The 71,057-nt window shown below is 46.5% G+C and overlaps 4 protein-coding genes and 1 long non-coding RNA gene across 12 annotated transcripts in view; 4 read left to right on the top strand and 1 right to left on the bottom strand.

Annotated features, from left to right (window-relative positions):
- Nucleotides 1-4,066, top strand: part of LOC101781764 (serine/threonine-protein kinase tricorner) — a 6,531-nt gene extending 2,465 nt beyond the window's left edge. Inside the window, exons 4-13 of the mRNA XM_004968418.4 lie at nt 379-620; nt 707-950; nt 1,139-1,218; nt 1,326-1,410; nt 1,679-1,810; nt 1,896-2,009; nt 2,408-2,452; nt 2,933-3,014; nt 3,213-3,263; nt 3,352-4,066. Coding sequence (XP_004968475.1) covers nt 379-620; nt 707-950; nt 1,139-1,218; nt 1,326-1,410; nt 1,679-1,810; nt 1,896-2,009; nt 2,408-2,452; nt 2,933-3,014; nt 3,213-3,263; nt 3,352-3,440 — 1,164 coding nt within the window. The 3' untranslated portion in view covers nt 3,441-4,066. The remainder of the gene's footprint in view (nt 1-378; nt 621-706; nt 951-1,138; nt 1,219-1,325; nt 1,411-1,678; nt 1,811-1,895; nt 2,010-2,407; nt 2,453-2,932; nt 3,015-3,212; nt 3,264-3,351) is intronic.
- A 146-nt stretch (nt 4,067-4,212) lies between these two features.
- Nucleotides 4,213-6,523, top strand: LOC111257393. 2 transcript variants are annotated; one of them, XM_022826968.1, is made up of 2 exons: nt 4,213-5,525; nt 6,166-6,523. In XM_022826968.1, the coding sequence occupies exon 1, from the start codon at nt 4,255-4,257 to the stop codon at nt 5,347-5,349; it is 1,095 nt and encodes a 364-aa protein (XP_022682703.1). In that variant the 5' UTR covers nt 4,213-4,254; the 3' UTR covers nt 5,350-5,525; nt 6,166-6,523. The 2 variants fall into 2 exon arrangements, with proteins under 2 accessions (XP_022682703.1, XP_022682702.1); XM_022826967.1 differs by having other exon boundaries at nt 6,163-6,523.
- A 33,536-nt stretch (nt 6,524-40,059) lies between these two features.
- On the bottom strand, nt 40,060-41,083 carry LOC101782161. Its single transcript, XM_004968419.3, has one exon. The coding sequence runs from the start codon at nt 40,956-40,958 to the stop codon at nt 40,305-40,307; it is 654 nt and encodes a 217-aa protein (XP_004968476.1). The 5' UTR covers nt 40,959-41,083; the 3' UTR covers nt 40,060-40,304.
- A 6,023-nt stretch (nt 41,084-47,106) lies between these two features.
- On the top strand, nt 47,107-53,396 carry LOC101782572 (protein HIRA). 3 transcript variants are annotated; one of them, XM_022826922.1, is made up of 11 exons: nt 47,107-47,453; nt 47,812-47,954; nt 48,866-49,141; nt 49,263-49,514; nt 49,611-50,008; nt 50,092-51,079; nt 51,230-51,440; nt 51,573-51,807; nt 51,934-52,056; nt 52,233-52,353; nt 52,572-53,396. In XM_022826922.1, the coding sequence occupies exons 2-11, from the start codon at nt 47,847-47,849 to the stop codon at nt 52,899-52,901; spliced, it is 3,042 nt and encodes a 1,013-aa protein (XP_022682657.1). In that variant the 5' UTR covers nt 47,107-47,453; nt 47,812-47,846; the 3' UTR covers nt 52,902-53,396. The 3 variants fall into 3 exon arrangements, with proteins under 3 accessions (XP_022682657.1, XP_004968477.1, XP_004968478.1); XM_004968420.2 differs by having other exon boundaries at nt 47,108-47,441; XM_004968421.2 differs by lacking the exons at nt 47,107-47,453; nt 47,812-47,954 and having other exon boundaries at nt 49,017-49,141; nt 49,260-49,514.
- A 920-nt stretch (nt 53,397-54,316) lies between these two features.
- Nucleotides 54,317-65,059, top strand: LOC101783247. 5 transcript variants are annotated; one of them, XR_002677846.1, is made up of 6 exons: nt 54,317-54,806; nt 54,919-54,970; nt 55,967-56,026; nt 56,174-56,246; nt 56,615-57,035; nt 64,736-65,059. It is a non-coding gene; the product is annotated as an uncharacterized LOC101783247 (long non-coding RNA). The 5 variants fall into 5 exon arrangements; XR_001163976.2 differs by having other exon boundaries at nt 54,919-55,002; XR_215181.3 differs by having other exon boundaries at nt 54,317-55,002; nt 56,615-56,803; nt 56,887-57,035.
- The last annotated feature ends 5,998 nt before the right edge of the window (nt 65,060-71,057 follow it).

Genomic DNA, 71,057 nt, shown 5'->3' with positions numbered 1-71,057 from the left:
TTTAACTCCTGATCTTGTCATTGTTGTTATATTCTATTATGTTTGAAGAAATCACATATCAAGTGCTGTTCATCATAGTTGTAAAAACTAAAAAATCCCTCTTTAGAAATTTGTCTTGACTAGGCTTCACATCACTCTACTAAAAAGGTTACTAGCTTGATATCTAACCATTCAGGACACACTGTACTATGGAATCTGTTTTTATCAGAATCTCTGATGTTTTTGAAGAGGCAATTTAAGACTTAGCTATTAAAGGTCTTGCTGTCTTGTTTGTGAAGAAAATCCTTTTTATCAGAATTATGCAGATGTTTTTCAAATGACCATGAAACAGTTGTGGTCTATTATTGAGTTAATGGATTTCTTTATTATCCCTGTTAGGTCGAACATGTCAGAGCCGAAAGAAACTTGCTAGCTGAAGTTGCTAGTCACTGCATTGTGAAGCTTTACTATTCTTTCCAAGACGCTGAGTACCTTTACCTTATTATGGAGTACCTCCCTGGTGGTGATATCATGACCCTTCTCATGAGAGAGGATACCTTGACTGAACATGTTGCGCGATTCTATATCGCAGAAACAATTCTTGCTATTGAATCCATCCATAAACATAACTACATCCACAGGTTACATATCTTTGTTTAAATGCATCTAATGTATTGTAGTTCTACCATTTTGCTGATTTATATATTTGGTTTGTTACCATTTGCAGAGATATTAAGCCTGATAACCTGCTTCTAGATAAGAATGGTCACATGAAGTTGTCAGATTTTGGGCTGTGCAAGCCAATCGACTGTTCTAAGCTCTCAACCTTGAATGAAGATGAACCCATGGGCGATGATAACCTAAGGGAATCAATGGATGTTGACAGTTCTCTGTCTGACACAGCAAATGGTAGAAGATGGAGAAGTCAACACGAGCAACTTCAGCACTGGCAGATGAACAGGAGAAAATTGGTATGCATACTGTACAGTTTATATATTTGGCATTGCATCAGTCTTTATAATTTTTCTTTTGCTTGCATAATATCTTGTAGATATCCTTACCAGGATCTAGGAAATAAAATTGATACCATGTATGTACAATGTACAATCTCAGTGTTTCTTAGTAGCTTTTCTTACTTCACATTTATGTTGATGCCCAGGCATTCTCAACTGTTGGGACACCGGACTATATCGCTCCAGAGGTTCTGCTAAAGAAGGGATATGGAATGGAATGCGACTGGTATGCTTTATTGGAATAATGTTTTCGCAGTCAAATTAATGTTGGGACACTTGTATGTGTCTTGCATTTTAATAACTAGTATCTATTGTACTCTATTTTATTCTCAGGTGGTCCCTGGGCGCTATCATGTATGAGATGCTCGTTGGGTATCCACCATTTTATGCTGATGATCCAATAACTACATGCCGAAAGGTTTGTTTTTCTAAGAGCTTATTTTTTCCTCGAATGTAGACATACATAGTTTCTTTTGCTCAGTTTTACCATTTTAACTTACTAATAGTTTGGTGAATTTTCTTTGGCTTAGATTAGGCTCATCATCAAACTAAGCTTAGCTTATGGAATATGGATATTGTCTAATAAGTCTTATTTTAACCTTGCACATCAACTTCTTGAATCGTTAAAAGCTTAAGCTGCTTTTTCTTAGAGAGCTGCACTGATATCTGTTTTCCCATCATTCTAGATTGTGCACTGGAGAAACCATTTGAAGTTTCCTGAGGATGCAAAGTTGTCAAATGAAGCAAGAGATCTCATTTGCCGGTTATTATGTGATGTTGACCACAGGATTGGCAGTGCAGGGGCAGATCAAATAAAGGTAGCATCCCTGTCACAGAAAAGAAATAATTTGACTTACAGTTCTTGTCTTATTTACTGTGTTTTCTTGCTATGTTTACTATTAGGCACATCCTTGGTTCCGAGGAGTTGCATGGGATAAACTTTATGAAATGGAAGCAGCATTTAAGCCTCAAGTAAATGATGAACTGGATACACAGAATTTCATGAAATTTGAGGAAGTAAGTGAAGTGCTTTGCACTCAATTTTTTGCTGCTCCACAATTCTTTAAATTGTAGACTATAGTCAATCTCCAGCTAATCATTTTGGTGAATAAGTTTACTCTTGTTCCTTCTCTGGATTCTTCAAACTGTACACCCTGTCAATCAACAAAAGTATTGCCTTCGGAATATAGCGAGTTATTATTGGTAGTCTGCCGGTACTGTTTGATTGATTTTCTTGCTCCTTATTCCAACTTCTAGGAACACCAATGATTTTCATGTACGAGGTTATGTTTATATCTGTGTTTTTATTCTGAATTTGCATGACTATGGGTTTTGCATTCTGAGTTTGCACTACTTAATTTCTTGTTAGCTTATGAAACGCACTTCTCCAACTTACTCATTACTCTCTGTGGCAGTTGGAAAATCCTCCAGCAAGAACAGGCTCTGGGCCCTCAAGAAAGGTATGCATGTACATTCAGATTCAGAAACTAGTCTGAAAGCAGAAAAAATATCAATGCAGCTCTAATTTTTATCATCTATTTCGTTCCAGCTTGCTAGTGTATCGACAAACTGGTTTCCTGAGTTCTTTTTTTTCCCATTGGATTATGATCTCACTCCCACTATTCATGTTGATACAAGCTGCCATAAGAAAATTAGATGTATTATGTTTTGTACTGTATTATCCATATTCTTATGTGCTGTAGAAGTACAAAGCAGTACTGCTGTACTATTACTGTTACAAGGCATGGTATTACTCTGTTGCCGAACAAAGGTTATATTGTCTGCTATTTAGAACAGCTTTTTGCACTAGTAACTCAAAGTTAAAACCACCTGCCTATCTTATTAGACTTTATGTTCATCTATTAATCTTACATATACACATCTATTTTTTCCGTTGCACTCTCAATCTCTTATATATGTTTTGTGGAACAAATTTACAGATGATGCTAAACTCCAAAGATCTGAGCTTTGTGGGTTATACATACAAAAATTTTGATGCCGTGAAAGCAATAAAAATTTCAGGTTTGTCCCCTTATGACATTGTTACCCTATCAAGGAGTTCTGTGTGTTTAATTGCCGAAGCAATCATTTTAGGGAGCTTAATCGTTCCACACTTCCACTGAATTACCAGTGTTTACATGCTAGGTGTCCATGGCATGTAGATGGACATTATATATACTAATGTTACTTCTGAAAGACTGAAACTATAAATGCATGCAGATCTGCAAAGGAATTCATCTCTAACAAGGCCCTCCATTGGTTCAATATTCGGTAACATACTTTTTGCCAGTGACATGTAACCTTTATTGTGATCACTCCACTGTCTACTCTTATCTTACTGGGATATTACCAATCTCAGGTCCACCAGGCATGGATTCTCCAATGGAACCAAACGGCAGGGACACACATATGCACACCGTTTCATCTGGTGATCCAATGATTCCCTAACCGTCAGTGTTGTTTGGCCTCTGCAAAGTTCCAAACTAAATCAGCACACGAAACGCCTGGATGATGTGGTTCCATCTGGACAACCTGCTCATTTTTAGCCAGGTTTCTGCATTTTTAACCGTGGGTGGGCGTTTTGTAGAAATCCAGCAAAGTTTCTAGTTGTAAAATAGCATGGCAAGGACTTTAACAAAGGTCCCATGTGCTAAGGGCTCGTCGGACATATGGGGGGCAGGTTTTTGGAGAAATTGCACCTTGCGGCTGGCTGCCCAGGTTGGCGGAGCAAATTGCGGCCTTCTCTTGTGGCAGTTCCCGGTCTGCTAACATTGGATCACGGAAAGGAAATAAGATGGTGTTCTTGCGGCAGGAATTACATGGCTGAGCTGTTGTTGTTCGTGATGGTGTTTGATATGTATCAGGAATTTTTCCCATTTCTGAAGTAGGAATTCTCGTAGCAGAGCTGTTGTAGCTATTTATAAGAAAACATCTTTTTACAGCATCTTTGGCTCTTGATCTGTGACCCACCCTTTTAGGAACTCTGAACTCTGTGCGGTCTATCATTCACCTGCTATTTCTCGTTGATTTATGGAACCTGACATGTTTTTGGTGAAGATTCAAGTTGTGAATTTTGTGCTGCATTTCTGACTCTGACTACATTTCTGAGAAATTTGGATTTTACCACTCTCAAGTCTCAACATGGGCATCTATCCACACAGGTGCCATCATAGATTTGCCGTTTTTATTGATTGGTTCATCAGTATCTCCTGATCAGCAGTCCAGCAGACGAGAAGAAAATGGAGACAGGCCGCAGGCAGCCATGAACGCCGCCTCCCTGCATCCACCTTCCCATGGCGGCGCCGGCGCTGATCTCGCGGGCGCACCGATACCGAGCTGGGCCCTCCTCGACCTCCACGCCTACTTCTCCGACCGCCGCAACTCCACCACCGCAGCCTGCCTGACCAGGGACAACAAGGAGATCCAGGTCACCATCTTCCCCGCGCACCCGCCGCGCGTCTCCTACTTCTGCGTCCACTGCCGCGGCGAGGAGCCCAGCGGCTTCGCCAGGGAGCCCAAGATCATCGCCGCCGACGCCAACGTCCTCCTCCTCCGCATCTCCATCGGCAGCCGCAACGCAATGCTGTGCCCCAGCCTGCACGAGTACTACGTCTACAAGGCCTCCGGCGGCGCCGATGGGGCGCCGCCGTCGCTCCACCTGCTCCCGCACCCGAGCCTCTACTTCTTCTACGACGAGCAGGCCGCCCTGCTCAGCCGCGGCGCCGAGTTCACCGTCGTCGCCCTCCGTGACGACGTATCTGCATTCCACCGTGGCTCATCCGAGAGGAACGTCTGGACCACCAAGGCCGTCTTCGTGCCACCGGAGCGGCAGCAGGGAAGCAGCGGCGAAGAGGGCTTCCGGTTCCGGCACGAGACCTCCGATGTGGTCACCATTGGAGGAGAGCCTGGCACCGTGGCTTTCGTCGACATGTGGCGTGGCATCCTGCTCTTCGACGTGCTCCACGGTGACCCTACGCTTCGATACATCAGGATGCCGCCGCAGCTCATCAGCCCCTGCACCGGCTATTCCAGTCCAGTGCACACTCGAGACAGTGCTGTCGTCAATGGCCACTTCAAGGTCGTCGAGTTCCTGGACAAAATCATGACAGTCACAGGATCACATAGCGGCTACATCAATGATGGTTGGGTAGCTGCAACATGGAGCAAGGAGGTTTTTTCTCCTCACGAGGGTTCCTGGTGTCCAGGACACAAGCTTGAATCTCGTGACATCCATGTCGAACGTAATCTGCTGCTATTTGAGTTGCTTCCAAAGGTGCCGGATGATGAAGGGAAACCCTCAGATGATGTTGGAGAGACTCTATACAGGCCACCCGACACTCAGCTTGCACGATGGTGACATTTTTTACTTAATGACCAAGGTTGAGCTCCGGGACAACAAGGCATGGGTAATTGCTGTTGACATGAGCGATGGGACACTGCGAGGAGTTGCCGAGTTTGGTGCAGAAAGAGCTCTCGACGTTAGCTTGACCTACACCCAGAGTAGGATCTCTGAGCACCTGATCATGGCACCAGGTAATTATACTTTGCAATGTACACCAATCTTCTCTTACATTTGGTTTTTAGGCTGAAATCTTTTGCTACTTGGGTGTACTTTCAAAAGCAACGAGGTGATTGGCAAGAGGCACTTGGAGGGTGTGACATATGGGTTGGGCCTCATATATGATCAAATATTAAGAACGGTAAAACATTATTTACCCAGTACAGTAGCAACTAGCAAGCAGGAATGATTACTACCTTCCTGGATTAGTTGGAGCTTTATGTACACCATGAAATTGCTGTTTCTGTGGCGCTAGATGAGGATGCCAAATGTCTGAGGTTTAGTAGACATTCAACGCAGCTCACTACGTAACATTTCAGTAATCTGGTAGAGCCTTGATGAAAGCAAATAAGTCTTGAAATGTAGAATTGTTGGCAAGCGTAGGGAATTCATCTGAAGGAAATATCTTTAAAATGGATGGTCGAAATGAAAACAGCGATGTGGTTTCTGCTTTGACAAAAAAGCTACTCACTTTGGTGCTGCTGCACGCAGTATAAAACTTGAAATGGTCTTTAGAATCTCTACCATTATTGTTATTGGGCTGAATTTGTAGAACATTTGTTTTAAGCAGTAGTAAAAACAAACTAAATAAGTGTTCCTTTGCTGGCGCAGCAGGTCCAAACTCCAAAGGGCGAGCTGAAACGACCAGGGACGCCATTGCTGGGATCTTATAGCAAGAAACTTCTAAGAATCCCCATGGATATGGCGAGCGTGGGAGCTGAAGATGAGGATGATACGAACTTAGAACAATTAGCGGTTTAGGTGCACGTCTCATTTTGATGGTTAGATTCCTGTCTTGCTTGTTGGTGCTTTGTTTATACATAGGTTAAATTATGATGCAGTTCCCAGCAAGGATCATAAACAGACTGCACGATAAACTCCAGTCAGAGAGATCTGCAATCCAGCAAGGGATGGGTAGTGTCATAATTGAACCAGACGCGCTCATCGTCGTCAACAACAACAATAACAACGTCTTTCAGTCCCAAACAAGTTAGAGTAGGATAGAGTTGAAACCCAACAAAAGTCACAAATCAACAAGAGTCACAAATCAGGATTCTCCGGCCTGGCCCTGACCTTGGACTTGGCCCTATTGGCCTCAAGGCCAATTTGTGAGGGCACACGAGCGACACTCAGCACAAATCTTTTTGGGGCAAAATGAGATAGTTTATTGGTGGAAGGGGGAGGGAATCCTTACGTTTTGATGAACTTGACGAAGTTCTCCTTTAGCCTGGCGTCCACGCAGCCGGTGACCATATTCCTCCACGAACGGTGGGGAGGCGGTGACCCCGAGCTCTGAGAAGATTGGGCCACGGAGGGTCCTGAAGCCAGTGCTCTTCACCCACTGGATTGCAAGGAGAGTGAAGCTGCAGCACCCTTGTCGGGCGGCGCCGACTCCTCCTCCGTCGGCACCTGCTTCTCCTCCCCCTCCTCCTCTGCAACCGCCTTGACCTCCCCCACCTCCATCTCAACCACCTTGACCTCCTCCTCCTTCTTCATGTCAACCAGCATGGCATCCTCCTCGGCAGCGCTAGAAGACGAGGCGGGTTCGTGTCGGGATACGAGGTAGGCTACACTAGCGCAAAGCAAAATTTTCTACCGCGTATAACCAGGAAGAACTGCCGTATAAGGATCACGGGATTACCACTCGACGCACTACTGGTGCGGAAGATGTAGATATGCGTCGGTGCAGTGAAGACGATCACGTAGTCGTACGTAGTCGATCACGTGCAGCAGCTCCTCAGCAGCTCGTCCACGTGCACAGCAAGATCGCCTCCGGTACCGCGGCTCGTCGTCGGCTCGTCGTGGCTCGTCGGCGGCTCGTCGGCGGCTCGTCCAAGTGCTGCAGGTGCAACACCTCCAAGGTATCCACACGTGCAGGGAGGAAGCGTCGCAAGCCGGATTGCTAGATCCGCGAGTTGCAACAGGCGAGGGCGTGGGAGGCGCGGCAAGTGTGTTCAGCCAAAAGGTGTAAACCCTAGGGCGCCCCCACCCCTCTATTTATAGAGGTTCCTGATGGGCCTCTGGATCCGAGGCCCATTAGTACTCCCAAACCTAATCCAACTCGGATCAGATCCGAATTTGGCTTCCAGCCCCTTAAGTGTGTGACCCTATGGGTTCGGATACGTATAGACATGGCCCGAGTACTCCTACTCGGCCCAATAGTCGGTAGCGGCCTCTAGCAAGACGTGCCAACTCCTATACGCATACGAAGATCATATCAGACGAACCATCACAACATAATATACATGCTATTCCCTTTGCCTCACGATATTTGGTCTAGCTTCAAGCCGACCGCTCTTTCTCGATCCTGTGATTTGGAATCCCTTTGTAGGTTAACTCTTAACCGTACATAGCATGGCCATGCATTTTCGGATCCGATCACTCGAGGGGCCCAGAGATATCACTCTCAATCAGAGAGGGGCAATTCCCATCTTGATTGACCATGTCTCATAGCATGCTTCTTGACAAACCCGAAAGCTACCTTTATAACTACCCTGTTACGGCGTAGCGTTTGATAGCCCCTAAGTAGGTCGATCCACATCTAGAATACATGCGACAATCTCAGGTCTAAGGACAAAGCGTATATGTTGTTTAAAGAGAGAACTACTTCTCGTGTTGGGTCAGTCCTAACACATGTCTCCACATGTGTCCACATTATTAGTTCAACATCTCCATGTTCATGACTTGTGAAACATAGTCATCAACTAATACATGTGCTAGTCTAATATTCATGTGTGTCCTCACATGAACTCCGACTAGGGACAACTTTAGAATAACCATACAAGTAAAGAGTTTCACATACAATTCACATAATTGCAAATCAATTGAAGTAGCCTTTAATGGATATTCAATGAACACAATATACAAATCATGGATACAAATGGAATATCATCATCTCTATGATTGCCTCTAGGGCATACCTCCAACAGTCTCCCACTTGCACTAGAGTCAATCTAGAAGGTACCTAATACCCATAGCTCTTACATGCGCATCATGCTTAGCCTGCAGGAGTGGTTTTGTCAACGGATCAGAAATGTTCAGATCCGTGTGTATTTTGCATATCTTGATCTCACCCCGGTTAACGAAGTCTCGAATGAGATGAAATCGCCGCATTACGTGTTTGTTCTTCTGGTGGTTCCTTGGCTCCTTTGCTTGCGCAATTGCCCCATTGTTATCACAGTAGAGATTCAATGGGCTGGACGCATTCGGGAACACACCAAGCTCAATGAGGAAATTTCTTATCCAAACACCTTCCTTCGCGGCTTCCGAAGCCGCGATGTACTCGGCTTCTGTCGTAGAATCGGCCACCGTCTCCTGCTTGGAACTCTTCCAACTAACAGCACCACCATTCAGCGTGAACACAAATCCTAATTGTGACTTTGAATCATCTCTGTCGGTTTGGAAACTAGCATCGGTGTAACCTATTACAACGAGCTCCTCCTGACCTCCATAGACGAGGAACATATCTTTAGTCCTTCTCAAGTACTTAAGAATGTTTTTCACCGCTGTCCAGTTACCACCTGGATCAGATTGGTGTCTGCTTGTCATACTTAGCGCATATGAAACATCTGGGCGAGTACTTATCATTGCATACATGATAGATCCAATAGCCGAGGCATATGGTACTCTACTCATGCGATCCCGCTCATCAGCAGTCGAAGGACACTGAGTCTTGCTGAGATGTATGCCATGTGACATAGGCAAGAACCCTTTCTTTGCCTCTTCCATGCTGAACCGCTTCAACACTTTGTCAATGTAAGTATCTTGGCTTAAACCTATAAGCCTTCTCGATCTATCTCTATAGATCTTAATACCCAGAATATATGCCGCTTCCCCTAAGTCCTTCATCGAAAAACTATTTTTCAGTGAAGTCTTTACGGACTCAAGCATAGGAATGTTATTTCCAATCAGTAATATGTCATCCACATATAAGATTAGAAATACTACAGAGCTCCCACTAACCTTCTTGTAAACACAAGACTCTTCTTCGTTCTTGGTGAAGTCAAACCCTTTGACCACTTCATCAAAACGAATGTTCCAACTCCTAGATGCTTGCTTCAATCCATAGATGGATCTCTGAAGCTTGCATACCTTTCCAGCATTTTTCGGATCGACAAAACCCTCGGGCTGTATCATATACACGTCCTCAGCTAGGTTTCCATTCAGGAAAGCTGTCTTGACATCCATCTGCCATATCTCATAATCGAAATGTGCAGCTATAGCTAGAATAATCCGAATGGACTTAAGCATCACTACGGGCGAGAAGGTCTCGTCGTAGTCAACTCCTTGAACTTGTCGAAAACCTTTTGCGACAAGTCGTGCTTTATAGATGTGAACATTTCCATCCATGTCCTTTTTCTTCTTATAGATCCACTTGCACTCTATGGCTTTAACACTATCAGGCGGGTCAACCAAGTTCCAAACTTGATTGTCTCCCATGGACTCTATTTCGGATTGCATGGCACTCTACCATTTTTCGGAGTCTGGGTCCATCATTGCTTCTGCATATGTCGCAGGCTCATCATTGTCCAACAATAATATTTCTCGCATTTCGCGGAGCCTTGCTGACCTTCGTGGTTGTGGCGGTGCTTCTCTTGCCATGGGTATCTCAACTTGTTCTGCTACATTAGCATCACTCATTGATTCTTGCCCGATTGGCTCATCTTGAACTTCTTCAAGATGCACTGTCTTTCCACTCTTTTCTCCTTTGAGAAACTCTTTCTCTAGGAAAACCCCGTTCCGAGCGACAAACACTTTGCCTTCTGATCGGTTGTAGAAATAATATCCCAAAGTTTCCTTTGGATATCCCACGAAAATGCACTTATCCGACTTGGGTGTGATCTTGTCCGACTGAAGTCGCTTGACAAACACTTCACATCCCCAAATCTTTAGAAAAGACAGACTAGGAACCTTTCCAGTCCATATCTCATATGGTGTCTTAACTACGGATTTAGATGGTACCCTATTTAGTGTGAAAGCTGCTGTTTCTAGAGCGTATCCCCAAAATGACAACGGTAGGTCCGACTGGCTCATCATTGATCGAACCATGTCTAACAAAGTTCGATTACGTCGCTCGGACACACCATTTCTTTGAGGTGTTCCAGGCGGCGTAAGTTGTGGAACAATTCCGCAACTTTTTAGATGATTGCTAAACTCGTGGCTCAAATACTCGCCTCCACGATCAGATCGTAAGGCCTTAATTTTCTTGCCACGCTGATTTTCAACTTCATTCTGAAATTCCTTGAACTTTTCAAAGGTTTCAGACTTGTGCCTCATCAAGTAGACATAGCCATATCTACTAAAATCATCAGTGAAAGTTATGAAGTATTGGAATCCTCCTCTAGCCGTCGTGCTCATTGGTCCGCATACATCACTATGTACGAGTTCCAACAAGTCTACTGCTCTCTCAGGAAATCCTGTGAAAGGCGTCTTGGTCATCTTGCCTAGCAAGCAAGCCTCGCATGTCTCGTATGATTCAAAATCAAACGAAGTTAGAAGTCCATCAGAATGGAGCTTCTTCATGCGCTTTTCACTTATATGACCCAAACGACAATGCCACAAGTAGGTAGGACTCAAATCATTAGGCCGAGGCCTTTTAGCACTTACATTACAGACAGGTGAACCATCAAGATTTAAAACAAACAATCCATTCACAATGGGTGCAAAAGCCATAAACATATTATTCTTAGAGATCACACAACCATTGTTTTCACTCGCAAATGAATAAACATCCTTCATCAAACATGAAGGAGATAAAATGTTTCGACTTAAACTAGGAACAAAATAACAATTATTCAACTCCATAATAAATCCTGACGGGAGGTGGAGTTGCATCGTCCCGACGGTCAAAGCAGCAACTCTTGCATTATTGCCCACGCGGAAATCAACTTCTCCTCTTTCCACGCTTCTACTTCTTATCATTCCCTGCATCGAATTGCAAATATGAGCAACCGATCCGGTATCAAATACCCAAGAATTAATAACTGTATCAGCGAGAAATATGTTGTCTATAACATAAACAACAAGCGTACCTGAGGTAGAAGTACTCTTACTTCCGCCGTTCTTCAACGAAGCTAGGTACTGCTTGCAGTTTCTCTTCCAGTGACCAAGTTCATGACAGTAAAAGCACTCTTTGTCTGGAGCAGGTCCAGGTCCAGCTTTAACCTTGGGCGGTGGGTTTGGCTTGGACGTTCCAGCCTTGCCCTTCTTCTTCCAAGAATTGCCCTCCTTCTTAAAGCTGGGCTTGTTCTGTATCGCCATCACATGGCTGGTACTAGCGCTTTTCTTAATGTCAGCCTCTGCTGTCTTGAGCATACCACACAGCTCATTCAGACCCTTCTCCGTCCCATGCATATGGTAGTTCGAGATGAAGTTCCCATAGCTAGGAGGAAGAGACGAAAGAATGAAATCAGTGGCCAACTCTTGGCCCAGTGGGAAGCCTAGCTTCTCCAACCGTTGAGTGTAACCAACCATCTTGATTACGTGTGGTCCTACTGCTGCGCCTTCTGCTAGCTTGCTCTCAACAAAGGCCTTAGACACATTGAACCTTTCAGTCCTGGCCTGTGTTTGGAACATGTCTCTAAGCGCCACGATCATATCGTGCGCCTCATGGTTTGTTTCGAACTGCATTTGCAGCTCGGGTTCCATGCAAGCAAGCATAAGGCAGCTTACTTCGAGGTTAGCATCACATGCTTTCTTGTAAGCATTCTTAGCAGCAGCGGGTGCATCCTCAGCAGGTTCTTCTGGTAGTGGGTTGTCTAGAACATCTTCCTTTTTCTCAGCCCTGAGAACAATTCTCAGGTTACGGATCCAATCCGAGTAGTTTGTTCCATTCAACTTGTCCTTCTCAAGGACCGAACGCAAAGCAAACGATGTGGTGGTGTTGCTAGGTGCCATTTAATCTACAACAAAAGTAATGCAAAATACACTAAGACAAACGTATCCATGATAGAGCAAATTACATTAAACTATTTTAACATAATCTACTCCCACTAAAATCAATATCCCTCTATTGAAACTTAGTGATTCAGGATCCACAACTAACAAGTCCACTAGTGAGCTTTAGCATCACCGCTAGCAAACGAGGTAGATCGGTAAGCAACTTTTGCTAATCATATCACATATGACTCCTGTTGTTGGGTGACATCTCTATGTCTCGGCGCCCAACCTTTATGCCCCAAGGTCCTTAACCATTAAGATGACCTTGTTAAGCAAACCAACCCTTATGCGTGTAAGTGTCCGACACAAACCCGTCTAGTCAAGGAAAACTAGTGGCACCCTAATTTCATAGACCCACCACTAATTGTACAAGACATGGGACGGTGCAAGTTTTAGTTGGGAGGGCATACTAACTTAAACTTTGTGAGGGATCGTTCTACTTCTAACATCACAGCATGCAGAAAGTAAAACATAAACAGAATAGCATTCGCACAGTTGTGACACAGTATGGCCCGTTTTTTCTTATGGTGATCTCCATCTCCATAGAACCTGTTCACCATGGTGATCTTCATCTCCATGTTCCATGTGCGCCATCCTCCTGGTGATGAGTCCTCCAAGAACTAGAGCATGCTATTACGCCTAATAGCTAGTAAAGAATCTAGTAATGAAGATTACATAGTTGCTTGGATCATCACAGATTGGTACGCAGACCATTAATTACAATAAAGTGACAACACATATGGCTCCTGCCGTGTTGCCGTACGCGCGACACGCAGGTCACGAATTAGTTACACACATGCATCACATACACAAGGGGCCATACTGATCACAAGATACATGCATACATCCTGCAAAATAGAGTTAGGCGTCCTAACGTTTCAAACTTCGGAGGCCCGAAACTCCATCTTCCAAGCCGAATTTGGCAAATCTAATTTCGCCGAAAACGGCAAAACGGTTGAAATTCATGTGTAACTTTTTCTGTAGATCAATTTTCGTATAGAAATCGCCTCGATCCGAGATCGTACCGAAAAGTTACGGCTGATTTACCGAAGCATACGCATACGGCAAAATCCCGACCCCGGCAGTAGATCCTATCTACTATTGCACATCTAATGCGCCTGGCGTATGACCCTGGATCTCAATTTGACCAATCATATTGATCTTCCCTCACTGCAACTGGGTTTACGTGTATCACTTAACTCCGATGGCGGAAACCGACCGGTAGGAGTATGTCGTTACACTACCATTGCAGCAAGGGCACGAAATCAGGACATAGATCAAACAGAGAACCCGCATATCTCCATATGCACACATCCCGAATCCAAAACTAAGCAGCTACGGCTCTTGATACCACTGTCGGGATACGAGGTAGGCTACACTAGCGCAAAGCAAAATTTTCTACCGCGTATAACCAGGAAGAACTGCCGTATAAGGATCACGGGATTACCACTCGACGCACTACTGGTGCGGAAGATGTAGATATGCGTCGGTGCAGTGAAGACGATCACGTAGTCGTACGTAGTCGATCACGTGCAGCAGGGAAGCAGCGGCGAAGAGGGCTTCCGGTTCCGGCACGAGACCTCCGATGTGGTCACCATTGGAGGAGAGCCTGGCACCGTGGCTTTCGTCGACATGTGGCGTGGCATCCTGCTCTTCGACGTGCTCCACGGTGACCCTACGCTTCGATACATCAGGATGCCGCCGCAGCTCATCAGCCCCTGCACCGGCTATTCCAGTCCAGTGCACACTCGAGACAGTGCTGTCGTCAATGGCCACTTCAAGGTCGTCGAGTTCCTGGACAAAATCATGACAGTCACAGGATCACATAGCGGCTACATCAATGATGGTTGGGTAGCTGCAACATGGAGCAAGGAGGTTTTTTCTCCTCACGAGGGTTCCTGGTGTCCAGGACACAAGCTTGAATCTCGTGACATCCATGTCGAACGTAATCTGCTGCTATTTGAGTTGCTTCCAAAGGTGCCGGATGATGAAGGGAAACCCTCAGATGATGTTGGAGAGACTCTATACAGGCCACCCGACACTCAGCTTGCACGATGGTGACATTTTTTACTTAATGACCAAGGTTGAGCTCCGGGACAACAAGGCATGGGTAATTGCTGTTGACATGAGCGATGGGACACTGCGAGGAGTTGCCGAGTTTGGTGCAGAAAGAGCTCTCGACGTTAGCTTGACCTACACCCAGAGTAGGATCTCTGAGCACCTGATCATGGCACCAGGTAATTATACTTTGCAATGTACACCAATCTTCTCTTACATTTGGTTTTTAGGCTGAAATCTTTTGCTACTTGGGTGTACTTTCAAAAGCAACGAGGTGATTGGCAAGAGGCACTTGGAGGGTGTGACATATGGGTTGGGCCTCATATATGATCAAATATTAAGAACGGTAAAACATTATTTACCCAGTACAGTAGCAACTAGCAAGCAGGAATGATTACTACCTTCCTGGATTAGTTGGAGCTTTATGTACACCATGAAATTGCTGTTTCTGTGGCGCTAGATGAGGATGCCAAATGTCTGAGGTTTAGTAGACATTCAACGCAGCTCACTACGTAACATTTCAGTAATCTGGTAGAGCCTTGATGAAAGCAAATAAGTCTTGAAATGTAGAATTGTTGGCAAGCGTAGGGAATTCATCTGAAGGAAATATCTTTAAAATGGATGGTCGAAATGAAAACAGCGATGTGGTTTCTGCTTTGACAAAAAAGCTACTCACTTTGGTGCTGCTGCACGCAGTATAAAACTTGAAATGGTCTTTAGAATCTCTACCATTATTGTTATTGGGCTGAATTTGTAGAACATTTGTTTTAAGCAGTAGTAAAAACAAACTAAATAAGTGTTCCTTTGCTGGCGCAGCAGGTCCAAACTCCAAAGGGCGAGCTGAAACGACCAGGGACGCCATTGCTGGGATCTTATAGCAAGAAACTTCTAAGAATCCCCATGGATATGGCGAGCGTGGGAGCTGAAGATGAGGATGATACGAACTTAGAACAATTAGCGGTTTAGGTGCACGTCTCATTTTGATGGTTAGATTCCTGTCTTGCTTGTTGGTGCTTTGTTTATACATAGGTTAAATTATGATGCAGTTCCCAGCAAGGATCATAAACAGACTGCACGATAAACTCCAGTCAGAGAGATCTGCAATCCAGCAAGGGATGGGTAGTGTCATAATTGAACCAGACGCGCTCATCGTCGTCAACAACAACAATAACAACGTCTTTCAGTCCCAAACAAGTTAGAGTAGGATAGAGTTGAAACCCAACAAAAGTCACAAATCAACAAGAGTCACAAATCAGGATTCTCCGGCCTGGCCCTGACCTTGGACTTGGCCCTATTGGCCTCAAGGCCAATTTGTGAGGGCACACGAGCGACACTCAGCACAAATCTTTTTGGGGCAAAATGAGATAGTTTATTGGTGGAAGGGGGAGGGAATCCTTACGTTTTGATGAACTTGACGAAGTTCTCCTTTAGCCTGGCGTCCACGCAGCCGGTGACCATATTCCTCCACGAACGGTGGGGAGGCGGTGACCCCGAGCTCTGAGAAGATTGGGCCACGGAGGGTCCTGAAGCCAGTGCTCTTCACCCACTGGATTGCAAGGAGAGTGAAGCTGCAGCACCCTTGTCGGGCGGCGCCGACTCCTCCTCCGTCGGCACCTGCTTCTCCTCCCCCTCCTCCTCTGCAACCGCCTTGACCTCCCCCACCTCCATCTCAACCACCTTGACCTCCTCCTCCTTCTTCATGTCAACCAGCATGGCATCCTCCTCGGCAGCGCTAGAAGACGAGGCGGGTTCGTGTCGGGATACGAGGTAGGCTACACTAGCGCAAAGCAAAATTTTCTACCGCGTATAACCAGGAAGAACTGCCGTATAAGGATCACGGGATTACCACTCGACGCACTACTGGTGCGGAAGATGTAGATATGCGTCGGTGCAGTGAAGACGATCACGTAGTCGTACGTAGTCGATCACGTGCAGCAGCTCCTCAGCAGCTCGTCCACGTGCACAGCAAGATCGCCTCCGGTACCGCGGCTCGTCGTCGGCTCGTCGTGGCTCGTCGGCGGCTCGTCGGCGGCTCGTCCAAGTGCTGCAGGTGCAACACCTCCAAGGTATCCACACGTGCAGGGAGGAAGCGTCGCAAGCCGGATTGCTAGATCCGCGAGTTGCAACAGGCGAGGGCGTGGGAGGCGCGGCAAGTGTGTTCAGCCAAAAGGTGTAAACCCTAGGGCGCCCCCACCCCTCTATTTATAGAGGTTCCTGATGGGCCTCTGGATCCGAGGCCCATTAGTACTCCCAAACCTAATCCAACTCGGATCAGATCCGAATTTGGCTTCCAGCCCCTTAAGTGTGTGACCCTATGGGTTCGGATACGTATAGACATGGCCCGAGTACTCCTACTCGGCCCAATAGTCGGTAGCGGCCTCTAGCAAGACGTGCCAACTCCTATACGCATACGAAGATCATATCAGACGAACCATCACAACATAATATACATGCTATTCCCTTTGCCTCACGATATTTGGTCTAGCTTCAAGCCGACCGCTCTTTCTCGATCCTGTGATTTGGAATCCCTTTGTAGGTTAACTCTTAACCGTACGTAGCATGGCCATGCATTTTCGGATCCGATCACTCGAGGGGCCCAGAGATATCACTCTCAATCAGAGAGGGGCAAATCCCATCTTGATTGACCATGTCTCATAGCATGCTTCTTGACAAACCCGAAAGCTACCTTTATAACTACCCTGTTACGGCGTAGCGTTTGATAGCCCCTAAGTAGGTCGATCCACATCTAGAATAAATGCGACAATCTCAGGTCTAAGGACAAAGCGTATATGTTGTTTAAAGAGAGAACTACTTCTCGTGTTGGGTCAGTCCTAACACATGTCTCCACATGTGTCCACATTATTAGTTCAACATCTCCATGTTCATGACTTGTGAAACATAATCATCAACTAATACATGTGCTAGTCTAATATTCATGTGTGTCCTCACATGAACTCCGACTAGGGACAACTTTAGAATAACCATACAAGTAAAGAGTTTCACATACAATTCACATAATTGCAAATCAATTGAAGTAGCCTTTAATGGATATTCAATGAACACAATATACAAATCATGGATACAAATGGAATATCATCATCTCTATGATTGCCTCTAGAGCATACCTCCAACAGTTCGGCACCGCCAGCCCCCGGAGTGCCCGCACTTGTGCCCCCACGCCTCCTCCTCCTCCTGCTGCTCCTCCTAGTCATCTCGGCGGTGGAGGGTGACGGCGAGTCGGCGGCGGTGGATGGGGGCGGCGGGTCGGCGGCGGAGGGTTTTGGAGGTGGGGTTTTGGGTCTTGGGATCTTCCACTTTTCCTTTTGGCCTTGGCGAAACTGTTCTGATTACTCCTCCTTTTCTTTTACCATCCCAAGCTCAACTCAGTTACCACGCTGCATCAGGCACAAAAGGGTCCTCTACATTTTTTTTCTTGTGTTCTGATTACTAGCCTTTCGCATTTCTTTTGGGAAAGCTAAATCATACCCGCACATTTCTTTTACCATCTCGACTGTGTTTTTGCTGTCTTACAAATTTGATTCAATGGTCTTGTATCTTGCTTTGCTTCGATTGTTTTGTTTCATAATATGTGGAATGCGTGCTTGATTTTTAGGAGACGTTGCAGGCTTACAGCCTTGCAGGGTCATGGGAACGGAGATGCTCGTTGTGTTGAGTAGATAGGAATAGCGAGTGCTCTCTCCATTCCAAATTATTATTCGATGTTAATTTTTATTTATGATGTTTGACCATCCATCTTATTTAAAAAATTATATACATTATTTTGCTTAGCATTTATTTTATGGTTATTTACGCATGGCTTGCGACGATCGAGAACATCAGGCTGAGGCTCGCGAAAAGGTAAGGGAGACGAACGCCGGGACCCGCTGTACAGGGCCGCGCCGTGCTTGCTCAGTTGGCTTGCTGCTGGGGCCTGGGAGCAGGCGGACGCGGGCGGGCATGCGGCGATCGAAGAGGCAGACGGTCTCGACGCTCTTGGGCACGCAGCGATCGAAGAGGCAGACTGTTCGACCATGGTCTTGGCTCGTTAGGAACTGTCACCAAGCACATTTTAGCTCGCGAGCGCACACAGCGCCTGGCCCAAAAGAAACGTTGCGTCTCGGGCTCTTGGCCTGGCGCCTTTGGGATCGAGTGTACGTCCAGGCAGCGTTTTGGCGTGAAAGGCCCCACCTAGACCTTTGGGATTCGAATTCAAACCGATGGTCACCTCGGTCCGACATTTCCACGCTAGCGACAGGTGCCGGCGAGAACGAGGCGCGGTGCCTCCAGCCACGGAGCGGGGAGCATCACGCACGCACATGAGCAGCGGAGCCGATGGCCACGAACATCGCCCTCTTCTGCACCCACGCCACCGCTGGCCACGATGGAGAACATGGACAGGCCGAGGCAGACGAAAGCCAGGAGGGCGCTGTGGTCCCCGGCGGTGCCGGGCTTGTTGGGGAGGTTGAAGAACATCATGAGCGACGCCGACGCCACGAAGACGGAGGTGTGGACGCTCTTCTCCGTGCGCCTCGACTCCGTGCGCCTCGACTTGTATATATGTTCTCTGAATCAAAGAGCTTCGACGCCCAGGAGTAGAAATCGACGCCGCATCGCCGCTGCGGTCGCACGTGAAACAGGGCCCCCAATTGCTTGCCTCGATGCCGTGGTGATCGACGGCGACAGCAGTGGCGGCGGAGGCATGGTTCAGCGGCTAGCGCATTAACACGCGACAAGATCGCGCGACCACGTCGTCTTCTTCGTCTCCGGCAACGTTGCCAGCGGCCGCCCTCGCCCCCGCCGCCTCACCCCACTGCCCCTTCCCCTTCCTCCATCGGCGGCGCGCCACCGCAACGTCCACCCGCTGCCATGTCGCGGCCGCCGCCCCAAATGCTCCTGTGCTTCTTCTCCGGCGGCGCCGGCTTCGTGGAAGCGCGGGGGAGAAAGTCGCACGTGGCGCGGCCGCGAGATAAAGCGTGTTAGATTTCGACGGGGCGTCAGGTGGATAGCTTGACACCTTTGGCGGCATGCACAAGCACCTCTCGGTGTTGTTGGCTAATCGGATAATTTGGATGGACTAGGCAAGCCCGTGCATTGCATTGCTACGGGCAAAATAAATCCTTTCTATAAGCACCAACTTTCAAGTAAAAAATATTTGTAATTACATATAGCAATAAAAGCATACACTTTGCATTAGGCAAAAGCATAAAAGGAGCTGGACGATCCAGGTGCCTATAGCCCCTCATTTTTCCCACAGCTGGACCAAACGGCGCAACCGCATTGTCTTCTCCTCATCCTCAACTTTCGACCTTGTTGCCACACCAGCCACTAGTTTGGTTCCACATGAGTTTTGCTAATGCGAGAAAAATTATGTCCAGACTAGCACGAAACAGAATACCAAAAAAAAATGAAGGACCCAAAAATCACAGTCTAGCGTCCTAGGGCTCAACTACAAAACAAATGAAATTATTTTGCTATTTATCTGAGGAGACAACGTACATTTATTGCCCCAATCCTATGCTTATGTAGACCAAGGTTCCTGCTGTAGATTGTGCAATGAACACGTCCATACCACGCTTGACAAAAAGCCTGACGGAAAATGCACCTTCACCAAGGCTTACACTGACATATAACCCTAAAGGGAAAAACCTACCGATCAGTAGGAGACAAACCAAAAAATTGAACCTCTCATTACCCAAAAAATTAAAGTCAATTGGCACAAGGCTAGGAAAATGAATAGGATTTGAAACTTCTTAGTTTGTTATTGCGAAGCAAATGCAGCACAACCAGAAAAATCAAAGGGAAGCACTTGAATGATCATGGTGGCATCTATGTAAGCACATTAGGGAGAGGTCGAAGGGCTTGAAACTTATTAGTTTGTTCTTTTTCCCATGAAGAGGCATCCTATAGAGATACATAAATATTTTTTTTTACTTAAGGGATATAGCTAAATGGCTCATGACATCAATTACTTTGATTCACTAAACTTTCACGGAATAAGATCCAGCGTATCCGATCAATTGGCACAAGATAGATAAACTGAACGATCAAAATCTGCAAGCACAAAAGGTAGCGTGCCAAGGAAACGCCTAAAGTAGGTTAGCTCACGCATTCGGTAACGTACTCCTCCGTTCGTTTTTATTTGACGCTCCAGTTCAAATTAGAATGACCACAAATATATGACGTTTTAGTTCAAGTGTTAACGTATTTTCCATATTTACCCCAGCGTCTTCCTCGCAACCTCCGATACCCCGCGCGTCGTCCTTGCTCCCGCGTCGCCGCCGCCGTCCACGCGACCACGCCTCCCGCGTGCTGCCCCCGACCTCCGCATCTTGCAGCTCAAGGTGACCGCATCCCCGTGTGAGGCAGCATCCTCCGCACCTGCGCTGCCCGGATTAGATTGGGACCTGCCCAGATCCTTCAAAACTTGCCTGATGATGGCGCTCCGTGATCTGCTATGATCCATTGGTCCGGCGTCAGGGGATAAGTGCCCAACGAGCTGTCGAGGACAGACAGGCGTGGCATGCGGGAGGAATCATGGGCCATGGCTGGGCAAAGCTGGCCCGAGGAGAGGACGTCCCATGTCGGCGGCGTCGCCTTGCCTGGATGCAGCGCCGGTGCCGTGGCGGAGGGAGGGGCGACGGGGAGGGCCTCAGACTGTGTGGAGGCGGAGGTGTCCGGGTGAGGAACCCAATCTTGAGCTCCATGCCATCCGACGAGGAGTGCGGCGGCGCTATCTTATTCAGGTCGGAGCTGCATCGACGAATTGGCGAGCGGCGTTTGGGCAAAAGAGTAAATTCGTCGATTCCTTAATTTCCCCGACCCGGTCGGAAACGTCATACTTTCGCGAACGGAGGGAGTACTTGCTAAGAAAAGCCTTGATGGCATCTTCTGCTTGAGAAACCAGGCCCTTCTCAACGGTAACATATGATTCACTACTGATTCAACAGGTCCATCTTTGCTGGTCACTTGTGTAACCTTTTGATGGAGTGTTCTCCCGAAATATATGCAAAGATAAACATATGGGACTCAAACATGTAGATCACGCGCACAATAGGCTCCCTGGACTTTAGCAGTTTTAATCTCAGATGAAATCTAAAGAAACCATGGATAATCTTACAATGTCTGTATACTCTATTGCTGCATAAAACATGATAAGAATAAATGGGGAGTAATTGAAATCTGCCGACACCTTTGTGCACAGCGCAGATGAAAATGTCATTATGAGTCTATCACTTGAGGCATCTCGTCAAGCACCTTCTAGGCAGCAACCAGCATCGCTAGCTAACGAGCGATGAGGCAGCGGGGCCGATTCATCTCTGATCCAGTATTGCTGGGCCAGGTTCAAGGGGTGAGACAAGGGCTCAAGATGCCATGGGATCGGATTGCATTACAGAACGGTCGGCAGCGGCTCCCTGCAACTTGGCGTGGTGGCTCCGCGACCCACGCTGCGACCTTCTGCCCGTAGCCGAGCTCGCCAGGACCCGTCGTCGTAGCTCCACAGTCGCACAGGATCAGGCCCGGCGAGGATCGCGTAAACTTCTTGCTGATTGGTGCCTGCAACTGAATCGATCGATCTTGGCCGCACAAGGCTGATCCAACGACCGGGAGAGACCAAGGGGTGGACGGTATTTTCATTTACCGTCCACCCCCAACTCCGGCATCCCTTGTCGCCGCGAAGCTCGCAGCGTCGTCCGGGACCGCCGGTTCCCGTTCTTCGTCCCGGCGACCGGACCTGCACGTTCCAGCAGCCGGCCTGCACGGCGTGCCAGTGGCGTCGCCCGGGAGACCCTGCCCGCTTAAAAGACGGGGTCATGCCGCCCGGCGTGGTGCGCCACCGACGCGCGGCGCGGGACGCTCGAGCTCCGCGAGGACGGCAACGGATCTTGGACTACGGCCGGGAGGCGTTCGCCGACGGTGCTGCCGGATCGGAGGCCCCGGAGTGACGGTCGCGCGTGGCTGGGTTCCGGCGAGTGCGTGCCGGAGGCGATGGAGGCGTTCAAGACGCGGGCGGACGTTCCCACTGCCCTGCCAAGCTACGTTAATGCCGGCTTGGGCAGTCGGGCTCGCACGACGATCAGACATTATATATTCACCTGCACAACTCGCGGTTCTGTCTTCTGACCGACTGCAATTCTATTTCCATTCAGTTTCTATTGTGCCAAGTGACGTTTCTCCTCACTTCAATCTTACCTGAATCTCTTGCGCACTTCTTGAGAATAGCTTATATATAGACTCCACAAACGCCTCATCTTCCAGGTAATTACTCCACTGAATTTTATACATCCTCACAACTTATCTTCGGGTGTGTCTTTCCTTACGATCGAGGATCTTGACAGGATACTCCACATAGGATAAATCGGGCTCGATTTCGAGATGCTTTTGCTCCAAAATTTCCGTCAGGATTCAAACACACTTCTTAAGTTGAGAGACATGGAAGATGTCATGTATTGCTGAAAGCTTCTCGGGAAGTTTAATTCTGTATGCGACGGGTCCGTATATCTCCACAATTTCATAGGGGCCAATGTAACGGGGAGTCAATTTTCCTTTGACCCCAAACTGTTGTACACCTTTAGTTGGGGAGACTCGGAGGTATACGTGATCACCAATATCAAACTGTAAGGGCCTTCTCCTTCTATCAGAGTAACTTTTCTGTCGTGACTGGGCGGCTTTGAGATGTGCCTGGATTACTTTTACTTGCTCTTCGGCTTCAATCACTAGATCAAGTCCGTAGGTCCGTCTTTCTCCCGCTTGTGACCAACTCAAAGGTGTTCGACACCTTCGGCTATACAAGACTTCAAATGATGCTATTTTCAAGCTAGACTGGTAGCTATTGTTGTAAGAAAATTTTGCTAATAGCAAGCATTTATCCAATTTTTGTCAAAATGTATGACACAAGAACGTAGCATATCTTCCAGAATTTGATTTACCCTTTCCGTTTGGCCAATAGTCTGAGGGTGGTAAGTGGAGCTACGGATTAGTTTGGTGCCAAGCGATGACTGTAATTGTTTCCAAAAGCGTGCTACAAATTGAACACCTCGATCAGAGATGATCGTCTTCGGCACACCATGGAGGGAAACAATACAGTCCAGGTATAAGTCTGCATATTTTCGAGCGGTGTAGGTGGTGTGAACACGAATGAAATGTGCTGTCTTGGTGAGGTGGTCCACTATAACCCAAATGGAGTCATATCGCTGAGAGGTAATGGGTAATCCAACAATGAAATCCATGCTGATATCCTCCCATTGTCAAGATAGAATAGGTAGCGGTTGCAGAGTGCCAGCTATCTTCAAGTGGCTTGCCTTGACACGTTAACACGTGTCGCACTCCGAGACATAGCGCGCAATTTCCGGTTTCATGGCACTCCACCAAAAATTTTGCCGGAAATCATGATGCATTTTATTACGGCCAGAATGAATTGAGAACTTGGAGAGATGTGCTTCATCCATAATTTATTTTCTAAGATCGGGGTTAGCCGGAACAATGAGTCGACCTTCATAATGTACCACTCCCTTTCTATCCTGTCGGAAATGCTTATATCCCTCATCTTTCTGTGCAATCTTTTTCTTGATGAGCTTGATTTTCTTATCCTTTGATTGCGCCAAGATGATTTGGTCAATCAAGGTAGATTCAATGGAGATATGACTCAAGGTACCCTGAGAAATAATCTTCAAATTGAGCTTTCCCAACTCATGACATAATGTTTCTGCGAAGTTGGTTGCCGACAAACAATTACAATGGGCCTTGTGGCTGAGAGCATCCGCAACCACATTTGCTTTGCTGGGTGATAATGCACTTCTAAATCATAGTCTTTGATTAATTCTAACCATCTTCTTTGACGCATATTAAGATCTACTTGAGTAAAGATATATTTGAGGCTCTTGTAATCAGTGTAGATATTACAGTGAGTGCCTATAAGATAGTGTCTTCACATCTTTAGAGCGTGGATTATGGCTGCCAATTCAAGATCATGTGTAGGGTAGTTCAATTCATGTGTCTGTAACGCTCGTGAGGCGTAGGCAATGACTCGGTTGTCTTGCGTAAGAACACATCCAAGTCCAGTGCCGGAGGCATCACAATAAACGTCGAACGGCTTAGTTGTGTCAGGTTGAGCTAGGACCGGGGCAGAAGTCAAAAGTCTTCTCAAGGTGTGGAAAGCTTATTCACATTTGTCACTCCATGTGCATTTGACTCCTTTCTTCAATAATTCAGTTATAGGCTTAGCTATCTTTGAGAAATCCGGGATGAATCGGCGATAGTAGCCTGCTAGATCAAGAAAGCTCGGATCTAATGAATCAAAGTGGGTGGCTTCTAGTCCATGACTTCTTGTACTTTGCTTGGGTCAACTAAAATGCCATCTCGGGAGATAGTGTGTCCCAAGAATTTAACACTCTCCAACTAGAATTCACACTTGGAGAACTTGGCATACAGCTGATGATCCCTTAGGCGCTGAAGAACTATACGAAGATGCTCGGCATGTTCCTCTTCGCTCTTCGAGTATACCAAGATATCGTCAATGAATACCATGACGAATTTGTCCAATTTGGGCATGAACACCGAGTTCATGAGATACATGAAATAAGTAGGTGCATTAGTGAGCCCAAAAGACATAACTAGGTACTCGTAGAGTCCATACCGTGTAGAAAAAGCAGTTTTAGGAATATCACATGGTCAGATCTTGATCTGATGATAACCAGAGCGAAGATATATCTTCGAGAATACTCTAGCTCCAGCTAATTGATCAAACAACACATCAATGCGGGGAAGAGGGTACTTGTTTTTGATAGTGACTGCATTGAGAGGTCGATAGTCCACACACATGCGTAGACTCTCACCCTTCTTCTTCACAAACAATGCTGGACAGCTTCAAGGTGATGTACTTGGGCGAATGAAACCCTTTTCCAAAAGTTCATGCAACTGGATCTTCAATTCTGCCAGATCCGCGGGTGGCATTTGATATGGTCTTTTCCATATCGGTGCCGTGCCTGGCTGTAGCTTAATAGCAAACTCAATATCCCTGTTTGGTGGCATGTCTGGCAGGTCATTCGGAAATACATCGGGATACTTGCAGGCAACAGGGATATCTTCCACCCGGGTCTCAATCATTGGATAGGCACAAGAATTTACGCACTCTTGGTGGAGTAAGTGTAAGGTAGAGCTGCCGTGTAGTGGTGAGTTTATGTGGATAGCTCGGGCAAAGATATCTAGCATCACTTTGTGTCGAGTCATCCAATCCATACCCAAGATGATATCTATCCCCTCTAAGCCAAGAATAATGAGGTTTTCCTTAAAAAGGATTTTGCCTAACTTGACAGGTACAAAGGGATTTATTTGGTCGGAGGCTATTTTTCCACCTGGGGTAGAAATCATATATGTCCCTTTTGTGTGACAACAACTCAACCCACATCTAGCACCAGTTTTATTACCAATGAAACTATGATATGCTCCCGAATCAAACAAAATAAGGATGGGTTGAATATGAACAAGGAATGTACCCATCATTACTGGCGCGCCTTTCAGGAGTTCTTCCAAGTTGGTGAAGTTCAACCTCCCCTATCAAATCTGCACCTTGGGCTTCTTCCTCTTGTTGGCCATGGCATTACTCTAATCAGGGCGTTGATTCTTGTTCCTGGGGCAGTCCTTGGCAAAATACCCCACATTTCCGCAGGTGAAGCAGCGGTTACTATTTGCAGGGCACGGCGGTGGAAGGTTGGGCCGAGGCGCCTGTGGCTGGAAATCGAGGAAATGAGGTGCTGCCGACTGTGGAGGGCGAGCAACCCATTTCCCAGGCTGCGCTGGCCTGCTAGATGCTGAAGGGGGAACCACTCTGAACTTTTGAGCAGGCGGGCTAGGTGACAGCATTGGGGCCTTCCGCTTCATGTCGGCCTTGAGGGCCTTCATACAATCTTCCTAGGAGATTGCCAAGTTTACCAGCTCATTGTAGGAATCCACTTTGATGGGATTTAGCCTTTCCTTGAGCTCAATACTCAAGCCTCTGCGGAATCGGTCTCTCTTCTTTTCGTCTAAATCCGCGTGATAGCCGGCGTAGCGACACAGGTCAATGAAGGCCCGTGCGTATTGTAGGACATCACGGCTTCCCTGGGTAAGAGTTAGAAACTCATTGAGCTTACGCTGCAGTAGGCCCTCAGGTTTATGATGGCTCCTGAAAGCAGTCTCGAACTCATTCACGCTGACAACGTGGTCAGCCGGTAGCATAGCGTGGTAGTGGTCCCACCAGAGACGGCTAGAACCACGCAGCTGCTGTGCTGCGAACCGGGCCTTGTTCTGATCCAAGCATGGAGTGGTGAGCAGCTCAAACTTGGACTCAATCATGTGAATCCAAGCATCAAGCATCTGCGTCCATTGGATCCTATGACTTATGGAACGTCGGGGGTTGCGTGCCCAGTAAATCCTCATAACGAGCAACCTGGTGCTGCTGGTGACCCCGTCCTCCCTGGGGCTGCTGCTGCTACCCCTGGACTAGGTGTCGCAAGAGCTCAGTTTGCGCCGCCAGAACGTCCGCAAGCGACGGCGGAAGGGGCGGTGGTGGCGGAGGTGCGTGCCCATCCCCACTACCACTTGGGGCCGATCCGGAGCGAGTGAGGCGCACCATCTACAAGAGTGTAATTTTCTATTAGTCACATAATCTGAAAGCTTGCTTATTCATAAGGAAAAAAATACGTGCTGAATCATAAACGTTCATCTTGCCGATAGTGAGAAAAACAACAATAGATCCTTTATTGAGTAGGTGCATATTTCTTCTTTTTCATGCACATTGTTCTTATCTTTTATTGAGTAGATGCATATCTCTTCTTTCCATCCTTGGTCAGCGGTTAGAACATTTTGTACCCAGCAACTTTTGTTTCACGCTTGTTAACCAAAAAGGAAAGTAACATGGTCGAAAAGTGAGGTTAGCACGTTGCTATCCAGGCTGTTTTTCAGCGAGCTGAGCGGTGGAAATTTGGTTTTAACACGAGTATGATAGATCCAAAGGAGCTGAATTTTTACGAGCGGTTAGAGCATTAGTTTTCGCACAACTTTGGTATTAGAATCTCAGCTTAAAATGGACAGAAGTGAGAGTAAAAGTGAGATCAAAACAGCGACTGAAATCTGCCAAGTTTCCGAACATTACAATTAAGTCATGACCAAAGCAAGTCCGTGCTTTCGACAAGTTATTCAACACAATGGGGGTACACAACTCGAGGCTAACCTATTACATCACCATCCAAAACATAGGTTGCCGTGGAGTAAAACAAAAGAGACCTACTCAAAACAACAAACATCTAAAAGTCATCCAAGTTGCCCATGGAGGCAGCGCTAGGCGCCGGAGAAGGAGCATCGCCAATTCGAGGCTGAGGTGGAATGCCCTCAAAGTCCATGCTCGAGACACCCTTGATCTCCTCAGGATCCTCCTCCTCCTCCTCCTCCTCCTCCTCCTCCTCCTCCTCCATCGGCTCATTTTGCCCCTACTGCTCAAGTGCGTGGATCGCATTCAACTCGGCATGATGCTCGTCCAAGTGCGCGTTGGCAGCAGCCAACTCCATCTCAACATCCAACTTCTCCTCTGCTAGTACCTCTATGTCACGTTCCATATCTGCTACCTCCCCCTCTAACTCAGTGATTCGCGCCTCCATATCAGAAATCCGTATGCCCATCTGAATAAGCTCAAGCGACCGGTCCACCAGGTTTCCCTTGGTGGTGGTAAGAGCCACTTGGGTGTCCATGACCAACCTAGCAAAGGTAGCCATAGCTCTACCCTATAGCTTAACCAGTCGGTATAGTGCATTCATGCACCGAGCTGAAGTGAAGATCATGCACTGTGGGTTCATGGCAGCCAACATGTCCATGTTATTCATCCTATCAATCCAATTGGCATCTCGCTTGTCCCTAGCAGGGAACAAGCCAATTGGATCCAAGAAAATCTCAAAAGGGTGTAGCCTGCATAACTGAGTTAGTGCCTGTAAGGCTGCGGAATCCCAGATGTCCTCAAGTGTATGTCCATAGGTCAAAATCTCGATCGGTGGCTACTGCGGCTGCTCCAAGGGTGGGGGCACAATCATGCATACGCTACTCCTCGGGATCCCGTGCTCCTGGTACTCACATCCTGCATAGATGGGCGGCAGATGGTACCCGAATCAGCGTAAAGTATCCTACAAGATAGCGGGAAAGCCCTCAAAGTGGAGGCATGCTGAGTGAGAGGTGCCATCTGCACCGAGAACAACATACCCGGAAGCGGCCATCTGGAACCAAAGATTGATAAGTGAGACATGAGACCAAAACTTGAAAATTAGCAACAGATTTCTAGTAAGTCAGAGAAAAGCTCATAACTCAGCAAGTATTCATCCAAAAATTCTCAAATTTTACCAGCATGTTCTTCAGAAAGTTGGTAGCAAATTTGGCATTCAGAGGTGGAGCGAAAACAGATCCTAACAGGGTGATATGCTAAGGTTTTTAACTGGTGGTACATGCTGCAATTTCAGAGACAGTGCAGAAGTGAACTGAGCATAACTCTCAAACCAGAGGTCCAAATAAGCCGAAATTTTACCACAATGTACTCAGTGCTTTACAACTTTGTTTAAAAGGTGCCTGGCATAAAGTGTCCTTAAGGAAGACGAAAAAAGTAAAACTTCAGCAGGTGCACAAACTGTGTGTTTCAACAACAGGGAGTTACAACACTAACCATAGTTCACAACTCTCTTGGACAAATTTTACCAAATTTTTCCAGCATCTTCATTAAAGGTTTTGACACAAATTTCTTATAAAAAATTTATGGAGACAACTCATGGAAACATTCGAAAGATTTTTTTACAAGGCGAGCATTTGCTGAAAAGGACAGCTAGAAAATCCTTAATGCGGGGTAAAATTTTAAACACATGCGCGAGATCGATTTAGCTTTTTGGTTTCACGAATTTTGTTTCATGATGCATGCACATCCTAAATCATCCCCTCAACCGAAACAATTGCCAAAAAGTTTTGGACTTACGTGGTTAGTGCCGGTGGCAAAGCAACAATTACGTCTCTCTATAATAACTAGTCAAGTTTCTAATATCATTTCTTACGTAACACGGTTAGTGTACCTGCAGAAGATCACAATAAAACTTGAACCTTTCATGCCAACACTCACAAAAGCACCCTCATTCATTACCGTTTGCTATAGAAACGGCACCCATACGTTTGACGATGCATGGACAGCGCAACAACCATGGAAATAGGTCCTTTTGAATAGCACCATATAACCCTTCGCATACTCGTGATGCGGAATCATGCGCACGTATAATACACGTGGGCGAACAACCGTGATGATAGGCTCGTTTGAATCGAACCATACCACCCTTTGCATGATTTATCATACGGAACCTTGCGCACGTATAATAAACGTGGGCGAAAACAACCGTGATGATAGGTTCATTTGAATAGAATTCCTATCACCCCTCGCATACTCGCGATGCGGAACTCTGCGCATGTATGATACACGTGGGCGAAAGCGCTGGGAGTCAGTATAAATAACCAATAGCTAATAGCCACCTTAAATAACCCAAAATTCCCCTAGGGCTTCTCGTACTAAGTTCATCCTTAACGACCGTACGAGATTTTCAAACTAATTTCTTGCAAGTTTTATTTAGAAAAGATGTTTAAGATCTGTTGTTTTCTCTATCATGCTTTCAAGCTCTGGTACCAGTTGTGGCGGAATCGCCCAAATTAATATGGCTAAAGCACACTTAAGTTGCCTAGCACGCGATCATGTACTTTAAAAAAGTCAAGTTGGTCGTTCGTCGGATTTCATCCGATAAACCACTTAACTCAGGATCGAGAAAGCAAGACTCACACGAAGGCAAGTGGTTACAGAGATTACAACAGTCCATCCAAATTAAACAGGTGCATCGAATTATTACAACATCAAGTTCGAAATTCAAACATAGTTTGCAGAGTTTTCAACCAACAGAAATAAATAAGCGGAAGCTAAACGTCGTTGCATGATATCATGAAGAAGCCGATCATGACATCAATGATCCCTGTCCTCGCCGTCCGAGGAGGGATCCCACTCGACCGTCCAACCCGGAGGAAGTTGGGTAGGCCAAGTACCACTTTCAGCGAGCTTAGGGTATTAACATCACCTGAAAAGATGTGCCACAAGCAAGGCTAAGCAACTATACTCAACAATACTTAACTGACGGGTGGTAACTACATCCACCAACATCTAGACATGCAGGCTTTTTAGCTCTGGGGTTTGTTTTTGCCAAAAGCGACTAGAGTAGGTCTTTACTTTCAATATTTTAGCCATAGGTCGTACTGTTGTTACCATTCTAGGTTAGCAACTATACTAAACAATTATAGTTTTTCAAGCAATTAATTACAAGTAACAACATTAAGTCATCATCATATTCCCTTCTTACTTAGTGCAGCATAGCGATCAAGTAGTCCCAAACTGTGAGAGGCGGACGAATTGATTCGAATTTCTTAACCATGCATGGCGATCTAATCCCACGACATCCACGCACCACGAATGGTCGATTCATTTGTCAGCCGTCCCCGTCAATTCCCAGACCCGTGTTGGGCCCACTTCCCTTGGTACAAGGCTCCATAGACTCGATCTCCGCCGTACTATGACCGCACTTGTCACCACCTGTAGCCGTAGGGGAACTCCGTTCCAGAGATAGTGGGGCGATCCGCTCACGTCCCGATTCAATCAGGTACTAGGCTTCCCCATCCCATACTAGGTATGAGATTAGTACTTTCAAACACTTGATCACGAACACCATCACATCTCGACCTTAGTCTAATTTCATGTAGACAGACGGGGCAATCCACCGACCACCAAAAATAGTTCACAGAGCCCTGCCCTGCCTGTCGTCCTTGTAGTTGCAGTGAAAGAAAAAGGCATTCAACTCCTATAACTCGCGAGTGACGAACAATCACTCGACTTTTACCGAGTCCTATTAAGCATTGCAACTACTCGACGTAATATACTAGTGTTCATATGAAAGGTACTAAGTTCATGTATCTACGGTTTCAATCAACTCCTGGAACGTAAATGCACAATCAAAGCAATCAATTGTATTGCAAGTATTTAAAGATAGGAGATCATGCTCCGGGGCTTGCCTTCACTCTGGGAGTTAGCGTACGGGTCCTCGGCTTGCTCTGGTACGAGCTTGACTCCGGCGTGGTGCAGATCTGCTACGGCTTCTTCTTCCGGCACCGGGTGTAGCTCGTACATTTCGTCAGCAAGGTTCACTTCTACACAAACTGCAAATGCATCAAGTTCAAACTTCCATGCTTTCTCATACAGGATGCAAAACATGAGTTGTTGCTGAAGTGTAAATTACATTACGACCACATTCACGTAAACAAGGTTCTAAACTTTCCTTATCTTCATGAGATAAGGTGTGTTTGTTGGGATATGAGGTAGGCTACGCTAGCGCAAAATAAACTTTTTCTACCACGTAAACTAGGAAAACTGCTGTATATGGATCACGGGATTACCACTCGACGCACTGGTGCGGAAGATGTAGAATTGCGTCGGGGTAGCGAAGTCGATCAGCGTAGTCGATCACGTCGACGTCGAGCAGCTCCTCAGCAGCTCGTCCATGTGCAGCAAGGCCATCTTCGTGCCGCGGCTCGTCATCGGCTCGTCGGCGGATCGTCGTGGCTCGTCCAAGTGCTGCAGGTGCAACACCTCCAAGGTATCCACACGTGCAGGGAGGAAGCGTCGCAAGCCAGACTGCTAGGTCCGTGAGTTGCAACAGGGTAAGGGCGTGGGAGGCACGGCAGATGTGTTTTCGACCAAAGGGATGAAGCCCTAGGGCTCCCCACCCCTCTATTTATAGAGGTCCTGACAGGCCTCTGGGTTCGAGGCCCATTGGTACTTCTAAACCTGATCCAACTCGGATCATATCCGTATAGGGCTTCCAGCCCCTTAAGTGTATGACCCTATGGGTTCGGATACGTATAGACATGGCCCGAGTACTCTTACTCGGCCCAATAGTTGGTAGCGGCCTCTAGCAAGACGTGCCAACTTCTATACGCACACGAAGATCATATCAGATGAACCGTCACAACATCACGTACATGCTATTCCTTTTGCCTCACGATATTTGGTCTAGCTTCAAGCCAACCGCTCTTTCTCGATCTTATGATTCGGAATCCCTTTGTAGGTTAACTCTTAACCGTACGTAGCATGGCCATGCATTTTCGGATCTGGTCACTCGAGGGGCCCAGAGATATCACTCTCAATCAGAGAGGGGCAAATCCCATCTTGACTGATCATGCCTCACAGCATGCTTCCTGATAAACCCGAAAGCTACCTTTTTAACTACCTTGTTACGGTGTAGCGTTTGATAGCCCCTAAGTAAGTCAATCCACATCTTGAGTAGATGCGACAATGTCAGGTCTAAGGACAAAGCGTACATGTTGTGTAAAGAGATAACTACTTCTCACGTTGGGTCAGTTCTAGCACATGTCTCTACATATGCCTACATTATTAGTTTGACATCTCCATGTCCATGACTTGTGAAACATAGTCATCAACTAATACATGTAGTAGTCTAATATTCATGTGTGTCCACACATGAACTCCGACTAGGGACAAATTTTAGAATAACCATACAAGTAAAGAGTTCCACATACAATTCACATAATTGCAGATCAATTCAAGTAGCCTTTAATGGATATTCAATGAACACAATATACAAATCATGGATACAATCAGATATCATCATCTCTATGATTGCCTCTAGGGCATACCTCCAACAGTGTTGTGGTACAAAACCCGAGGTTAATTTGATGGTGATTGTGTACATATATATAACTTAAGTCTATTAAACTTTAGATCGGAAAGTTATCCTATTTCTGAATGTTTTTCTATACCTCTTCCGAAAAAGACCATTATTCTTACTTAATGTTTCTTTCTTCCATTTAATTATATCCATCTTCCAAATTTTATTTCAGTCTTCAAATAGTAGGGTATGACATTGCTAATTTAGCAGTAGATCAGACATAACATCATTAGGTTACTGTAAAAATTTGGGGTGCATTGGATTAGTACAAAAATAATTAAAATTATTTCATCATCCCAAGGTGACAGTTACTTAATCATTTTTAACTCGAGTTACTCAGAGAGTCTATTGCTGAAATTTTAACATAGTGTTACAAAAATGCAACAGAGCCTTTGGTGAATTTTTTAGGATTTTTAACGATGGACATCTATATTCCATATATTCCTCTTACTTATCTTTCTCTAAAAAGGAAGGTGGGTTCCATGAACCTTCAGACAGGGTTTCATATTTTTCTTGTGAACTAAACTTCACCACTGATTTACTCAATGTGTATTTACATTTTTCTCACCTCTGGATGAATTATTATGCAAAAAGATAAAGGCATCCTTAGATTTCAATTATAAAACCAAAACATAGACTTAAACATCTGAGCTAGGCTCCAAATTATTTTTATAAGCTTCCATTCTCTGAAACAAATACTTGAGAGTTGGATTCATCATTTTAGCATTTTTCTGTGACTTACTATGATTTAAATATCTTAAATAAGGATTAAAATATAACATAAATTCTCGCAGGCGGGGGAGAAGAGCAAGGGCAGGACTGGCGAGCCATATATAGGCGAGGCGAAGCTCCAGGGCCAGCGGATGGGACCGGAGGGGAGCTGCACGTGCTACTGCGGCCATTAATGGTGGCGGCGCCATTGGCGCAGAGGAGGGAGGGGTGGTGCAGCAGGCAAAGGCGATGCAGGCGAGGCGTGCAGGTGTGGGGTGAAGCGAGCGTGCGCGGCAATAACGGCTTTGCCAGGACGCGTCACTAGCGAGGCGGGGAGGAGTTGTCAAGGCCGGGGCGGTGGTTGGCGGTGGCGGCGGCGTCGTGGGGGCGTGAGCGCGCAAAGGTGCGGCAGAGCGCGCCCTCGGGCGAGGTGAGGCAAGGCAGAGGGCAGGGCAACCGCGCGCTCGACTAGGTGGCTAGCGCGTCGACCCAACTTGTCACGGCCGAGGACGTGGTGACGGAGCGGCACCGGTGAGCTTGCGCCACGGGGCGGGCGGCGAGCGGAGCGCGGCGCACGTGCTCTTTGGCGCGCTTTGAGCATGACGGATATGCGGGATCTGGCAATAGGGTGGTCTTTAAGCGTGATTTAACTCAGATTTTTGAACTGCGTGACATTAACTTCCTTTACAAAAGTTGTAGTCCTAAGGTTTAAGATCAATCCTTGTAATTGAACCGAGTTCAAATTTGTAGTAGATTTGAAGATAAAAAGCTTCAAAGTTTGAGGGAACGCCTGATTTCCAGACTTGGGAGAATTTCAGCGGTCCTGGCTGTTTTCAAGATTTTTGGCTTACTTGAGCTTCAATTTCGAAAGGCTTCTGATGTGAATTTGGTCAGGGTCTAATTGATGAAGTTGTTGTATGAACTTAGTGTTCAAACTCTTATAAAGGGTTTTGCTAGCATTCTATTCAAGTTTTGTGAGATAAGCTCATGCCAAGAGGCGTGTTTGAACTGATTCCAGACTTAGCATAGTTTTGCAGGTTTTGGGCCGAGTTGACCAATTTGATTAAATTTGACCTGATTTTTGAAAACCTTCTATGCAGATTTCAGCCTAACTCCTTTAGTCAAAGTTGTTAAGGGCTCGTAGCACTAAAACTTTTGTATAGATTTCTGCTTGAGTTTACATTTGAAAATTTAAGATAAAGAGCTCCAAAGTTGGGACTTTATCTGTTTTTCTTAATTTGGTACATATGTGAATTTGAGTTTTTGAAGGTCTTGTGCTCAGATTCAAACAAAACACCAAAAATAAAAGTTGTTAGGGAAGATGAGTTCTACAACTCTTAGTTGGACAGATTTTTAAGTTCTTAAGCAAAAATTTGAGTTATGGCATAAACAGTTGTTTAGCTTGTGAGAGCAAATGTGTCTTTTTACTTGTATTCACAGCTACCAATTGTTCTCTCATGCTCTAATGACCTTACTTAAGGTTAAACATGGTTTAATTAGGCTAGGTTGTTACAGACAAGCTTACCGTATAAACCTTCCAAGTACACTTTACACAAGGATATTCATGTACAACAAATCTGAAGGGCTTTTAAAACCACGGTTCAGACCAGAGGTCGAGCGATGGGGATGTGGCTCACCTTGGTATCGTGGAGGTGGCCGCTGCTGGTGACGACGATGTGGTAGCCGTGCCGACGTGGAATCCACCGAGTATCCATCAAACTCCTCCGCAATACAATTCATCATGAGCTGGGCCACCGCCTTCCCTGTTGCTTCGATCTGCTGCACCAAAATCAACTGGTCCTTCAGCACTTGTTCCATCGCCTTCACCCCCAACTCTTGATTCATCTGCATCTGCTCCTGCACCCGGCTGATGTTGCCCACTCGTGCGGAGAGCAAATCCAGGCTCTCCATGACGCGATCCCATCTCTCCTCGTCCTTTTGCTCCGCCGCCTCCATAGCCTCCAGGACGATTTGAGTCTGCACCGAATGCTTCAGTGACGCCGTGATGACCACCCACAAATCAAACCAGGGTTGCGTAGGATTTAGAGGAAATTGATCACCATCGCCGGTGCAGCACGACAAACGGCGAGATCTCAGCAAACCTACCCTGTTTTTGGCTCAGATCGATGGAGTACGCAAATCATCAGCAAGCGCACGCTGAGGATAGACTGTCTCTGATACCAGCTGTCGTACCCGTGGCCAGCGATGATCACCGGCGACGTGAGAGGACTAGATGGATCGGAAGAACAGTGAGAGAACCGGACAAGGAAGGATTCCTCCTCTCGTTTCTTAGTTTCTGGTAAATGAGTTCATCTCTTGAGCAGCCTTCTGCACGACGCCGAGCTAGAGCAGGAAGACGTCGAGCCCACACCTCCGGCGGAGGAGCGAGAGTGTCGCGCCCTAGGCTGGTGACGCCACCACGAGCAAGGAAACGGGAAGTGTGTGAAGCCGTCTTCGAGGAGGCGGAAAATCTGGGTGTAGTGCGTGGCGTAAAGGGAGTGGGCGGGCACCGCTTGTGGGCCCAAGTGAGGGAGTGCATGGCTCGTGCAGAAGGCTGGTCCGGTCGTTGAACGAGCCGGTGAAGCTGAGCACGCGGGTGATGATGCCGGTGGAAGCGATGGAGGACATGATCCGGTCAAGAGCCAGGCGGAAAATGTTTGAGATGTCCATGATCTATTCCAGCCAGTGGTGAACTGGGGTGATCACTTCACTACCAGTTTGATATGTAAGCTCGGACTGGGATAGTGACGGCCTAACTGGAGGGTCAAACAAGGGCTTTGGTATTATTGTTCATTTGTTCCGATATCCTCCGTGGTGATCTAATAGCTAGCCCATCCATCGATCCAAGATTTTTTTTTAACGTAGCAAAACAAATACCTTGACGTATTGATCCTACAAACCGCACTCGGAATTCAATCTATGAAGAAACAGAACCTTCTTCTCTTAATGAAAAACATACTAAGGCGCGATCGCGAAAAAAAAAGAAACAGAACCTTAGACAATCAAAGAAAGGATCGGCGGTACTCATTCCTTAATTTACACAACGATAATAACAAATAATTTAGATCCATTGATCCAACCTTCTTTGCCGAGTTAAAACTTTTTTTTGGCAGAATTCAGATGCGCAGATGCGTTTGATCATGGTTTTCATTTAGTGCTGTTTCCAACATGCCACTGTACACTTGAGAAAAAAATTGTCACATGTGTGCATACTCAAACTAATAACATCTTCACTTTTAACCGTGTAGATTAACTTGTATGCGTTATTTAAATTTTGTATTTTTATATGTAATTAAGGGTAGTATATAGTCATGTTTATTAATGATTCACTCGTCTAATAAGGCACAATATGCCTTTTTAATTTCAAACGAGCATATATATACCTGACTTGACGCTCATGTGACGTCCAACTTACGTTCACATACTTCACATTGCAAGGACTCACACAAGCCTGAGGATGCAGCAGATGCGGACGAATGAACTTGGGATGGCAGCTTAAAATACTACTGGAAGAGAAAATTAGCAATGTAATGGAGCAGCTGGTAAATTAAGAGAGCTCGCTGGCATGGAGGAAGAAGACGAGCGAGAAGGCCCAACTGACAGCGACGGTACGGAGCCGGGCAGCCAACATATATATATATATATATATTGCACATGTCGTCAAAGATTCCTCTCTAGATGCACAAAAATAGGTAGGAGGCTTAGTAAGCTAGTACTGCTAGCAACAAACAATTTATACATTGACAATATATAGAAGGAGACTTTGAATAAACAGCATAAGTACTTGGCATGATCACAAAAATATATAGGTCAATTTTGTTAGGGGGTCTGCGGTCAATGGCGTACGTTGAGATCTGGGTATTATGAAATCCGACAGGGGCTCGACAGCCAGATCTTCCGGAGTCCTGCAAATCATAGGCAGCTACACTACATGCCCCAAAGTCTCGCAGATGACCCCCTCATGCCGTGGAACCAGCGCATGCATTGACGGCGACGCACGGGCACGGCCGCTGGTGGCGCTCTTAGCTCCATCCACGAAGCTATTCATCCCGGGTGCCCTGTCGAGCAGTGAGTGAACGCCAGCAGCCTGGGCCTGGGCGTCATCGCTCGTCAGGCACGGTTGACTAGGTTAGCTTCTGTCCGAAGCATGCATTGTCCTGAATTCTCAAACTAAGCCATGCACATTATTGTATTGTTGAGGGTAGAGCCGATAGTAACAGAGGTTGATCATCGGTCGTCGTCGTCCCCATTTCTAAACTGCGAATTGGCGGAAATGGGTTCTGGATAACCGCCGTAATCCTTGGGAGATCTCGAGCCGGATCGGACAGACACTGTCGCCTTGCTGAATAATCCACTCTAATGCTTCTTCTTCTTCTTCTAGAGAGAAGCACGTACCTGCCTCAGAATACTCTCGTCATGATCTAACGGTGGATCGAGCGACCCGGCGGTCTCAGTCCGGCATGCGATCGACGACCTGTCTGTCGTCTACGGTTGTACTAGCAAGGTGCCAAAGACCGAAAGCGCGAGACACTCCTCTGAGCTTATCCGATTCCGTTTTCTGAAGCGGTCGAGCTTTGCCAAGTTGTCAAGCGACCGTGAACGTCAAAGAAAATTTTTCAGATGTTAATTTCCCTACGGAAAAAAAAAAGAAGAGAAGAGAAATGATCGCAAAGGCCGCCTGCTCCAGTTCAGCAGAGAAGCCCTAGCTAGCTAGTCAATTAGCGAGGGGAGCAGATCAAGAAGCACTGGAGGAGGATGCATGTGATCAGAGACCACCTCTGTAAGCACTAAGCAGCTCAGCTCTTCATCTTTTAGGACCAAACAGAGTCGGCGGACAAGGACACTGAAGGACGCTCTCGTGCTAGTCCAGCTCAGTAGCGTCGCCGACTCGTCAGACCAAGCCGGCCGCAGTCAGATCTGCGCGGTGGAGTTGGCACGACAGGTTGGATTCTAGAAACCGGCCGATGTGTATGCAGGTCGTCCAATGCAAGCTCAGTCATTACTCTTGTTCTCTCTCAGTATATATCTCCAACATCTGTTTGGACACGAGATGGAAGGATAAGGCGACCGACGTACGTAGCTAGAGAGACTCAGGAGAGCACGTGTTTGGTGTGCGTTCAACAGGAGCTAGGCATAACGGATCTCACACGCACGCTGGCTTCGAAAAGTCTCTGAAACAGAAGCAACTTGCGAGTACGGATCGCGCCGTTCCCACAATTTAGTCCACGGGGGATCAAGGCTCTACTGCAATTATTTGAGCATCGGGAGGGCAATAATAATGAGCAAGCGAACAACTTCACTTCATCCACTCGGCCAGTTTGGCAGGGCTCCGGCTCCGGCTCCGTGCGCTTACCGAAGCACGGAGGAGCCGGAGCCGCACCAAACGGCATTGACCGCGGAGCCATTTTTTGGCACATTTGGGAGGAGCCGGAGCCGTTTTAAGCCTGCATGGAGGAGCCCAAAAAAGTGGCTCCGCGGCTCCGGCTCCGGCTCCGCACGAGGAGCCCCTCGCGAGGAGCCCTGCCAAACTCGCCCTATATATCGACGTGGTGCGCCAAGCAACGTACTTACGTCATATATTCTGGACGGTTCAGTTTCGTCAAAACCTAGACGGTTCAGTCACAAATTTCTCTGCATCTCGTTGATTACCAGAGAGCACGGCGGCAATAATCAAGTTGATGTACTGCGCACATGTCCAGATAGCAGATATGATGTGCCCAAGCTATAGTTGTCTGTCAACGTGGGAATGCCGCCGATCGAAGATGGCCGGGAGTGGGCGGGGCGGGGCATCGAACGTTGTTGCACAATCCACGGGAGAGGCAGCCAATTGGAGGAGCAGCGCTGTATCCGGCTCAAGGAAGGAGAAACTGGGAGAGAACCATAGGACGGAGATTGTAGCTAGGGTTCTCGTTCGTCGCTGAATGAAGCTGAAAATTCAGGTTTCTGAGGAGGAGCAGCTCCATAGTTTTTTTTTTTGAACGAACTGGCACAGACTGTGTGCCATTTCTATATTAATATAGAAGTTAAGAAATGAGTTTGTAACGTCTGGGACGATCGGCAGTTGGGCACCATATATATTCATAGACATTATGCACAGGTTCATTATATATATAATAACAAATCGTGAATGCATGCAAAGCTGTGTCAACTTCTAGTCCCGGTCGTCGGCTTGTACAGGTCGATGTCTCGGGGCTAGATCGGGCAAATCATCCATCGCCAAAATCCCAGAGCGCCGGCGAGAAGGACGAAGACGAAGCGCGTACGCCGGGCCAGAGGCTACAGCGACGCTGCGGGGAGCATCACCATGCACATGCGCAGCGTGAACGCCACGACCACGGACGCGACGGCCACCATCATCCCCCACTTCTGCACCCTGGCCACCGCCGCCTCGCCGGGCCTCGCCACGATCGAGAACATTGAGAGCACCAGGCTCGAGAAGAAGCCCAGGCTGATGAACGCCAGGCCCGCGCTGTACAGGGCGGCGGCGCCGGCGGGCTGCTTGCTCTGCTGGCTCGGGGAGTCGTCCCTGCTGGGGCGGTTGACGAACAGCACCAGCGAGGCCGACGCGGCGAAGAGGCACACGGTCTGGACGCTCTTCGCCACGCGCCTCGACTCCGCGTCCAGCTGGTCGGCCGGCTCCTGGTCGCGTCCTCCTTCGCCGGCGGAGGCGGCGGCTTGCAGCGGCGTCGCCGCCTCGATGTCGAACGCGTGGACGACGGTCGTGATCGATGTCGGCGCCGCCTCTTGTTCTTGCGCCGGAGGAGCGGGCTCCTCCTCCGCCTGCGCTGGGCGCCCGGCGAGCTCGGCGCCGAGCAGCAGGCTAGTCCGGTCGTTGAAGGAGCCGGTGAGGACGCGGGCGTAGTCAGCGGCGGAAGGGATGGAAGACTTGATCTTCTCGAGAGCTGGCCGGAACATCCCCGCGATATCCATGATCGAATTCCAGCTAGCAGTGACCACCCTACACCACTCAGACTAAGCTCGCTTGCCGCTAGCTAGTGATTGAGTGTGCCCACGCGCATGCCAGTTGCGGTGGTTATGGAGCCAAAGCCGGCCACCATCTCTTTAACGCCACCGCAACTTAGAAGTATGAATTATAAATAGCTGACGTTGGATGGTGACGGGTGAAACAAGGGCCCATCTCCAAGGTCACTTTTTCCTAAAAACGATATGAATAATATTGATCTACCAAGATTTAAGCTAGTTAAATTAATTAATATAATCATGCATGATGGACCAAAAATAACGAGATCAGCCTAGGAGAAACTAGATGTTTTTCATTAAGATACTCCCTTCATCCTAAATTATAGGTCGTTTTAGCTTTTCTAGATACATAGTTTTTGCTATACATCTAAATATAAAGTCATGTCTACATACATAGCAAAAATATGTATGTAGAAAAATCAAAATAACCTACAATTCACCTCAACCAGTTGAAATGGACCCACTTCCTATGTATGTTAGAGCCTACAAAGAACACATAAAAACATTTCAGTTTTTTAGACAAAGAAAGCTTTATTAATGGAAAGTTCTGCAACAATTCGATACACCCATGCATTACTTAAGAGTGAAAAAACAAGAATAAAACACAGTGTGCTCTAAGCAGCATAGAATCTCAAACTCAACATAGTATAACTCAAAACCACCCAATAAAAAATATTTTGTAACCTATAAAAGATTAGCGTTCTATAAACAAAGGATGATATGCATATTCCAAAAATGGGCCCTACGTACATTTGAAAATATCTAGCCACCTAATAACAGAAACTAGAAAGCCCCTTCACAAATAAAAATGGTATTATTATGATGGCCCGATGGGTTTGGCAAAGTTAAGGGGAAGATAAACAAAGGCGGCGAACTCCTCACCATCTACTCTTCCAACAGTCTCTGGCTTAATTAGTTTTTTTTTTAGGAATCCACCTTAATTAGTTAGTGTACTACTACCTCACAACTCAAAGAAAAGTCAGAGTTGACGCAGAGGTAGGGAGAGAACCGTGAACGTCAGTGAGAGCATTAAACTTAAGTAACACTACTGAAACAGTAAATTACTGACAATTTAATGCAATCAAAGTAATGTATTAATGGAGAGAGTTGGTAGGAAGACAAGCAAGAACTTCAGCCAGAAAAATAAAAAGAGAGGAGAAACAAAGCTTTGTCGGTTTATCATTTAACTGAAAGTTTACCGCACATGCATGTGGGTGTAGTCAAAGATTCCTCTCTAGAAGAAAAGTAGTACTCCCTCCGTCTCAAATTGTAAGTCATTCCAAGAATCTTGGAGAGTCAAAACATCCAAATTTATATAGAAAAATATAAAGATTTATGACATCAACTAGATATACTATGAAAATATAATTGATAAAGAATCTAATGATACTTAGGGGGTGTTTGGGAGGGGGTGCTAAATTTTAGCACCCCCATTTTAGTCACTTTTAGCCCCTCCTCCTCCCAAACACCTAGGCTAAAATGGAGGGGCTAAATTTTAGCCCTCCATAATCCATTAGCCTCTCAAGAGGTGCTAAAATGGACTAAAAGTGCTAAAAGTGGCCCCCCTCCTCCAAAATTCCACCCGGTACCCTCCCCTCTCTCCTCCCCCGCGCTCTTCTCTCTCCTCTGCGCCAGATCCCGCCGTCGTCCTTCTCCGCCCGCCACCGCGCCGCCTCCGCCCAGCCTCTGCGCCCCGCGCTGCGCCACGCCACCCGCGACCTCCGCGCCGGCCCCGCTCGCCCTCGCGGTCTCCGCCAGCCCTGCCCGCCCCCGCGGCCTCCGCGCCGGCCCCCGCCTCCTCCGGCCGGATCCGGCGGTGGCCTTGCCGGAGGGCAAGCAGCAGGGCGTCCTCGAGGTGGCGCCGCGCGCTGTGTCTGCTTCTTTGCGCACACGCCGGAGGAGCTCCAGCCACTGTACGTGTCGTCAGCGGGGTCGCGCAGCGCGATGGAGATGGAGGCGGCGATAGGGATGGGGCTGCCGTCGCCGGGCTGCTGTCGCCGGGGGCGTCGTTCACGCCGCCGCTGTCGCCGTCTGTCGGCGGCGGCAGCGTTGCAGGCGCGTGGCCGCAACCGAACGTGCCGGCGTTGTGCCTGCCCGGGAGTGCAAGGAACCTTCACCTGAGCCGGCTGCGCACGTTGCTGAGCGCGCGTAGCATGGCGGTGGACGAGCTGCTCGCCTCGGCGGACTACGCGGATCTGCCTGCTGCCAGCGTGGCGCTAATGGCTGTGGCCGGCGCTAACGCGACAGGTGGAGGCGGCGGCGGAACCTCCGCGCCGGCCGACCCCGCGGCGCATAGGCCGCCGGCCGACCCGCCTTGGACTCGGCCTCCTCCACCATCCTCTGCTGCCGTGCTTGCCCGATTGGAGTCAAGCAGGAAGATGAGAAGGGGTAAAGGAGAGGAGGCAAATGAGGATAAAAGAGTCTTTTAGCAACCAAAGTGCTAAAATTTAGCCCTCCACCCAAACACCTTATAGTGCTAAAGTTTAGCACTCTATTTGAGAGGCTAAAATTTAGCCCTGGGCTAAAGTTTAGCCCCTTCCTCCCAAACAGGGCCTTAGTTGACATCATAAATGTTATTATATTATCATATAAATTTGATCAAACTTGAGATACTTTGACTCTCCAAAATTCTTGGAATGACTTACAATTTGGAACGGAGGGAGTAAAACAATCAAAGAATGCTGGACAACGTTGTTGTGTAGTCCTGGCCTGTTTGCAAGAGAAGGATTGGCCCATGAATGCTTATGAATTTGCTTCAATTATGTAGGGATTTGGATTCCAGAACCACCGTAGACGTTTCTTCTCAAATCTCAATTATTTCTCATGTATACATGCATCGTCTCTATATACACATATACTACATACATCGGACATTAATAGATGATGTTGAGATCGACAAAGGCTTTCGACTTCGACCTGCTGTGCTAGGTCATTCCTCCAGTAGGGAACATCAATTATTCCGAACGGGAGGGAGTATATATTTATTCCACAAATGCATGGCATTTGGATAGAACCGCTAGTAAATTAATTGAAAAAAGCAGCACGGATATTCAAAAACTCGGTTTCTTTTTTTAACGTAAAGCTGGCAGGAGATTTGCCACTTAATATAGAAGAGAGTTGTGGCCTAGTCCAAACAAAAACAGGGGGAAAAAAGCAACTATACAGAGGGTAACAAAGTGCCTATTGTTTTTGTTGCTGGCCAAGACTCCCTCCTTAATTTGGGAAAATTGGTTTCATAGCATCGAAAGATTGTCACATCCGTAAACTACCATCAAAAGATTATCGCTCTGTAAACTAGTGACCCAAAACTCGGTTTCTTTAGAGCATCTTCAAGAGTGCTTAAAAAAATAAATCTCAAAAAATTAGTTTTGAGACCTTGCCAAAAATTATTGGAACGAAAAAAATAGCCCATGAACCAACAGTTCCAAAAAACTTGGTCCAAAAACATTCAATTCTTGGCACATCATTCATACGTGGGCCCAAAATTTATTTTTTTCGGCTGTGAACAGTACTTATGGGATTTTTATTTCCTCCTCCTTTTTTCCGTGGGTTTTGGTAGTAAGAGAGGGGGGCAAATTTGGCTCAAGATCAAGTTGGTATTGGGCATGCGGAAAAGTTGAGAACGAAATTGAACAACTGTTGGAGCGTTATTTTTTCACCTTCGTTCTCAAAACTAATTATCGGAACCATATATTGAGCACTATTGGAGATGCTCTACAATTTTCGCCACTACTAGCTTGTTGCGGCGCTTGGATTAGTAGGGGTACGGTTCAAGTGTATCGCCTTTCCGATCTGAGGAGGACTAGCTAGTACTTCAAATAAATATCGTTTATATATATATATATGCTGTTCTTTCCCTTGTACTAAGTACTCTTGAATAGTAATGACTTTCCGGGATTCATCAGGTTTTGCAAGTAAAAGAAAAGAAAAACGAATCTAGAAAGAGGCTTTCAGGCTTGTCCGCAAGCCAGCGGTTTCAAACATAGCAGGCGGCGTTAGTTTGTCGAAGTCACCGGTCAATGACATCGACCTGATCGAGCCACCGAGGCGACATCTGCATATTAATATACACATGGAAAACCCGGCTGATAGTGATTCATCGACAAAACAATTAATCATTGTCCAGAAAAAGTATGATCAATATGCTTTTTTTTTTGGACTCGATCATGGATGCCGAGAGATTCTCCATGTGCTCAGCTCCATCAGTGACTCAGCTCAGGGCCGGGGTTAGTAAACCCCACCGTGCACAGTGAACTCCAATGACGTCATGGAGAAGACGTCAGCACTAATCGAAGCAATGTCCAAAGGCAAAAAAATAGTATCAGTTATATAATACAAAGTGAACAAATCGATCGAGCACCACCATCCTGCAAATTGGGATGGCTTGCTAATATACTATCTCCACGCATGCACGACTCTTGGGAGCTGATCTAGCTGTCCGGCCGATTGTAATGCAATTTGTTTCTCTTGGCTAATCTTCTTCTACGCTTCTACGGAGTAGATAAAACGAGCTGCGCTAAATTAAGAGGTTGTTTGGAAGGGGTTCTCCTAAAATAGCTTCACTGGTGAAGTCAAAATCAATGAAGCTAAAAAAACTATCTTCACATGGCTTCTAGTTTATTTTAACCCCGGTTTACAAAACAGATTCATACTATCGTGCCTCGATTTGCACAAAACAGGTGAAATCTAAACCAAAAAGCATCGCCAAACAAGTCCTAATATGCTAGCAGTACTACTACCTGTCTACCTCCACTGGCTGAGCTTCGTGTAGGCCAAAGAGGACCCTGCCCTCTCCTTGCCAATTGCAAAAATCATTAACCAGCTATAGATTGATGCTTAGAAACTAAAAAATGAGCACATTATAATAGCCCCCTCTTAATTTGTGTTCCAGCTCCGCCGCTGTCTACCTCCAAACTAACCTATCATGGTTTAGTTCCCTACTACTACCTTCCATATTTGCAGCTCGTGATCCTCGTCAGATCATCCATAGACCGGAGACCAAGAGCTCGTGATCAAAGACAGTGAACGTGCGTGATGGAGGGGTCGAGCTGCCTATACGGCTGTACATGCCAAGCGACCTGCGTGCGAATGTCAGGGCTTCACGCTGACGTCAAGACCGGAAGTCATCTGCTTAACTATCGGCCCGGTTCCGTACGACTACTACGTCTCGTCCCGTTTTGTTACTAGAACACCGATCCATCAGCCGCCAGTGGGCCACAGCTAGCCTTTGCTGATGGTCAGGCCAGGCCTATGACTTCCTTCCTTCCAGAACGTATGACTGATGAGTGATGATGACCCTTCTGGTTCTAGGAATAAAATGAATAACATGGTGAAAGAAGGTCGTGTGAGCACTGAGCACCACGCAGTCGAACAACATTAAGATGATTTCATCAAATGAAAAGGTGATGAACTACAATACTTTTAGATCTTGTTTGGCTCTACAATTATCATAGCTCTACATCCTTATCTCTAAGACAAGCTCATGTTTTTTTTTCCATAGCGGGCAATCCCGGATTTTCATTACTAGAAGGAGCGAAATTACAAAGTCTCTCCACACAAGCTCCTAGCTTGAAGAAGTTGTGTTTTTTTTCCTTGCAAAAAAGTTAGTATGCTTTTTAAAATGTGCCACATGGATCATATAGAGCGTTCTCTGAGTAAGTGGATTTGTTGACTCATCTGCACAATTTATCTTTAAAATTCATAGCTTAAGCTCGGATGAAGAGGACGACGCTAGACAGTGGTGTGGCATTTGAGGCGGTCGCCAATGATGGGAGAAGCCAGAAGCGGTGTCTGGTGCTGACTGCTGACTGTTGCGTTTGCCAACAGGCAACAGGCAAGGTTTTTTTTTTTTTTAGCACAACCCAAACATGCAAGCGCTTAGAACATTTCATAATGGGCCGCGAGGAACCCAGCAGTGGGCTGCCCGCGCGTGGCGAGTGGGCTAGGGAGCCGGCTGGTTGGTACCTTGCTTGAGCCCGTGGGTTGGTACCTTTTGAGCCGTTATCAATGATGGGCCAGCGCGGCAAATACTGGCCCGGGACTTCCAGGCCTCGTCGTGTTCAGTTGCTCACAGCCGACCGCGCGTCGCCCCCGGCCCCCCGACTTGGGACTTCGACGACAGTCCGACTCGATCCCCTCGCTCGGCCTCCCTAACCCTAACGAGGGCTGCGGCGGTCGCCGGTCACCGTCAGCCGCGAAGCGCGCGGCGGGAAGCGGCAGGCAGGCGCGCGCTGGGCGGCTGCAGCTCGCGGCCTCGCGGGCAGGCGTGCCCCTGGGCCGGGCGGCTACAGACGGGCAGGCACGTCGTGCGCGGCAGCCGGCAGGAGACGGCGGGCAGTTGCGGGGCGCGCCGACCACCGGCGCGGGCAAGTGAAGCCGTGAAGGCAAGGCGGTTGGGCGAAAGCAAGCTCCATCCTCCATTGCTCCAAGCAGGCAAGCAATCAGATACTCATGCCACATTAGCTAGGTGCCTAGCTCGAATTTTTCTGAATTGATATTTGATTGTTACAATTGCTTAGGGTTTAACACTTTAGCTATTACGGAATTGTTCAGTTTGCCATTTGACTTAGTTTTACACTTGTACTTGCCCATTGTGAATGTACAACTGTTTCAGTTGTTGTTGAATGTCAAATTCAAGAACTAGAACCGCCTGTGTATTGTACTTCTGGAAGCTTTATTTTACCTAATTTGAGGCATTATGAAAATTTGGAGTACGGAATGGGCATACCAAGCAGTAAAATCCTGGCTAAGCCACTGATTACAGCTTATATGTGTAAACGCTAACTTCATTTTTTTTTTGCAGAAAAACTATACTGGATCCGCTCCTGCTAGGAGAAGATGATTACAGAGAAGCCAAGTTGGATTCGCCATGAGGGGCTGCAGATCTTCTCCATCGACATCCAGCCCGGCAGCCTCCGCTTCGCCACCGGTGGCGGTGACCAGAAGGTATCTTGTGTTTTTTTCTCCCTTCTACTTACTTTGAATCTAAGTGTAAATTTTCACTTCCTCCTTTAACATTCTGCAAGGAAAAAGTTTCTGCTAATTTGGCTTGTCAGTTTCATGTTTAGCCTTTTTCAGTGCTAACTTAACACTGTCGCGTGTTCACTGTGCTAACTGCTGTAGTCAATTTTTTTGTGATTTTGTGATCTTCCCTAGATAAAAGTATTTGAAGGTTAAGTATTGCTAGTATGAGAATTCTACTATGTTCTTGGGTACATCTTTTTTGGTTATGGGTAATATTTTGGTTCAATTGGCTATTGGACTATCTGAGATAACCTTAGGATTAGGAAGATAACCTTAGAATTGGGTATTGGTAATATTTGAGACAAGACTTTTTACAGGGAATTGTTGTGCAGTCATTGTTGTCCAAAATTTGGATCTCGTAAGGTTGATTCGAGTTATTTGTGCTGTTTTCAGTCCAATTTTAGTTAGCATGTTGTGTTAGGGCAGCTCCAGTGTGTGTGTTGACGTTTGAGGATGCTTAACGGAGGGAGGGAAAGAGAAAGATATGAGAGGTGCCATGCACTGGGTCACGCTCGCTTAGCTTCTGGCACTTTTTTTGAACATTGATTCTAAACACTAAGGTTTTACTTACAGCTTACTAGGATTAGCTGAGTGAACTAAAATCAAGGTTTGGCATTGATGTGATTCTTCACCGAGGGTGATGGTAACTGTGTTGTTGAGTGATAATTGAAAATTTTTAACGTTGAGTTTGTTGCAATTTCTTATTCTGTCGAGTCATATAACTTGCTTATGTAATACTGACGTGTTACCACTGCTTGATATTTTCCTTTCATCTTTCTTAGGTGGCCTTCTCCTTACAAATTTAACTTTTACTTGTTTCGTTGTTGAGATAGGTTCGAATATGGAGCATGAAATCTGTGGATAAGGATAATGCCAACCATGATTCCAGCCAAAGATTGCTCGCTACAATGCGTGATCATTTTGGATCAGTAAACTGCGTGAGATGGGCCAAGCATGGCCGCTATCTTGCTTCAGGATCAGATGATCAGGTTATCCTAATTCATGAGAGAAAAGCTGGTTCTGGAACATCTGAATTTGGTAGTGGAGAACCTCCGGATGTAGAAAATTGGAAGGTCATTATGACCTTAAGAGGGCATACTGCAGATGTGGTAATTATCTTCTAAAATCCACTGTGCTATGTTTATGCTTGTTCTTTACCTCTTACTATTACCTCTGTGATCTTTACTTTTAACTACTGAACACATTTTCCATTTCTTATGTGTAAAGTAGGTAGATCTTAGTTGGTCCCCTGATGATTCAACATTGGCTAGCGGCAGCTTGGATAATACCGTTCACATATGGAACATGACCAATGGTATTTGCACCGCTGTCTTGCGAGGGCATTCCAGCTTGGTCAAAGGGGTTACCTGGGATCCTATTGGTTCTTTTATTGCAAGCCAGTCAGATGATAAGACTGTTATAATATGGCGCACAAGTGATTGGAGTCTTGCTCACAAGACAGAAGGCCATTGGGCAAAATCTGTATGTCATGTTTCATGACTTTTGTTTATTAACTTTATTTGTGATCTTCATGTCTCGGTTTGCTGAATGCCTTTCTCGCTTTATTTGTTCCTGCAGCTTGGTTCAACATTCTTTAGACGACTTGCTTGGTCACCTTGTGGCCACTTCATAACTACGACTCATGGGTTCCAGAAACCTAGGCATTCAGCACCTGTGCTTGAAAGAGGCGAATGGTCTGCAACTTTTGACTTTCTAGGGCATAATGCGCCTGTTGTTGTGGTTAAGTTTAATAACTCAACGTTCCGTAAGAATTTTTCAAATGGTCAAGACACAAAGGCTGCACCAGTTGGATGGGCCAATGGAGCATCAAAGACATCAACAAAAGAGCAGCAACCATATAATGTTATTGCTATTGGAAGTCAAGACAGAACTATTACTGTTTGGACGACAGTGAGTGCCCGGCCGTTATTTGTTGCTAAGCATTTTTTCTCTCAAAGTGTGGTTGATTTATCTTGGTAAGACACTTCCACTATTTCCGCACAACCAGTATTATCCTGTATGATCAGGCTCATGGTGATACTGTTCTTTTCCCTCACAGGAGCCCTGATGGTTATTCACTTTTTGCCTGCTCCTTGGATGGATCGGTTGCCAACTTTCACTTTGAAGCAAAGGAGCTTGGATACAGGTTAAGTGACTCTGAAATGGACGAATTGAAGAGGAGCAGATATGGTGATGTTAGAGGACGTCAGTCAAATCTGGCTGAAAGCCCTGCACAATTGCTGCTAGAACAAGCATCAGCAAAACAATCAGCTGGCAAAAAGGGGTCTTCCGTTGCCCAGCCATTTCAAGCACCCTCAAAAGTTTCTGCAGATGTGCCTAACCCAGCTCCCGTTGTGCAAAGTCAGAAGGCTCCTGAAGCTTCACCTGAAGATGATAAGAAAATAGCAGGTCCCACTTCTGATGATGTAAATAAAGTTAACCGGTTATCTAGTCCCGTGAAACAGAGAGAATACAGGCGTCCTGATGGCCGGAAAAGAATTATCCCAGAGGCAGTTGGATTTCCTTCCAACCAGGATAACATACCCAACCGTTCTCAGAATCAAGTTGTGGATTTTTCATCTCTGGATCAACGAATGAATGGAAAAAGGCCGTCTTATGGCAGTAGTGGTAACTGTAATAACTGCGAATTTAGGGATCGCTCTGGTGTTACAGCAAGGGCAAACATAACTGAGAGTCTTGTTATTCAAAAAGCTTCAACTAGTGCTGGCAATGATGGAAGGCTGAGTATAGAACACACCGGATCTGTAGTTCCAGGCTCTTTGACCTCATGCTCTGCTCTTTCTATCCATGTACAAAATAAGAAAGACAATGAGGATTCTATACCAGTCTGCCTTGAAGCAAAGCCTGTAGAACGTGCTGCAGGTGATATGATTGGTGTCGGTGGTGCCTTTTCAACAAAAGAATCCGAGATAAAGTGTACAAGAGGTACAGAAACTCTTTGGTCAGATCGTATCTCTGGTGAGGTTACTGTCTTGGCAGGCAATGCGAATTTCTGGGCTGTTGGTAGTGAAGATGGTTGCCTGCAGGTGAGTAACATCACCTATCAGAATTTTTCTTATAAAACGATTCTGGTTTCAATTTGGATGCTACTATGCCTATCTAGTATTACTGGAATATGCCTTTTATTTTCTAACAATCTATTATTCTTCAACGCATAAATTTATTTTTCTGATTAGGTTTACACAAAATCTGGAAGGCGAGCAATGCCAGCAATGATTATGGGATCTGCAGCTGTTTTTATAGATGTTGACGACTGCTGGAAGTTGCTTCTTGTCACAAGGAGAGGTTTAATGTACATATGGGACCTCTATAATAGGACCTGCATTTTGCAGGACTCTTTAGCTTCTTTGGTTGCATCTCCAGATGAGGCATCGGCAAAAGATGCTGGTAACTATTTTGCATCGAGTCTTCAGTTCTCACGTGCTACCTGAGATGGCTAATCTGAACCTGGTTGCATTTAGATTCTTAGCATTTGTTGAAATAGTTGACGCTTACTAATTGTCCTTGCTTTGTTGACAGATACAGTAAAGGTCATATCTGCTAAATTCTCAAGATGTGGTTCCCCCTTAGTCGTCCTTGCCAGCCGTCATGCTTTTCTTTATGACATGGGCCTGAAGTGCTGGCTAAGGATCGCTGATGATTGTTTTCCAGCATCAAATTTTGCTAGCTCATTTGGTTCCACTCAGGGTGGGGAGCTAGGCAAGTTGCAGATTGATATAGGCAAGTTCATGGCTAGGAAGCCTATTTGGAGCAGGTCAGTGTGCAGAACTGTGCACCTTCGATTGCTTGAGTATTATAGGCTCTTGAAACTTGCATTGGCATCCTTGTGTGCTATGTATCAGAATTTTCAAATCAACTGGTGTGGGTGTTTCTGTTTCAGGGTTACAGATGATGGGTTGCAGACCCGTGCCCATTTGGAGACCCAGCTGGCAGCTTCTTTGGCTTTGAAATCAGCACAGGAGTACCGCCAATGCCTCCTGTCTTATGTACGGTTTTTAGCTAGGTAGGTTCATAATATATTTATTCACTTTCCATGTCTATGGATTACCAGTTAGCTTTTAGCATTGTTTTTGGTCCTCAGTTCTGTTTCCGAATTAGTTGAGAAAATATGTGAGTTTGTACATCTTGTGAAAATCTTTGCTGAAATGCTTCTTTTCATTTGGTCTTTTTTGCATGCAGGGAAGCAGATGAATCTCGTCTACGTGAAGTTTGTGAGAGCTTCCTAGGTCCTCCGGTGGGCATGGTTGGTTCTGTGTCATCTAGGGATCCCAAAAATCTGGTGTGGGATCCTGATATTCTTGTAAGTCTCCTTTTCCTTGGCCATTTGCATACTAGACTTGCCCACCTACATTTTTTTCCACAAAAAAGTCACTTTCAATTTGTCACATCTGACAAGTAGCGTCCTTGCTAGATAACCATGAGGTTTCATGAACTATAAATATACAGCACTCCTAGTTCTCATGTTTCTTAGTTGACATGATGTTCCAGTCTGTAAACTAACCAATGGCAACTCTGCAGGGGATGAAGAAGCACAAACTTCTTAGGGAAGATATACTTCCTTCCATGGCATCGAACCGGAAAGTCCAGCGGCTGCTCAACGAGTTCATGGACCTCTTGTCAGAGTATGAAGCTGCTGAGACCAAAGCTGACCCGATGGACGTCACACCGACACCGCATTGCACAACAGAAGCTAGCAACAAGGTGATACAGCCCACAATAGAAGCCAGCGACAAGGTGATGCAGCCGGCAGCAGAAGCCAGCGACAAGGTGATGCAGCCTGCAGCACAAGCCCGTGACAAGGTGATGCAGCCTGCAGCACAAGCCAATGACGAGGTGATGACCTCGTAGTTGTTGCTGCCCCTGGCATGCTCCAGTCCGGTTGCTGGAGACTTTACTGACCTCTCGATTGGTAAGTATGATAGGATAGTTCGCTGCGGGATACAGCGTCTCTTTAGAGAAGTGCTTTTATTAATCAATTAGCTGTGCATGTAACTGGTAGATTGTTTACATGGCGACCTTGGGCAAACACTGACATTAGATGTAACGCTGAGTGTAACAGTAGAAAAGGAAACGAGGTCGCCTGGTGATTATTGTGTTACAGTAATCTGTAAAAGGACGGATAAACTCATGTCCTTTTTGGTTGCAAGGCAATATCGGCCTTGATGGTTTTTAGCTAAGGCTGTGTGCGTTTCCTTTTGTAGAAAATGCAGCAAGAAGAGCTTGCAGAAGAGTTGGAGTAGGATTATTCGGGCACGGACGTGAGTGAGACTATAGCTGTTGCCTGTTGGCAACTGAATGAAGATTTGCACTAGGCCTTGTGGGACCCTGTATTATTCTCCAAAACTGATTCAGCCGTTTTTCATATCTTGCCTTTTCAGCGCTATTAGCTGAACATAATTTGTTTGCGTGCATGGTTATCGATCAGGCTAACATCAACTTATGACGGTGGCACAGTGGATGGTGAATGGTGATTGAGGGAAGGCGAGAGAGAATTTCAGGCTGGCGTACGTGAGCAGAGCTGATCCACCATCAAATCTGCAAGTCCCAAGCAAATCACGGTGCGCCGCGGATTATATACGTACGCTAGGCGTGTGAATCATGCGCATGACTTGTGATTGAAGATGGCAGGAACTCGGAAGGCGTGCTGCGCTTCACCTGCTACTGTGTGGGCCGGCCGGCGCGCGCGTAGGCATCTGCAAGAAGACCCTGTTGAATATAGTGGATGCGCACCTGACTATGGTACGCGTATAAATAGAACATGACAAACAATTATTATAAATATGATAGGGTAAACAATTGTTGTCATATAAACCTGAGTAAGCAATAAAACATCGTACACATCGATTAAAACACTTGTTTAATGATGAGACATTAACAATCCATCTTTATCAACTAACGGATAGAGATACGTCAACTTTTCAAACAACCAGAAGTTTGCCGCTCAGCTATAAACACACACGATTCTAGCAATCCAACAATTCTTCTTAAATGCATAAAAACCAAGTACAAACAATTCGGTAGTCTTGAAACATATGGAAGCTGCAGGGACAAAATATCACAAACTTGAATATTAAAATGTACATGATAAAATACATATTCTAATGTGAAGAGGCAAATAACATATCCACGTTAGCGTAAAATTCTTTTACCGTCGGATGGTTGATTTACGGCTCTTGTCATTGGCTGAATGATCCGTCTCTTCTTCGGAGGATGACCCCACGCGTCAACACCTGATTCCCTTGGGTAAAAATATCTCTCTCTCGAACCGTTCTCTCCCAATCGCTGGAGCCGAGCGCCGCTTTGCGCACCACCGGTCCACCGCCGCTCGACGCTCGCGCTCCATTGCCGCGGCCGCCTCTCCCGTCAGCAACGCCGCCCGCAGCCGGGCTCGTTCCTCCACGCATACGATGGACATCCCTCCTCACCTGCTCCCTTGCGCCCTTGCACGCTTCCGTGCCGCCGTGCGCCCTCCTTGCCCCCGCCGCCGAACACGCCGTGGAAGCCTGGCTGGCATACCCCGCACTATCAGCCCCCGCGGCGTCTGCCTCCTTTCAGGAAAGGATGTCTTCTGTGGTCTTCTTCCCTAATTTTCTCCTTTTCTTCCACGCTTCCACACTGCTCCTGTATGCAAGGTTCTCCCTCCTGCCGGCTTCCCTCTGCCCCTTCCTTTCGGTGCCCCTGCTTTTGGGAAGCGCAGATTCATTGGCAGGGATTGGAGTTGCTGCTCTCTATTTTCCCTATCCTATTTCACCTGTATTTGTTTCTTTCCAATTTTCTCTTTCTTCCTGTCATACTGATTGACGTCTGCTCCAACGAGTTTTGTGTGACTAATCTTTTGTCTCTTTTACATCTATTGCTTCTTAAGGATAAGGTGCTGCTGGAGAAGAGGGATTGCAGCGCTCCCAGTTTAACTTGGGGTCAGTATTATATCTTCCTCCCTCCCCGGCATGTAAGTACAAGCTGGCACCGGAATTTCCAGGGTAGAAACAACTCTTGGTAGTATTATGCTGTCTTGCACAGCTTCTATTTTCTCCTGTCTTCCATTGTCCAAGCTCATAGTACATTTTGTCAGTTGTCACACAACGGGGAAGATGAACTAAAGTTAACAAAGAATGTTAGATGGTAAAGATAATTGCATCACAGTTTCAGTTTCCAAGCTGTAAGTCAAGGGCCATCTTTTTCGTAAGATCCTCAAGTTGTTGGGATTTTGGTCAACATATTTGACCAGATCCTTGAGGTATCATTCATATGTCTGATTACAATTGAATCATAGAGAAGCTCCATGATACCATTAGTTACATACCAACCTCTTATAAAAAGACTACTCTTTTATATAGTAGCCAGTGATATATCTGAATTCTTATTTTCTATATGATTTTTCCTATTTAGTTATATTGTTGCATTTCCTTAAGAAATTTAATAGATTGCAGGAAATAAAGCTTGATATAACTTAAATTTTCTCCATAAACGGCTCTTAATGGTAGATATTTGTCCATCTTTATGCCTTTATATAGATACCTCAATTTCTGATATGCTATAGACCTGCAACAGACACTTTTATGTAAAAAAAGATCATAACCAGTACCATTTGCAATATCATGTGTGGCAATTTCGTAGGTCCGTGTGATTTGCAATTTGAAACCATAGTTGAATTCAAAAGTCATTGGCTTGTGAAATTATATTCCAATATTGCACAGAAAATAAAATGCCACATGCTGCTTTTTGTCATGCATTTATTTGTCCCATTAGATCTCTTCTAGAGTATTGCTAAATTAAGTCAACTTACGCTCCATGTTTGTAACAAAAAAATTGGTGGCAAGCAGCTTGATGCAATGTAACAGTATTTAGCCTCACATTGCACCTTGTTCTCTGGAAGGGATCACACTTAATGAAATTATCTGATTTCTTTGCAGAGTACCATATTTCAGTGTGAACATGGAGAAGAGTAACAATAATTTCAAAATTGCAGTCTGGTAAGTTAATCTCACGCTTCTCATTGTTTAATCCAATCCATGTTTTTCCTATTTGTGTATTAGGTGCACAGATGTCCTGTTAGTTTAGCATTTCTTTCAACATCTCCTTTCCATGTAATGTCTACATTCTTTGTTTTGCTGCTGTAGGCTATGCTTTATCTGTTAGTGGATGGTTCTAGAGATGTATGTGGTTGATGCAACAATGATTCTGCAGCAAAAGGTAGTTTGCTCGGTCTCATGGTAATGCCAGACCTAATACTGCATAGTTTAAATGTTCGTGTGACAATACAAGCATCCTCTTTAAACTAGGCAGAAGAAAACTCTAAACCATGGGTTCATGCCTATTGCATTTCATTTCAATTCTGTGTGGAGTACATCATGCTACTAGCAGACTGAACATCTGTGTTTCCGTTGGCACAATTAGCTTTTACCGATATTAGCTTGAATGTGCATAACCTCTTTTCAATCACAATGGACTTGGTAATTCTTCTATGTTTCTGCCTCAGTATAGGTCTTTCTCTCATGCCTTTCTGGTTAGTAGAAATACTACAAGATTAATCTTAAATAGCAATGCTGGACTATTTACAGGCCAGAACAGTTTTTCCGAAGAATTACAATGCTCCCTATCGAGGGATGTGCTCTAAGAGGAGGCTTCTGTAAAAAGAGTGACCATCATGATGGTTCAGCTGGGGCAGTGTGCAGCAAGGTTGGAGGAGGACAATAGTGGCAATGAGTCAATTGAAGTGATAGCAGATAATTTCTCTGAAATTTCTCTTGGTTCTTTACTAACCGATACAGTGAGCCTTTGCCTGCAATCCTAATTGGATATAATAATAAACTTCTACCTACCTGTTGAACAGCTGATCCCAACCCTCCCTCTGCATTAGAGAGATGGATCAATCAGATGAGTACTCTTCAAATGTCAAGATCGGTGAAAGGCCTCCTTGGTGCTCCGAGGTACTGCAGCTGCAGTAGCATGGAACACATTTATTTGTAGCAGCCGAGAAAGGTATGCGTTTAATTCTTGTGAATGGAAGAACAGAGCACCCTGCAGTTTTCCAGTGGTTGAATTGAATGTGTCTTGAAATTCTACAACTAAATCGCTTTTTTCTAACTATACTGAAACGATCAGATCCTGCTTCTAACATGTATTATGGGTGTTATCTCAGATTTCTATGAAGTACATTTATACTGCCATAGCATCCGCGTTGTTATGAAGTAACATGATCCTAGAAGATGGATAATTTCACACTCAGTTTGATTGATTCAATAATTCTTCTAGAGACAAACTTACTTGGACATGATTTTTAAATTTATGCACTAATAGGAACTGTAGTATACCTATATATTTTGAACAGCGACCCTCAAGTTAGTGTTTTCATGGTGGTTATTATATGGCAATTTTATCTACCATGTCACAATTCCACACTGATGTTATAATGCAATGTCTACTTTATGACATTTTTTTTGGGTATGGTCTGCATCTCCCTTTTCTCAGTGTTTTCCATCATACTGTTTCAGCTGATCACATGTATGCTGTACAGACTAATGAGTGTTTCACTAACCACCAAGCCGTGTGGATTTCATGTATACTAATTCAGCAAAGGAAATAAGGACTAAAAATAGTATTTGTCTGCCTGCAATATTAGGAAGGATCCTTGCACAAATTTCTTTATCAACAGTTATACACGTCAAGCACTCATTCATAAAATTTTTGCTATGGGTATCAACTTCCACATGACAACCCATAGCTGGACCATTCTCTTTTGCCACCATTGATACTTTACAAAGCTGTATCTAGAAAGTTCGAGCCTCTTAAAACAATGGTCATGGCCTTTTAGAAGTGCTTTCCTTTTATCCAAGTCAATGCTAATACTTTTATAGATCTATATTTTGATCAAATAAAGGTAGCTGCTACTTATGGCAATGGTAATTTTCTTGCAAGATCCGAATGATCTTCTAAATTCCCATCTACTAACTTTATTGAACAATGCTATGCTTTAGGTGAACAGTCTCATCATGGGTACATCTAATGTATGGCAATGCCATTTTGTTTGCTAAGATGGTGATGAAAAAAAGATTATAATTCAAATTATCAAAACATGTAGACACTCGATCTGCTTCAAAATAACAAATTAAAGACTGTCGCAGAGGCAGAAGGCAACCAACGCCAACCGCCGCTCAACGACCGCGACAACGCCGACCAGGTCAGCGCCCGGGACAGATGCAGGCTCCCCGTACACGCCCGCAATCTACTAGCCGACCTCGAGCAGGCCGGCCACAATGTCTTCACTACCCCCTAGGCTAACCTGGAGGCTGTGTACGCCAACCTAGAGAATCTCCCAGATTCAGACCAAGTCTGGTGAATCCGGGCGCGACTCCAAGTTGCCAACGCCCAGATCGAGGAACAGGCCAACAACCGGCCCGCACACTCTCGGTTCACAGCTACCCGGCACTCGGAGCTGATCCGGGCATAGCAGATCCGACCACCGCCGAGGTGACCGCGCAAGAGGTCGGATGGAGCCAATCCCCGAAGAAGTGGTGTAGCAAAACGCTAACCCACCCGTCAACGACAACTTTAACAACGATCGTCAGCGCAACAACAACGATAACCGCCGCCGCGGCAGGAGAGGCGACGATGAGGACCGCGGCCGACCAGATCGGCAACGCGATCTCCGTGATGAGTTGCGTGACCTCCGTCAGCGCCGCGACCTCCGCCCCGACCTTAACAACCGCCACAACGAGCGTGACGAGTATGAGCTCCGACGCCGAGCCGAGTACGACCGCGACTATGGTGCTCCTGGATTCAACCGGGACATAAATGCTAGGACCGGCGTCGCTAGGAAGATGAGATGCGCCGCCGCGCCGACTACGACCCGTGTACGGCGCCCTCGAAGACGCTTATGACCCGCCCAGGCGCGATCACGACAGACGCCACAGGGCTCCACCAGTCCAGTACTACCTCAACGACGACGACGACACAATGATCGATGGCTTCGCTGCCTTCACTCCACGCCTCAGTGCTGTCGATTGGCCGGCCACATTCAAGCCGGCAATCAATGAAAAGTATGATGGTCGTTCCGATCCCACCATCTGGCTCAAGACGTACAGTACCGTAGTGAAAGCCGCCAATGGCACCTATGACCAGATGGCTGCCTACTTCCCGATGGTGATGGGTCCCGCTCCGCTCCTGTGGGTGGAGAACCTCCCTCCGAACAACATCGACAGCAGGGGTCAGCTCGCTAGAGCTTTCACCCAGAATTACCAGGCTACCTACAATAGGCCGAGCAACATGAAAAAACTCAGCCAAGTCCGCCAGAGGATAGGTGAAACCATCCGGGAGTACGCCAACCGCTTCTTCGAGAATCGCAACAGGCTAGCCGATGTTGAGGACTGCAACATCATCATGTATTTCCATTCCGGCTTGATGAACCGCACCATGTTCTGCAAGATGTACGAGGCTGCCCCCAAGACGGTCGGGTAGATGATGGAAGTTGCCAACAAGCAAGCAGACATCGAAGAGGCGGCGAAAGTTCAGTTCCAGAACGTCAAGCACCGTCCGGCCGACGACTATGATAAGCCAATCCATGACGAACCCAAGCACGTCCAGAGTCCCGACTTCGAAAAAGGGCCCAAGAGGTCCTCGCCGCTGAAGTTGATCCCACTAGGCCGACCACCTTCAACCGGGAAGAATTCGACGAAACCCTCAACACTCCATGCCCCTTCCATAAGGACGCATGTCACACACACTCTTCGAGATTCCACAGTCCTGAAGAAAGAGCTCGGCATCCCGGTGGAGTACAAGCGGCCCCGCCGCAATCGGGGTGACAATAGGCGTGGCTACCAAAGTCATGATAATTGCAACATCCGCGACAACTGCTGCCGCGACGGCCGCTACAACGATGATCGAGACCGCCGCCGTGACGACCACGACAACCGCAGGCGTGACGACCACGACGATCAGAATCGAGAAGAGCGCCGTGACCAGCCACATCAGGACGCACAACGGCCCGGTGCCGACCAAAACGGGGAGTTGCAGCGACCAAAGCGCCAAGTCAACATCATGATAGGTGGCCGTAACGCCTTTTGCAGCAACCGCAAGCAGAAGTTACACTAGCGAGAGGTGCACTTTGTTTCTGTACATCTAGTCTAGTATCTGGAGAGGTGCACTTTGTCTCTATACATCCAATCTAATATCTGTGCTGGTCAGAGCAATCTATAACCTTCTCCAGTCAAGATCATTGGGTCCACATCCCAGATCCCGGGTCCTACCCGCTGGTGGTTTGCCCGACCATAGATCGGGCCCTACTCCCCAAGGTGCTGATTGATGGTGGCAGCAGTCTTATCATCATCTTCACCGAGATCTTGAAGCGCATGGACTTCGACTTCAAGCGGCTCTAGCCCTGTGAAGAGCCCTTCTACGACATTGTCCCTAGCAAAGGGTCCTATCCGATTGGCTGAGTTGTTTTGCCGGTCATCTTTGGCACACAGGCCAATTACGGCACGGAGTACCTCACATTTGAGGTGGCGAACTTCAAGACTTCGTACCATGCCATCCTTGGCAGGCCCATGTTGGCGAGGTTCATGGCGATCCCGCACCACACCTACCTCGTCCTCAAGATGCTGGTCCCAAACGGAGTCCTCTCCGTCTATGATGATGCGGAGACGTTGTACAAATGCGACATCGAGGCAATCCAGCTTGCAGAAGCCCTGGAGTTATCAGCTAGGACCATTGCCATGGTGGCTAAGGCTTAGAAGATCAATAAGGACCAGCTCACGATCCTTGAGACAGAGCTGACGCCCACGGCGATGCAGCCCGACCCTAAGGTCAAGAAGATCTGTCTTGGCCTGGAAGACCCGACCAAGACGGCCCTCATAGGGGCCGAGCTCTCGGAGAAATAGTAAATCGTGCTCACCAGTTTCCTTCGGGAAAACTTGGACATATTCGCGTGGAAGCCATCTGATATGCCCGGTGTCCCCAGGGAGCTAGCTGAGCACTCCTTGGACTTGAGCAAGACTGCGTGGCCGGTTAAGCAGAAACTTCACTGCTTCGTCTAAGATTGCAATGAGGCCATTAGGGTAGAATTAAATAAGCTCTTAGCCGTCGGATTCATCCGTGAACGTAAGCATCCCGACTGGTTAGCAAACCTAGTCCTTGTAAGAAAGAAAATCGGTGAATGGAGAATGCATTGATTACACCGACTTGAACAAGTACTGCTCTAAGGACTCCTTCCCTCTTCCACGCATCGACCAAGTCGTCGACTCTATGGTGGGGAGCATCCTGCTCTACTTCCTCGACTGCTACTTAGGCTATCACCAGATCGCCCTTGATCTTGCGGACCAAGACAAGATGGCGTTCATAACATCCTTCGGCATCTACTGCTACAACACCATGACCTTCGGGTTGAAAAATGCTAGCGCCACCTACCAGAAGGCAATTCAGGGTTGCCTCGCAGCACAGCTGCACAGGAGCGTCGAGGCTTACGTCGACGATGTGGTTGTCAAGATAAAGGATGAGGAAAGCTTCATAACCGACCTTGAAGAGACTTTCAAAAGCCTCCGGGCTTACCGCTGGAAACTTAACCCCGGCAAGTGCGTCTTCGGTGTTCCGTCTGGAAAGCTCCTGGGCTTCATGGTCAGCCAGCGAGCATCAAGGCCAACTCTGTCAAGGTGGATGCGCTCAGAAACATGGCGAAACCATCTAACAAGAAGGACGTTATAAAAAATACTGGCATGATGGTGGCCCTTAGCCGCCTCATCAGCAAACTTGGAGAAAAAGTCTACCCTTCTTCAAGCTCCTTAAAAAGGCGGACAAATTTGAGTGGGACGACGAGGCTAGCAAGGCACTCGAAGAGCTCAAGGCTTTCCTCATCACCCTCCCGTCATGACGGCCCTGGCTGATCATGAAACGATGTACCTTTACATCTCTGCACGACGCATGTTGTTAGCACCGTGCTAGTTGTGGAGCGCCAAGAGCCCGACCATACACACATGGTGCAGCGATCAGTGTAATACGTTAGTGAGGTCCGCAGCGACTCAAAGATCCACTACTCACAGGTTTAGAAACTGCTCTACGCAGTTCTGATCCCATCAAGAAAGCTGCGCCACTATTTTTAGGCGCACAAGATCCGGGTGGTGTCATCATACCCTATCGGCGAAATTCTCCACAACAGGGACGTCAACGGCCGAGTTGTCAAGTGGTCCGTAAAGCTTGGCAAGTTGAACCTCGATTTCTGCCCGCGTCATGCGATCAAGTCGCAGATTCTGGCCGACTTCGTGGCTGAGTGGACGGAGATCCAGAAGCCGCTTTCTCTGAAGAGGCCAGAACATTGGACCATGTACTTTGATGGCGCCCTCAACCTCGAAGGAGCCGGCGCGGGGTCCTATTCATATCCGCCAAAGGCGAGCAGCTCTAGTATGTGCTCCAGATCCACTACAAGGCCACCAATAATAGCGCTGAGTACGAAGCTCTCATCCATGGCCTACGCATCGCTGTTTAGTGCCTCCACGGCTCCGCCAGTCCTCGTCCTCGAGGGCTGGGTGCCTAATTATGATCGGCGTGCCTCCGCGGCTCCACCAGCCCTCATCCTCGAGGGTTGGGCGTCCAATTCTAGTCAGCGTGCCTCCGTGGTCTTATACATCCTCACATTCAGATGTAGGGGCATATTTTTACTCAGGTACAATCCTCACGTACTCAAAGATAGCTAGCATCCCAGGATAAGAAGCTACAACGCAGAAAAAGAAAAAAATGCAATATAAGAAAGCTGCATGGAGCACCTTCCCACTAACAGTGCCTTTGAGAACCTCGCGGGGTTCACGATACAGCCTTCTCACGAGGATTCTTAGCATCGTTACCTCCAGGCTTCATCGAAGAGACTGTGAAGGGAAGGAGCATCCTAGATTTCTTCACGAGAATTCTTCTGGCATCAGGCTTTCAGGTGGGTGCCACTCCTATCAAAGACTACAAGTTTCACGCGCTACGAGTGCTATTATTTGGGCCATGGTTCTTGTGATGACCGGTGGTCAATTTATAGCAAGATGGCTAGTGTGCCGCCAAGATGCTGCAGTAGATCCGTGAGGGTTCACGACAAGCCTCCCCCATACCGATACGGTTCTACAGTGTTCATGTGATGCTTGGCCTGATCCACAAGTACTGACGGGAATCTTGCAGTTGCTCAGGTGGTGTAGTACTCTCGTGACCAGGCGTCTTTATTGCTTGTCTATCATTGCTCCAATCCTTATCTTCAGAGATTTGGGTGTGTACTCTTGGTCAGCGGGCCTCCGTGGCTGCGCCTATCCTTGTGCTCGGGCACTAGGACTGGTCTCCGGGCTCAATTTTTTTCTTCTTTGACCATTAGACCGATTATCCTAATCGCTTCAATGTTCGGGGGCTACTCCTACAGAATGCGTCTTGTGACGCCCTCCGTAACCTTCGCTTCGACTTGTTAGATGTCTAACCTCCATCAACTCAGCACTTGTCTTCGCTTTGCGCGTTGGCTCTGCGTTCGCTCGGATTTTCTTCTTTTTGAGCACTGCGCAGCCTCTCCGTTACCATGACGCCATCGCAGCTTCAGCCGATCTCATTTCAAGTTTCGCTGTGATGACCTCAAGTTCCTGTTCGCTTAAACATCGCTCGGGGGCTCGAGGGATATGGGTACCCCATGGCTCCCTACCGATCAGGATACTGGCCGGACCTGACAAGTGGGCTCACCCGACCAGGGTGTGTGGGTCGAGGACATAAAGATACTTGGAGTACACGTCAAGGCAACAAGACAGTCCAAATCTACTCGAATATTGTGGAACGCGTATTGTAGTCCGACTCAGATTACCTTCCATGTAACTACCGAGTAGATTAGATTCAAACCGACTTGTATAGCCTATATAAGGCGGCCAAGGGCACCCCCGAGGGCATTTGAACATCCAACCGAACCATTGAGCAATACAATCCACCAAAATATAAGACGTAGGGTATTACTCTCCGGAGGTTCGAACCTATCTAAAATTCTCGTGTGCCCTTTGTGTTCTCGCGATGACTTTCGAGTTCTTGGTTTCGCAATCACCATCACCTACAAATCAACCACTTGAGTAACCTCCGGTGGACTGCCGGGCTTATAAATCCGACGCTATTCTTTCCTGCCAAGATTACACCACTAGGATACAAGGAAGTGTGATGCAAATTAAAGAAAAGTGCTGATGAAGGATGCAATAGTCTATATAGGCAAGCCTGCAAATCTCTGTTCCCATTTGCTTGCTCAAATACTTAGCTCGCTGAAAATCACTAACAATGCAATTGATTCCTTAATGTGTCTGCTTTGAAATGCTTTCTTGTGTTTGGATACAGTTACTATGTGCATTATACGTAGATGAGGTGAAAACAAAGTTTCTGTTGATTATGTAATCTTAATTAACCACGGCGCAGTGGCTACCTAATTTTTTCACACTATATCTGCCCAATGTTCCGCCAACATATATCTAATGGTGACAATTATATATATGTTTACTAATAACACTTTCAGGCAGGTTCTCCTGATGCTGAAAGATTTGAATCCATCAGCCTTTTTTGACCGTGCCTAGAAGGAAAAAGCATGGAAATACTATCGATAACAGTTTACTAAAAAAACTTTGAAACTAACGCCTGTATTTTTTCACATTACCATTACCCCAGTGTCATAAACTTCACTAACAGACTATACTAAATATCTTTTGCAGATTTAGGCAGCGGAACTGTTGATGCATCCCACACTTGCGCCTGCAACAGCGAGCCAGGAACTACGTAATCATCGTCCAGGAAGGCAGGAACTAAGTACCTATTGTTGTCGTATGTGCTTGTGTTCAGCACTTTCTGTATGTTTGGTGAGCCACAAAAAATACTTACCTGTCCGCCTAAGCCTATAAGAAAATATATGGTACTCTATTATCTGTGATACAGCATGCGCTGTTACATGATCATAAACTTTCTGCCTTTTTGTATTGTAGATGCCAAAAACAATTAACCATCTGAAAAACAGCGTGGAAACTACCTCTCCCTATCCATATAATTGTTGTAAATTATCTGTGCCTATTTGAACTCTAACTATCATAAAACTTGATAGTCCTAAGTCATCTAGAACAATATCATGTGTATCATATATATGCTAACCTATGCTTATCTAATATGGTTCCGTCAATTCTTCACTGCCTGTTTTTACTACTCTATACACCCCACAACATTAACCGCATACAGCTACGCGCGCCAATCACTAGTAGCTCTGGAACGGAGAAGGTAGAACGCGAGCTATATGGAGCACGTGTTGGTGTGCAAATGTTTCAGACAAAACTCAGTACGGTTCAAGCTGCGCTAGCCGGGTAGCAGCCGGTGTAGGTGTAATTGGATCGTTCAAGGCAGACACGCTGACTCGAGGTCCATCTCACTCTCACAACAAAAGCCACAGGTTCGTGATCCAATCGTGCATGAAATTCTTGATCCTCCAGTCAATGCATGCGTGCAACCAGTAGGATCTTGCAATGTGTGTGTGGTGCGGTTTAGTTCATGCATCAGAGAACGAAGCGCGTGCACTTTTTCTCTACTGGATAAACAGTAGCACACAACGGCTCACCAGTGCCCACACAACTTGGTCTATGGATCAACAAGGCAGCTGCAACTGCAAGTCTCTCAGTGTCGACACAAATGCAACGTGATTCCTCGAATGCTTATTCAGAACATGAGCCAGACGTTGCTGGGAAAGAACAACGCGCACGCGTTTCATAACTTCATTCTTCGACTATCACTGTCGACCTTGGCCACGCGCTTCGACTCCGCGTCGTCCTGCGGGCCGGCGGCCGCCAGCTCCTGGCCCTGGCCCCCGCCGGCGCCGCCGCCTGTCGCGGTGGCGTTGGCGCCGCCTCGACATCGAACGTGCCAATTGCCGTGGTGATCAGTACGGGCTCATCGTCGATGTCTTGTGCTTGCGCCGACGACGGGGAGGGGGGCTCGTGCTCGTGCGCGAGCGCGGCGTCGAGCAGCAGGCTGCTCCGTTCGTTGAAGGAGTCGGTGAAGCTGATGACACGGGCCGGGTGATGCCGTAGTTGGCAGTTGAAGCAACGGAGGAGGTGATACGGCCAAGAGCCGGCCGGAGCCTGTTGGAAATGCCCATGGATTATGTATTCCACAGTTTCCAGACAGAGATCACTACCTCACTAATCACTATACCAGTCTAGCTCTAGCACGCACTAGGCGCTACTGCAACTAATTAACCTCAGCTAGTCAGTAGTGAGGGCGGCTGCGTGCGTGCTCGCTCTAATTGAATTTTTGGCAATCGAGCGATTAGCCAGCCATCCCTCGTAACGGCAGCCCACACGAGTTTATATAGGGAACGGTTAAGGAGGGTCCTAGCTTCCCACCGACAACGACAAGCATAGCAGACAATTTAACGTGTTAAATTAGATTCCGATCCATCGGTCGATGTATGACTTTATTTACTTCAATTTGTACTACTCCCTCAGTTACAATTTTTACTAGATTCATAGATATTGTTATGCATCTACATATAGTGTATATCTAGATACGTAGTAACTAGCAACATCTATCTATTAATAGAAAAAAGTTAAAACAAACTGCATTTTGGAACGAAGGGAGTACTGCGGAATTTGACTTCCTCAAAAGAGGCAATATTTTCAAGAATGATAAAAAAGATCTCATAGAGAAACAACAAAGGCGGTGAACACCTTACTAGGCGGCAACTGTAAAATATTTTCATGACACTCTATAAAGTTGTCAGGCCATATAATACATGCAAGTACACGCCATTCCTTAGGAGTCTTAAATCGATTCTATGATACATGTATTGTATCCATGATAAATGAGCTCAGTGCACACATGGTTTTCTTATTTTGATATCGAGCCCAAACTGTATTATCTTTATCTCTTCCTATTCCTATACCTAACTCTATGCCACGTCAAATTAAGATATCAGCAAGTATGGAGGGCAGCTTATTTATTATTATTACTTCTTCATGTTAAACTGTATAGCATATATTTATTTGTTTATATTTAAAAGAAAAAAAATGCAGAGAGCCGCCATGTCATGTGAGAAGAAACATACACCAAAGCTAAGCTTGCAAACGGACGCTAAAACATAACGAAACTAATTTAAGCGTTCTACTCTACCACCACGCAGGTACAGTATATATCGCGGCTATAAATTTTGTCGCTTTGCTAATCTTCTTCAAAACTTCATTCTACGCTTCTACTCAGTAGATCGGAAGCATGTGTGTGATGTTACACCTCGTCACGTACCGAGCTTCCAAAATCCAAAGTACTACACTGCCTTTCATTCGGAGCGGAATTCAAACCAAAATGGATGGCATTGCAAGAAGCAATCCTCATCCTCCACACACCCTACCGGAGACGACGACGCACACCAAGCTGGCGGGCGGGCGGCGGCAGCACGTACATGCGTGCGTGTTGGAGGGGTCGAGCCGAATGACCGATGACTTGCGGCCGAATGTCTAGGCATTCACACGTACTACCACTCAACACCGAAGTTTATCTGCTTCGATTTCTTTCGTCGACTCAGATTTGCATCGGTCCGGTTCCGTACCACTGCGACTTATGTGTATCCAGTGGCGGGCGCAGGATTTGGACTATGGGTATTCAAAATTGAAGATGGCAAGAAAAAAAAATGACAGACTAGATTATAGTTTTATAACATATAATAATTAAGTGGTAGCAGCATCATTGATTAATAAAATTTATCAGAAATTGAAATTGTCCAGCTACTAATGATCAACATATCAAAGTGGCAACATGTGAAATAAATAGAGGCTAAAACAATAAAATGGTAACAAAGATTACAACTTACAAGCTATAGGACAACTTTCCGTTCTGCAATGCTTTGAAAATGAGCGATGATGTCTTTATCTTTAGCTTGCATGAAGAATTCCCTTTCAATCAATATGACCAAGCAACCATTCAAATATTTCTGCCCCATCTTACTTCTTCTCTTGTTCTTTATCAAATTCATTATAGAAAAGACCCTCTCAACACCAGCAGTTGCAACAGGGAGAACAAGCACCAATTTGAGAAGTTTATAAACAATGTCATACCGAGAAACCTTTCCTTCTTTAACTAGCATCATAGACAACTCTGCTAGACTTCTCAAATTTTTGAAGTTTTCATCATTTCTAACATCATTGATATAGTGGTGCAACTGAAAATGAAGCTGGTTTATTTCTTGAAATTCAAAGTCATGTGGATAGAACCCAGCAAGCTTAACCAAGTTCTCAACATTAAAAGCAGAAAAGGAATTAGCTGGACTGAATGATGCCATGCATCTAAGTAGCTCTGTATTTACCTCATCAAACCTATTATTGAGCTCTTGAACTTGTCTATCAATGACACCCAAAAACATATCAGCATGAAACCGGTGATAATTAATGGCACCTCTGTAGAACTGCCTTGATCTTTGCATAGGAATATACTTCCCATTCATGTCAACAACTTTAACATTGTGCTTCTCACAAAAAGAAGTGACCTTGGTAAGAAATTCTTGCCATCCAGAATCTTGTCTCAAAACATCCAGTTCTACCTTTGTGAACTCCAGAAGATCCATTGCATTTACAATATCTTGCTCCCTCTTTCGCAAAGCATTGCACAAGTCATTGGTGTATCCAAATATTTCATTCATCAAGTGTAGCAGGAAAACAAACTCAAAGGACTTAAATACTGTGAGCATAGTTTGAGCCCCATTAGCCTCAGCCCCTTTACTTTCATTCCCGATCCTAAAGAGAACTTTCTTGATTGAAGGATACAAGAACATAACATGCATTACTGTTCTGTAGTGAGATCCCCATCGTGTAGCACCTGGCCTTGCTAAGCCCATCTCTTGATTCAATCCTTGCCCAGTTTCAATTTCACCCAATTTCAATGCTTCAATCATGTATTCAGCTTGAGCAATGCGAAGCATACGGATCTTTTTACAAGACATCCCTAGAACATTCAACAAATAAGCAAGTTGCCCAAAGAACCAATCACAATCAGTATTCTCCTTAGCAACCGCTACAAGTGTTAGTTGAAGTTGATGGGCGAAGCAATGAACATAATAAGCAGAAGGGGACTCATCCATAATTAGTTTCTTCAAACCATTAACATGACCCTTCATATTACTAGCTCCATCATACCCTTGACCACGTACCTTGGATAGGGGCAATTGATATTTCATAAGCAAGGACTGAATTGCTTCTTTAAGAGTCAATGATGTAGTATCTTCAACTTGGACAAGACCTAGAAACCGCTCAACTGGTTCTCCTTTTTTATTGACAAAACGTAAACAAAGAGCCAATTGTTCCAGTAGGTATGCATCACTTGACTCATCAGCAAGAATTGCAAAACACTCATCACCAAGTTCGTCTATGATAAATTTGGTTGTTTCATGAGCACAAGCATCAATGAGTTGTTTCTGGATCTTGTGATCTATCATCTGACAGTTTTGTGGTGCATTGTCTAGTACCACCAGATTAACCTCTTCAAAGTTTCCTGCTAGCCATGCTAAAAGTTCCTGAAAATTCCCCTTGTTGAGTGAATCCTTTGTTTCATCATGACCCCTAAAAGCCAACCCTTGACGCAACAGAAATCTTGTGCACTTAAGTGACCATGTCAAGCGAGCCAGATACTTAGCCTTGAATTGTGAAGTGTTTGATGCAACAGATTCACGGATTGATGCCTTAGGTCTCGTGAACAATCTATATTTCTCTTCAGCTTCACTATGAGCACTATCGATAGCACCAACATGCCTATGAATTCTCCTTTTCATATTCCAATTTCTAAACCCTTCAACAACAAAAGCATCTCCATCAGGAAATTTGCAGCTATCTTTGAACAAATAGCAAACAAAGCAAAATGCAGCATCTTTATCCACACTGTACTCAATCCACTTAAATTCAGCAAACCACTTATGTTGGAAGCGGCGCATACCTCCACAATCATGTTGCGGAAAAGCATCCATCTTCATCTTTGGTTGACATGGCCCCAATGCAATGTATGCCCTTCTAACTGAATCTTGGTCATTGACATCATAGCTTGAGATCGGAGCCCTCAATCCAGGATCATGCTCAATGCCATAATCATTCTTGTCTTCATCACTAGAATCATTTTCTTCCACGGGTATGGATTCACCAATTTCTGTTGTACCGTGCTTTGGTGGCTGATTAGATGTCACAGGTTCAGGTGGTACCGTGCTTGTTTCACTACCACTTTGTCCTTGGAATAACACTACTTGCATTTGACTTTCATTGCAAGATTGATTAACATTCTCCGGTTCAGGTTGTCTCTTCTTTGCAGCAGCCCTTGCCATGAAAATCCTCAAATCAGTAGCGGCACTACCCTTCCTCTTCATGGTTCAAACCTAAAAGTTACACAATTTCAAGTTATCAGATATTTACAATTTCACATTGAACTAAATTCATGAGCATCCACATTTTACAAGTTGATGTGCTATTCCAATTTGACATACAATTGAAAATGCTTACCTCAATTTCACAAACAATCAGAACAATCAGCAGTTCATAGAATCACAGATTCACAAATTTGGGGGCAGTACTGAATCGGACAGCGGCCAGTATAGCACGCCCGCAGCCCGCCGCCGCCTGCTCGCCGGCCGCCGGCCCGCCGCGGAGCTGCCGGCCCGCCGCTCCGGGGACCAGTGGCGGGCGCGCGTGCAAGGCCTGCAGGCCGCAGGCGCCACCTGCCGGCTGCCGCGCCGGGCGCACCGCGCGCACCGTGCCGGCCGCCCGCAGCCCCGCGCTCGCCAACGCGCCTCCGCAGTCCGCCCTCCGCCCCCCAGCCGCCGCCTGCTCGCCGGCCGTCGTGGAGCCGCCGGCCCGCCGCAGCGCCGCTCTGGCTCCGTGCGCGTGCAGGCCAAGTGCGCCGCGCCGGCCGCCCGCGGCCTGCCGGCTGCCGCCGACGCACCTCCGCCCCCCCAGCCGCCGGGCGCCGCGCCGCCGCCTGGCCGCCACCGCCGTCCGCCGGTCTGCCGCTGCCGCCGCCACAGGTTCG

Source organism: Setaria italica, chromosome V (assembly GCF_000263155.2).
Source record: "Setaria italica strain Yugu1 chromosome V, Setaria_italica_v2.0, whole genome shotgun sequence".
NCBI lineage: Eukaryota > Viridiplantae > Streptophyta > Magnoliopsida > Poales > Poaceae > Setaria > Setaria italica.
Note: the sequence above shows the minus strand (reverse complement) of the source record. Positions and strands in the feature narration are given on the sequence as shown.

Excerpts from the sequence above, each read along its gene's own strand:
- LOC101782572 (XM_022826922.1), top strand. The coding sequence starts at position 47,847 with ATGATTACAGAGAAGCCAAGTTGGATTCGCCATGAGGGGCTGCAGATC. Across the intron at positions 47,955-48,865 it reads CCGGTGGCGGTGACCAGAAG|GTTCGAATATGGAGCATGAA; the intron begins GTATCTTGTGTT and ends TTGTTGAGATAG. Across the intron at positions 50,009-50,091 it reads AGTGTGGTTGATTTATCTTG|GAGCCCTGATGGTTATTCAC; the intron begins GTAAGACACTTC and ends TTTCCCTCACAG.
- LOC101782161 (XM_004968419.3), bottom strand. The coding sequence starts at position 40,958 with ATGGATATCGCGGGGATGTTCCGGCCAGCTCTCGAGAAGATCAAGTCT.
- LOC111257393 (XM_022826968.1), top strand. The coding sequence starts at position 4,255 with ATGAACGCCGCCTCCCTGCATCCACCTTCCCATGGCGGCGCCGGCGCT.